The sequence below is a fragment of the Enhydra lutris genome, unplaced genomic scaffold (genome assembly GCF_002288905.1).
Source record: "Enhydra lutris kenyoni isolate GAN:26980312 unplaced genomic scaffold, ASM228890v2 scaffoldscaffold13, whole genome shotgun sequence".
NCBI lineage: Eukaryota > Metazoa > Chordata > Mammalia > Carnivora > Mustelidae > Enhydra > Enhydra lutris.
In genome coordinates this window covers 53629998-53702086 of record NW_019154097.1, presented here as the reverse complement: position 1 = coordinate 53702086, position 72089 = coordinate 53629998, and the positions used below count along the sequence as shown (strand labels likewise).

The 72089-nt window shown below is 40.5% G+C and overlaps 1 protein-coding gene across 1 annotated transcript; it reads right to left on the bottom strand.

Annotated features, from left to right (window-relative positions):
* Nucleotides 1–13649: 13649 nt before the first annotated feature.
* On the bottom strand, nucleotides 13650–69841 carry LOC111145510 (basic proline-rich protein-like). Its single transcript, XM_022500402.1, has 3 exons — nucleotides 69805–69841; nucleotides 13901–14730; nucleotides 13650–13796 (listed from the first exon to the last, which is right to left on the bottom strand). The coding sequence occupies exons 1-3, from the start codon at nucleotides 69839–69841 to the stop codon at nucleotides 13650–13652; spliced, it is 1014 nt and encodes a 337-aa protein (XP_022356110.1).
* Nucleotides 69842–72089: the final 2248 nt, after the last annotated feature.

Below are 72089 nucleotides of genomic sequence, written 5' to 3'. Positions count from 1 at the left end.
ATAAAAACAGTGACCTTAGCAATGAAACCAATGAAGACTTTGCAGATCCCCAGGAATTTGGGATCACCCCCATTGAGAGGTCTGTTTTTTCTCTTCCCCTTAAACAGAGTGACTTCCCTATTATCTGGTTTACATAATGGGACTTTTTAATTTTTTTAAAGATTTTATTTATTTATTTGACAGAGATAGAGAGCAAGCAGGTGGAGTGGCAGGCAGAAAGAGAGAGGGAGAAGCAGGCTTCTCTCTAAGCAGCGATCCCCACATGGGGTTCGATCCCAGGATCCCGGGATCATGACCTGAGCCAAAGGCAGACACTCAATAAATTGAGCCACCCAGCGCCCCCATAATGGACCTTTAAACATAATTCAGATGATGGCACTCTCTGGCTTAGAACATGGCTATGACTGCCCAAGCCTGAAGTTCCTATCATGGCCTTGAAGGCCCTCCTCCCACTCCTGGCTGACCTTACCTCTGCCATACTGGCCTCTTTGCTATTCAGGAACCCTGAGGGGTTTTTCCAGCTGCGGGCAACACTTTTCCCTAGATAATCCCCATGTTCAACCCCTCCTTCCCTTCCCCCCTCCCTCCTTCTCTCAGGTCTTTGCTGAAATGTCACTTTCTCCATGGGGACATACTGCCTTCTCTGTTCTGTCTTTTCTTTTTCCCATCGCACTTATTATCCTTGAATATGTGGTATAATTATTTATTGTGCTTATCGTCTTGTCTCTTCTCTCCTCCCCTCCCCACCCTACTGTATATCAGCTCCACAAGTAAGGAACTTTGGTTTCCCGATGTATTCCAAGGACCCAGAAAAGCACACGGCACAGAGAAGACCTTAAATTATTATTTGTTGAGTGGATAAATCTCCTCTCCAGAATTGTTAAACAAAATTTCCTAAAAAAGAGGTTGGGGACTGCTCAGTAGCTCAGCGGGTTAAACGCCTGCCTTGGGCTCAGGTCATGATCCCGGGATCCTGGGACTGAGTCTCGCAATGGGCTCCCTGCTCAGCGGGGAGCCTGCTTCTCCCTCTGCCTGCTGCTCCCCCTGCTTGTGCTCTCTCTCTCTCTCTGGCAAATAAATGAATAAAATATATTAAAAAAAAAAAAGAGTTTGCGGGGTGCTTGGCTGACTCCAGTCAGGAGAGCATGTAACTCCTGATCTCAGGATCATGAGTTCAAGCCCACATTGAGGGTAGAGCCTACTTTAAAAAAAAAAAAAAAAAGAGGAGTTTGCAAATGGCTTGCCTAAATCTCTGACCATTTTCATGTCAAGGGTGGGCAGGGCCTTTAGGATGTCCACCCTAAAATTGTCAAGGAGGGGTCTTCCAGCAAGATCGTGAGAATGGTCAAGTGAATGTCACTTCTGCTCTGGGTGAAATGGTGAATTACGGTAAGTAGTGTGATCATCCAGCACCAAAGGAAAGGAAAGATTCTGGGAGAAAAGCATCATTATTTTGATACAGAAACAGAGCTTGATGACATCTCTTTTAGGGAGTCAACACATACAAAAGGAAACACATGGAAATAATATTTCAGGTTTTCAAAGAGCCCTGGATGAGACTCTGCACCGAAATCTATTTTTAAACCTTCAGCTGGCACAGTGTGGAGTGGGCAGGGGAGGGTTCCTTAATGGATGAGACTGTGACTTGGGGGCAGAGGGAGAAAGAGCAGAGATGAACAGACAGCTGTGGCCCGAACAGTGTCAACCATAGGGATCCTGGCAAGGAGCCCCAGAAATGGTCCCTTGTGGTGGTTTTGCAAACGATGTGACAGAAAATGTGCCCGGTGAAGCCAGGGACTCAGCACGTGACCTTGGACCTTCCTGGGTGTTGAGACGCCAGGCCAATGGAGACAAACGGAAAGAGGTCTTCAGGGCTGAGTGCGAGAGTAGACCAGTGGCAAGCAAGCCTCGCTGGGGCTGACTCTGGTCATGTACCCAGGGAAAAAGAACTTGGAGCTGTCAGCCGCCACCCAAGGAGAGGGCGGAAGAGGCACCATGCACTATTTCTGGAACACGTCAGCCAAGATGAGGACGGAGTACTGGATCCTATGGGTCATGAAAGATAGTTTATCATCCTGCCACATTAGGAAATTCCTCATCCTCCAGTGTTCTCTCCCCACGCCCTCCACCCTGGCCAGGGCTGGTCCTCCCTCTTAACCTTCCCTGCTCTCCCTTTGTGATTCCTTGCCTCTGAAAAGGGTGTTGCCTTCTGCAGAGAGGGCCCAGGATCCTGTAAGTTCCTAATACCTTTTCAATCCCAACTCAAACTCCTCCCTCTCGATGAGACCTCCAGGGACAGAAGGGGCTCTGCAATCGCTGCTCAGAGTTAAAAGCTCCTTCTCTGAAACATGTTAAGGTCATCTGCTTAAAGCTGGCCTCCTGCACCATGAGCTCCTCAAAAATGAGAAGTAGGCCATATACAGTAGGTGTTCAGTAACTATTTATGCGATGTACGAATGGAGAGATACTGTGTGTATCTCAAGGCAGATGCATGGAGAGGAGGAATGTCCCAAGCCAGCCACGCTGGCCCCGGGGGAGGGAAGAGCATGGTGAGGAGGCAGGTGTCTTCAGCGTGGAAAAGGGACAGCCCCCGAGGATGCAAGTACCACCTAGAAACCCTTTAAAGTTGTCAAGGCAGTGAACAGGGTCACAGAATACTGGACCATGAGGACACCGGGGAGAGGAGGCAACCCTCCATGCTTCAGAAACACTTCGAAACATTTATTTCTCACAACAAAAGGGAAGCAGCCTTGTATCTTTCTGTTAACAAAGCATCGCATTTAAAAATATATATATAAAATCAACTTTGTTTTGGGGGACATTTACATACAATTAAACACTGTGACTGCATAGTTCCAGGAGCTTTGACAAATGTACACGCCCCCTAACTATCCTCACTGTCATGATGTGGAATGTGTCTGTCGCCCCAGAAAAGCTCCCAGGTGCCCCTTTGGAGTCAATCACTCCCATCCCCCACCCCAGGCAACAAATCTGCTTCCTTTTGCTGTAGATTGGTTTGCCTGCTCTAGAGCCTCTCAGGGACATGGCCGTGTCTGGCTTCTTTCTCTCATCGTGTTTTTGAGATCCATCCCCGCTGTTGCAGATGTCAGTAGCGGGGTCATTTTTTTTTTTCGTCAATTCATAGTATTTCACTGTGGGACCGTGGTACTGTTTATCTATTTACCTACTGAGAATATTCAAGTTGCTTCCAGTTTGGGTCTGTTGTGGATAAAATCGCCATAAACATTTAAGTAGAAGTCTTTTTGCGGCTAAGGCACAGTGCAGACAGAGTGGTTACCAAATAAAATAGAAGGGACAGAATCTCAGATTTGGAAGGGGAGTCGATAGGAGTCGTAATTGTTAGTGAGTCCAGCCCTCTGCCTGCTGCTTTCTCTCCTGCATCACATCCCTGAAACCTGGCTGCTTGGTCTTTACTTACCCCCATGGACAGGGAACTCACTACCTATCAAAGAAGCTTATTTAGTGGGGTTAAGCTCCAAATTCTAGAAAGTTCTCCCTTCACTGAATTTCACCTGACCACTGAATAGCCCCCCCCCCTCCAGTGCCAAAATGCAGTCTACTAACATGTGTGCAGAGTCAGGTGTGTAAAAATAGCCACCACTTCACCTGAAGTGTTTCCCATTTTAGTCTACAGATCCTTGGTGGTGCCAACCATTTCACTAGATTTATGGCTCTAGCTTGTGGCTGTCACTCTTAACCTGGGCCACTCGTTACTGAACATAGCACTCCCACTGTGTTCAAGTCGGCCCAACACTGGCCAGCTCATCCTGCTCTCTGCACAACCATGTTGACCCTGCCTTAGCCTGGGACCCCAAGCACACATGGCTGACTCCCACAGAGTGACAGGCAGCCAGAGAGCAGCCTGGAGCCTTTTCTCACATGTGTTCCTATTAAACCATGCCCCCCCTCCCCCGATCCTGTGCTTCCCACAGTGGGTAGCAGATTTATGGAAATAGTACAGACTTCAAAATACAAATAGTTTCAAAAATGATTCAGGCAACTTCATGGTTGAGAGACCCATAATGGCTTATTATGGCAAACTGGGATGTTCTGTTGCTCAACTCTTGCTTTTCAGGCCGACATCAGGACACATAACGGAACTGGACTGGATGGTTTCTGAGGCCTCTTCTAGCTCTCAAATTTTGTGATTCTTTGTCCTCCCACCAAACGGCCTTTGGTGCCACTGGTGGTCCCAGAATGAAATCAATGGGGCCAAGAGGATGGCTCCATTGTATGTTTTCTGAGAAAAGAAGGTAAACAAAAGAGAAAGAAAGGCGAGAACGTAGGGAGAAGCAGAAATTCTAAAAATTCCCAACGTCGCTGAGTGTGAGTTTGTGGAAAGGCTGCTCCTTCCTCGTGTGGGAGGGAGAGAGCTGCTTGTCCCGCCTCCGTGTTAAAGCACAACTTATTTTATTTTGTTTTATTTTTGAAGATTTTATTTATTTATTTGACAGAGAGACACAGCAAGGGAAGGAACACAAGCAGGCAGGGGCAGAGCGAGAGGGAGAAGCAGGCTTCCTGCCGAGCAGGGAGCCCGATGCGGGGCTCAATCCCAGGACCCCGGGATCATGACCCAAGCCGAAGGCAGATGCTTAATGACTGAACCACCCAGGTGCCTCAAAGCACAACTTATTTTAATTTACCTCTTGTTTCTTCTAAAATGATATGTATTCATCTTAGACTTCTTAGAAGCTAAGGAAAAATTTAATGAAAAAAACACCAATGACCATCTAAATAATGAACAAATACCCTTAATATTTTGGTGCATTTTCTTCCAGTGCTTTTTTTAATGTTTGTTTATCTATCTTTCTGTCCATCCCTCCGGTATATACCCATGTATTCCAAATTTTGTAAAATAAAAATGGCACAGATAATTTTCCCTATTTAACGTGGTCTCGACCATTTTCTTATGTCATTGTTCTTTGAAAAATATAAGTTTCATGATTTCATAGAATTCCACAAAGTAGATAAGCCATGATGCACAATAATTCTTACTTTAGACATTTGAATTCTGTCTGATTTTTTTCCTATTACAAACAATGCAGAGATAAGCATTCTGGCACACAAAGCTTCCCATTTTCTGTCATTTTAAAGATATTTCTACTGGGGTATAATCTGGGAGCAAAGCATATGAACTTTCTTAAGGTTCTTCATATATGAGAATCACCAAGTTACTTCCCACAATCCCTACATGATTCTGAAGTCATGCTCATCACTCAGCCAAGAACTTTTCAGAATGACAGAGCAGATAAAATCAGTTTCACTTCCAAATTGAATATACTCAGAAGAGCCAAAGATAAAAGCTATACAGAAAACCCCAAATTTCCCACTAAGGATCCTAAGCCTCGTAAGAGAGGAATTCTTTCCTCTCTCTCATCTCTCTCTCTCTCTTTTTTTTTTTTTTTGCACAGAACTCCTGGGGTGAGGAACACAGCCACCGCTGGGCCCCAGGAGCCCAGGGACAGAGGGGAAGAGGGACAGTGGGCTCCCTGGGAGGAGGGGCAGGGGCTGGCAGTCCCCAAAGTTTCCTCCTTTAAACACCTGGGTATGGAAACACCTTCTGGGCACAGAGCACAGAGCACAGTTGGCCGGCCCAACCCCTTTTCAGATAATGACATACATCCTAGTGGGAAGGGGAAGAGCTTGATCTCCACACCACATGGTTACTCAAAGGCCCTGTGGAAGATTTCTATTTGGCATCTGTGTAGCAGCATCCTGGGTTAACAAGAGCAAGGACCGGGAGGTGGGTGGTGGTGCTCTGGAGGCAGGGGCACTGGGCTGGGGAGGCCAGGCTGGGGGTGCTTAACCAGCAGGGATTCCAGGACTAGAAGCTGGAAGTCCAAATTATGGTGTTGGCAGGCAGGTTTCTTCTGCAGCCCCTCTCCCTGGCTAGCAGGTGGCCAACCTCTTGCTGTCTCTTCGCATGGTGGTCCTTCTTCGTGTGCACCCCTGGTGTCTCTTCATGCTTCCAAATTCCCATTTCTTACCATGACACTGGTCAGATTGGGTTAAGGCTTACCCTAATGACCTCATTTTAACGGAATTACCTTTTTAAGTACAGTCCCATTCTGAGGTACTGTTAGGACTTTGGCAAATGAATTTGATGGAGGAATGTAATTCTGTCCATAATGTGCCACTAGTTGAAGGAATGGTTCATGTGGAGGGCTCTGTATTTGTAATCTGATCCCAGAGGCTTCTAAGGCAGGTCTAGGAGAAAAGTACCTGCAAAATCCCCTTCCTCCAAGAATCTCATGGAGCCCCCAGGAATGATCTCTGGCAGACTGTGTTTTTCAAAATGTCTACAACAATACCTGTTTTGCATGCTTTTTTACAATGGGAATTTGCTTCCTCTGCATCAAGAGGTAGAGTCTGCTTACGCCTCTCAAATCTTGGCTGGCCTTAGGGACTTGCTTTCCACCAACAGACTGCACTGCAAGTGATGACTTCCAAGGCTACCACAGAAGGGGCCATACAGCTTCACAAAAACTGTCTTTCAGATGCTCCTTTGGGGGAATCTGGCGGCCATGTTGTTAGGAAGCCCAAACCACATGTGTGCAGTCTGGCTAATAGTCCCAGTCTGGCCAGCCTGAAAGCAATCCCAGCTCAGAGGCCAGACCTTGAGTGGAAAGTTCTAGGGGATCCCAGTCCTTAGCCATTTCCCTGCCGTGCCCTCACTGAATTCCTGACCCTCCAGTGAGCAAAGTGATTGTTTCACATCCCATTTTGGTGTGAAACTGAGCCAAAAGAGAGACTGTGGCTTATTCAAACATATTCAGCTGATGGATGGTAGAACTAGATTAAAATCCAGCCCTTGCTGTGTTCCATCCAGAGCTCCTTCAACCATGTACCCTGCTCATACGTGTTAATTGTCTGTTGTGCACCACAACTCTGTTGGGCCCTGAGGAGACACCAGGGACAACTGCATACAGCTCCAGAGTGCAGAATGAGGGCGGGTGGAGGACATTGCAGAAAGGCTGGCTATAATTTTGTGCAAGCGAAACAGTGGGAACTACAGTTTGCCTCACATGGAATGATCCCGAAGATGGACACCAAGGGACTGAGCATCTCAGGCAGATAATGGGAATGAAGGGGTGTTCATATCAGCCCCAAATCATCCGTTCAACTTCCTGTCTTGTTCCCAAAGGGATGTAGGATCTTTCTTTCACTTGACTTAGAACTTCTTCTTTTAAACAAAATGCTCTCTTTAAGATCCTGTTCTCGTGGTGCTGACTCTACAGTATTTGTCTTGCTTACTCCAAGGGCAGGAGACAGTGTCAGGAGACATGGGTTCAAATCCCAGCTCTACCTGTTTGTTACGGGTTGGATAGCCCCAGGGAAGTGATTTAAGCTTCCTGAGTCTTAGTGAAGTGCACAAACATAGCTCCTGTCTCACAGGGGTTGTTGTGAGGACTAAATAAAGTACTTATGTGAAAACCAGGTGTAGAGATGTTGAATTGTTGAATCTGTTGCTGAAGTCTGTCCCTTTCTCCAAAGTAATATATGTAACCATCCACCCTCTACTCTCAAAGGCTGCCAACTCTCTTCCTCTTTCTATCCCTAAAATAGCCAGGTCCTCTTTGAGGAGAACGATAGGAGAGAGAGAAAGAAGAAAATATGAGCTACGTCTTTCCCAGCTTTGCCTGACCACTCACCGATGAAGCTGTACCCCTCGCCCATCCCCGTGACCTCCCTTGGCAGAGGACTGGAGAACCCTGCCCTCTCCAAGGCCAAGGCTTCCTTTGCAAGATGTCCCCAGGGGTCTCTTCCACCAATTCTCTTCCTCCATCAGTGTTCACTTGCTTAAGAAACCAAATGGTCATTTTTCTAGCTGCCTGAACAGGAAAACAGCTGTCATTATCCTCCACGCCCTCCTCCCTTTTCTATGGGCTCCACTTCCTAAATAGCTCCTTATTCTGCCTCTTCTCTCCCATCCAACTGTCCCTGTCATTCCCTATCTAAATGGTCACAAAGGTCTCCTCTCAGGGCTCCTGGCTTCTGATGGCCCAGGCTTAATCCAGTCCATCGCCTGAATAATGTTGCTAAATCACATCTGATTATGAAACTCCACTGTTTAAAAACCTTCAGCGGGACTCCGTCATTCTCATGTTCAAGTTCCCACTCTGAGCTTCCTCACATGGCGTTCCCTCTGCTTGGAGGCCTGCCTTCTTCTCTAGGCTGTTGATTCAACTCCTGTTTATCCTTTGGAATTTTTGTTTAGATTTTACTTCCCTAGAAAACTTTCCCCAATTCCCCATGGCTGTGAGAGCCTTCTCAGATGTTCCCTCACGTGCTTTTCTTACATTCTGATTACTGGAGTTGTTTATTTCCCTCTTGCCTAGCTAGCCCTGGGGCTGGCACAAATCAGGACATTAATAAATAGTTGTTGAAGCTTAAGAAGGAAAAGAATTACTTTCCACCCATTGTTCTCAAATGTTCTCAGCAAGCATGAGAGTCACCTGGTGGGCTTCTTAAACTGGCGTGCTGGTCTCCGCTCCCAAGAGATTCTGTTGGGAATTTCTGCTTCTGTCTTTTGGGGTGATGTCCCAGAATTTGGACTTTTAACCAGGTGCTGCTGCTGCTGCTGGTCTGGGACACACAGGATGAACTTGGGCTTTATACACTTGAAAGCAGTCTGCAAGGTGAGGGATGGTTATTTTTAGAGAGGGCTGGCACAAGGTTTTGGAGGCTGGGTACATTTCTGGTACTTCTCTTCTTCATGGCTTCCTTAATATGAACATTTCACGAGAGTTTTGCTTCTTAAAAAGTTCTCAGAAAGCTGAGTGGGCTCTAAGGTAACCAAAGCCCACGCCCCATTAGGGATCAAAAGCTGCACCTGGTGGCTCCTTAGTCGGTTGCCAAGCGATGGAACAAAGGTGAGAGTGGGATGGGATTAGCAGCTGGCAGAGAGTTTAGAATGAACTACCAAGGCATGAAGAGAGAGGGTAGACCTCCCATCAGGAGAAGACTGTGGAAACCAGATGCAAGGAATCCCCACGACCCTTGCCTTGATTTGCACGTGGAAGGGCACACCATCCCCTTGGGGACAAGTTCATGCTGCAACTTGTCCTCTAATAGGACTGGGGAATATTTTTCTCAGAAGAACCACTGAGAACCGGTAAGGGACATTTCTTAATGAGTTATGGGTAAAGAAATGACTTAGGCTTTTCACCATTTGATTTTTAAAAAGAAGCTCTATTTGTTTTTTATCATAAAATACAAGGCACATTTGAAAATTTAAGAAGTACAGACAAGCATGCAATTCCACATCCCCTGAAGGGCATTAAAGTTTGGCAGGCATCCTTGCAGAAAAAAATAAAATTAACATAAAGGGGAATTATTCTATGTATACTTCTCTATAATTTTATAAGAAAAAACGTAACTGAATACAGTAGACATTTCTGGATCCATACTTCTAACTCTACTTCATTAACAATCATAGGAGGTTTTACTGTGTGGATGTACCATATTGTACTTAACCTTCCTGGATGGGCATTTTTTTTTTTTAATCTTTTTTTTTTTAAAGATTTTATTTATTTGTTTGACAGACAGAGATCACAAGTAGGCAGAGAGACAAGCAGAGAGGGAGAGGGAAGCAGGCTCCCCGCCAAGCAGAGAGCCCGATGTGGGGCTCGATCCCAGGACCCTGGGATCATGACCTGAGCCGAAGGCAGAGGCTTTTAACCCACTGAGCCACCCAGGCGCCCCTGGATGGGCATTTAGATTGCTTTCTGTTTCCTGCTCTTATTGGCAATCCTGCAATGGACAACCTCGGACCTACAGCTCTGTGCGTTTGTGAGACAGAATGGCTAGATCAAAGAAAATGTGTATTTAAAGTTTAGCTATGAATTGCAGGTTTCTCTTCAGAAAGGTTGTGAATGTATATTTCCATCAGTAGTATGACTGTCCATTTCCAGATGCCCTCACCAACACTTGCACTCATTAGTGCTTTAACATTTTTTATAAGTTCTGTTACTTTAATTTTTCATTTGTTGGATCAATTTCCTTGGGCACTCGTCAAACACATTTTTTTCCCTTTGTATTTCTTCCTGACTTGCCTGTTTAGTTCTTTGCCCCTCTCTCTGTAGGGATTATTCATCTATTTTTCTTATTGATTTACAAAAGCTATTTATATGTAGATAGATTAATACTTTCTCCAGTTTGTTGCTTGTTTCTCTTAACATTTTTTTTATAGTGCTATATGGATGTTCTTGGTTTTTAATTTATATACAGTTGAGTCTGTCGGTCTTCTATGAAGTTGCATATTTTCTTCTTAAAATAAAAAATAAAATCAAAATTCTTTTTTTCTCTAAGGAAAAAAGAGACAGAATGAAACAAAAGAAAAGACAGAGAGGAAGAGAACAGGAAAGAGAGATGTTTTTAGGAGATATGGAGTAATTCTCAAATTGTAATTTACTTGGAGACCTCATTAAAATGTAGATTCTGATTCAGCAAGTCCTGCAAGGGCCTGAGATGTTGTGTTTTGAATCAGCTACCAGGTAAGGCTGATGGCAAGTGGACCACACCTAGAGTAGCAAGGCCTTAGGTCATGGCAATGGGGAAGACACTGGTGGCCTCAGTTACAGTTCCAACTCCACTAAAATGATCATGTGTTCGAATACTCCTTTCTTTCTCTCTCTTTAATTAAACAGGGGAAATCCTAACTTTTTGCTCTGGAAAGCAGGAGATACCTGCAACTCATTTTTAAAAAGAAAAGTAAGTCAGCTCTTAAGGAGTAAAATCCCTCCATCTCATGGTCTTTTAGAATATGTGGCTAAAGATTTTAATTTTATTAATTTTTTTATATTTGTGTCTATAGATTTTTAAAGGTAAGTATACAAGCATGAAGTGTTCTCTTCTTGAGACCTTTTTGGGCTGGATAAAATTAAATGGGGAGATTAATTGGCTGTTTTAGGCATAAATATTCTAGCTCTGTGCTGACTAGTCCTCTTCTGAGCATTATGAAGAGGTTTCTGTGTAGTACTTTTTTTCAGAAAGAATAGCCACAGTCTAAACACATCCCTGAAGACAGTAATCTAATGAGTCATGTAAAAGGCAACATAGTCTGGTGGGGAAAAAAAAATCTTAGAATAGCACTCAGGAGAGCTAGATTCCTACTCTAGCTTTAACATGGTTACTTTGTGTATGTTAAACTTCTGTAGCTTCCAAGCCTTCAGCTGTAAAATGAGGCAACGTTAGAGCCTCACTGACCCAGGATGATACTGAAATAAAAAATCGGAGGACCTTTTGGAGTAGCAGAGAAATCAATGTTCTTCTTACTACCTATGGTATACTGGCTTAGGCTTTCCAATTTCCAAACCAGTTTCCACAAAACTGTCTCTGAACTGCAAAGTAAATTGTAGCAAAAGAGGCTCTGGATATTTTTTGAGTGTCCTGAACTCAAGAAGTTGCCTGTGCCATATTCATGCCTATGCTGTAAGGGCCTATGGGCACAGCTTGCTACTTGCAAGGAAAATAATGGGCATATGTTTCTATTTGAAAGGAAAAGGTTAAATATGGACCAGACTCCACTGGTGGGCAGAGCAAGGGTAGTTTGGGACAGCACTGCCAAGTTGGTAGGAGGAACAGGAAACTAGCATTTTATTGAGTGTGAATTATCTCATTCCCTTGCGACAACCCCATGAGATGGGAATTATTTCTAACTTTTTATGGGAACTTAGAGTTCGCAATTTGCCCAGATTTCACAACTAGAAAGACTAGGACCTCAAAGCCCTCAGCTCCACTCATAACCCTCACCACCCCCCCATTTCTGAGCAAAGCAGCTTCACCTCTTAAGCCTTAGTGTCCCCAACTGCACTAGGGACAGCACCTCTCACACAGGGGGGTGGTGGGAATTAGTGTCATGATGTTCCTGCCCAGGGATGGCCCACAGTACGGGCTCAGCGCACAGTAGGTATTATTTCTCTGGTAGGCTCTCATAAAAGTCCTGAGGTTAGAAAGGACCCAGGGCTGTTGCAATGGAAAATAAAAGTGGACACGCCCCTCTCCCAGTCTCATCCACCTGTCCTCAGGGACGACATGCCTCAAGGCGCATCTGTGCTGTATCTGGCAGTGCCCACTAGTGCTTCCTTATGTTCTCAGAGAACAGCCACCTTTTGGGCTGCTTCTCACTTTTCTGGCCCTCCTTGCATGGCTTGGGAAGGCGCAAAGCCCTGGGAACAGATCTTGGTCAGAATCCACCTCCACCATTTGGCTATGGTTCTCAGGCCTCAGTTTCCCCATCTTTCCTTCACATGGTCATTGCTGAGACTTAATAAGGGTTGGGTAGTGCTCAATAGGTGCTCTGGCAGCGGGAGCTAGTTCCCTCGCATGAACCTGGAAGACCGAGACCCGGCTCTTCTCTCCCTCGCCTGGAGCAACCAACGGACAATCACAGGGAACCTGCACCCAGTGCTTCTTGGAGATCCAGCACCAAGCCAGGCGCACGCCCTGTCCCGCTGCCATCACCACTTACATGATCTCAATCATCACATGCCCCCAGGCTCCTCCAGGCCAACTGCCAACAGCATCAGACTGTGTGTCACCTTCCAGGCCTCCTCCCACAAAAACACTGGCCTCCCAGGCTCCGCAGCTCTTAGTTCACCCCATAAACCCTGCTAATGCTTACCACATGCGGCTGAGCTTCAGAGCCCCGCCCCACGCCCCTGCTCGGGGCTCCCCTGGCCTGACGCTAGGAGACCCTTGCTTCCAAGGCGCCCTTCCCCGCTAGAAGAACTTCACCCGAGGGCACCCTTCCCGCTAGCAGACCCTGCCCCTAAGGGACCCTTCCCCTAAGACACCTTCTCCCTAAGAGATCCTTCCTCCAAGGGCCCCTTGCCCTAGGAGACGCTTCCCAGAGACCGGCTCCCCGCCTTGGCGGGAAGCGCCTGGCGCTGTGGTTCCCGCAGGCCATACATGACCTTGGACGCCTCTCCAAAGCCAGCGTCCACTGCTGGCAACAGGCGGCGGGTCTAGACCCAGTGGTGCCTTTTGTTGCTAAGAATTGGAAACCCGATCGCGCTTGTTTCTCTTTTGCAATCCCAGTAACTTGGCGCTTAACCGCTCGAACACCCACCCTGGGGCCGGAGCGGGCGGATCCCGGGGCAGGGGCGGGGAGGAGAGGGCCGGCTAGAGGAGGGCGGGCTGGAGGCTCCAGGAGGGGCGCGCCCACCTGCACCCGCCAGAGGCTCCGCCGCCTGGCCCACCTGCTCCTCTGCCGCACGTGCGCCAGCCCACCTGCGAGACCGCACGCCCCAAGTCGGGCGAGGCCCGCGCCGCCCCCGCCCCCACCCCCGCCCCCACCCCCACCCCCACCCCCACCCCCACCAATGCGGCCAGCTCAGCCCCCGCCGGAGCAGTCCGCCCAGCGCGTGCCGAGACGGCGCCGGCCTGCAGTACGCTCCGCGCGTCCCTAGGGGGCGCAGCCGGCGCGGAAAGCCGCCGAGGCGAGCCCGAGGCCGGGCGCGAAATTCCAGGCGGGCGGGCGCGGCGAGTTTGAAAACCGGCGAGGGCGTGGGGGCGGGGCGCGAGGCCCGCGAGCCGCCTCCCTGCGGCCAATCAGCGGCGGCGGCGGGCGCTGGCGGGCGGCGCGTGCGGCCGGGCTGTGAATGGGGCGCGGCGGCGGCGGAGAGCTAGCGCCGGCGCGCGGGCGGGCGCACTTTCTCCTCAGCGCCGGGCGGGGGCGGCGGCGGCGGCGGCGGCGACGTCTCCTCCTCCTCAGAGCCCGCCGGACCCTCCGGGAGACGCGGCGCGGCCAGGGCGCTCCGGCTGCGGGGGCGCTGGGGGCGGCGTGACAAGAATTTCGCCCGCTGACAACTTCTCCTCCGCCGCGTCCCTCCGCCGCCCCCCGGCCCCCGCACCTGGCCGCTCAGCCGGCGGCCACCGCCCGCCCGTCCCGCTCGCGGGGCCCGAGGCCGGGCGCGGGCGGCGGCGGCGGCGGCTCCTCCTCAGCATGGCCCGGGGCGGCGGCGGCGCGGCGGGCCGGGGCGGCCGCGGGGGTCCTCGCCCGACCCCGAGCGGCGGCAGCGGCCCCGGGGAGCCCGCGCGGCGCCCGAGAGCCCCGGCCGGGACTCGGGGGAGCGCGGCGGGCGGCCGGCGACAAAGTTGAGCGCGGGCGGGAGGCGCGGATGGTGGGCGCTCCTGGCGCTGCAGCTGCACTTGCTCCGGGCGCTGGCTCAAGGTAGGCGCGGGGCCGGGGCGAGCCTGAGCCGTCGGGGCCGCGAAGCGGGCGGCGGGGCTTGACGCAGCGGGCCGGGCGGCCGCGGGAGCGCTCGCGGGTCAGACGCGCCCTGCGGGGCTCTGTCGCCGGCGGGAGCGGAGCCGTGCGGCCCCAGCCGCCCAAGTTGGGAGCCGGCCGCTGGTCGGAGCCCGGCGCCCCCCGCGGGACCTGGGGGGCGCGTGATAGGAGCCTCGGTGCGGTCCTGCCCGGGTCGCGATCCCGCACGACCGGCTGCTCGAGCCCGGGACGGGGGAAGGGGGTGCAGACAGCCGCGAGCAAAACTTTGGGTGCGGGTGGCTTTGCCCCCTTCCTGGGCTGCCGGCGAGAGCGCAGCGGGGCGGGGCGGGGGTCTCTAACCGGGAGCCTAGCTCGCGGCGGCGGCGCCGAGGACCGCTGCACGGGGAGCTTCCTCCCCTCGGTCCGGGTCCTGTTAAAAACGCGTTGGCGCGTAGCATCCTTCTCCGCTGAAGTTGGCTGGTCTGGAAAGGGTGAAGCTGGAAGCAGATAACAAAAATGCAGGCAGGAGTAGGTGCCTCCTCCGGGGAAGGTCTTTAACTCGGGTTAGCGTACCCCTGCTGTTGCTGGCAGCTGGAGCAAAGCTGGCTTGGGTGTTCCTTAGCGGCGTGGGGTGGTGCTGGGGGATACTACTGCCCCTGGAAGGAGCCGGCGCTCTAAACTTCAATTAGCCGTGCGCGGTGTCCAGTGGCGGTGAGGGATGTGAAGGGACGTGTAACAGTTGGGATGTGTTCACGTCTGCAAGGTAGGAACTCACAACTGGCCCCGGGTAGTGCAAGCACTCACTCACGGGTCTCTTGTTCTTGCTGACCTAACGTTATCTCAACCGGGCTCCTCCCCGCCCCCTCCCCGAGGCTCTCCTAACACCTGCTTTCGGGTTTTGCAGCGTGAAAACAAATCGCCGTATTTCTGGTTAACTCCTCCATTACTAGGAAAATTTTCATTTCTCTCTATCTCTCTGTGTGTGTGTATGTGCGCGCACGCTTTTTTTTTTTTTTTTTTTTTTTTTTTTTTGCCTAATGACTGACTTCGGTAGAAAAGCGTTTATTAAGTCATTTTGTAAAATGGGATCTGTAGATTGCTAAAGAAGCCAGGTTCAGATGAAGAAATCTAAATCACTTAGGGCTGACTTAAAATGCAGATGGTGTTTATTATTTTCCTTTTTTTAATGCAGTGACTTGCACTTTGCAGTAAGCCCTGCACATTCGTACATTTGGTGATTTGTGCCCAAGTTCACATGGGGGTCGTGGTGGTGGTGGGGCAACTCCGGTGGCCTTGTTTTAAAGTATATTACAAGGATTTTAAGTTATCGGTTGCACTCTGAAGGCTGTATAATGTGTCGCATTTTTACAGCTGTAATGCTGATGAAAATATGTAATTAAAATGCACTAAGGCAACAGTTAAACTTTGTTAGGAAGGAATATTTTATTCCTTGTTGCATGTGAAAACATTGGTACCTGTTTTACATTTATATGGTTTATGAAAGTGTACAGGTCTTTTAGTGTAAAATTTCAAATGGGTTGTCACAAATTTTAAATTCATTGACAGGCTTCTGTTCTCTGTGCTCTGTGAAATGTGTAATATATCCATCATTTTTTATATCATATTGAAAATTCATATTACTGGAGAGATGTCACCATTTGACAAAAGCTCATGTATCTTGAAAATGAAAATTCTGGTGCTGCTATAGAGATTTCTGATGGGATGATGAGTTGGTCATATGCAAGGGAATATATTCTCTTGAATCTTATCAGATAAAATGTAACATTCTAAATGAAATACTTAACACCAAGCTGGAACTAGTCATAAGTACCGTTAACACCAAGCTGGAACTAGTCATAAGTACCGTATCATTGTGTCGCTAGGTGAAGCATTTCCTAATTTTTCTTTGTTTTTCTTCTAATGGTATTTCATGTGGTTAGGCTTAGTCATGATATTTTGGGAGAAAAGTGCACCATCGAGTAGTAGAAGTTACATATACTTACCTCTCCTAAGTTACCCATTTGGCCATTATGAGAAATAACAAGGTTCAGATCTTCCAAATATAACTTAAATATGCCTTGGGGTTTCTTTCTACATGGTAATGAGAATTTCTGAGTTATACTCTGCTTATTGGTGTGTGTGTATGTGTGTATGTGTGTGTCTGTCTGTCTGTGTTTGTGTCCGTAACGCTTCTAGATTCTTAAAGACTTAAGTCTTTAATTCTGAAAGGCAGGTGGCAATGCATGCTTTCTTATATTGTCCACCAAGAAGCCAGATCTGAGTTTATTTAAGTAGGCTCCACCCCCAACATGGGGCTTGAACTCGTGACCCTGACGTCAAGAGTTGCATGAACCATAGACTGAGCCAGCCAGGTGTCCCCAGACCTGAATGTTTTGAGAGATGCCTTTTGAAGTGAAGGATGGCTGGGTCATAAGTATCATATATGTTTAGTCTCTGGTGCCCTAGTTGTTGTTGTTGTTGTTTAGATTTTATTTATTTATTTCGGAGAGAGAGAGAAGATGAGAGAGCATGAGGGGGAGGTAGGGTCAGAGGAAGAAAAACGGACTCCTTGCAGAGCAGGGAGCCCAATGAGGGACTCTATCCTGGGACTCCAGGATCGTCACCTGAGCCGAAGGCAGTGGCCCAACCAACTGAGCCACCCAGGTGCACGTGTGGTGCCCTAGTTTTACTGCTAGATCTTTGACTGGCTTATTGATTCTGGTAATGTTTAGTATGGCCTCCTGTGTTCATTATAGCCTCATCAGGCTGAGAGGGGTAGAAATGTTCTTCTTAGTTATTGCTTTGGGGTTGCTCATTGTTCTCAGTTTCTCTTTTGGAGTTATTGCCAGTCACTTAGATCGATGGTTCTCGAACTTTTGTGTGTTTCAGAGTTTCCTGGGGAATTTGGTGATCCTGTAGAACACAGCTTGCTTTCCAGTTGATTTTGATACATACTAGGGTTTGAGAGCACTGAGTTAGATTGCTTTATGTCTTTCCTCATTCCAGTAGCCTGCTGCTTTCCTGGAGCCTCTCTAGCTCATGTTTCTCTACCTTGGGTACACATTGGAGTCATAGGGTTGCTTTAAACCATACTGAAGCCTGGATCTCATTTCCAGAATTTGAGGTGTGACCTGGGTGTCAGATTTTAAGAACTCCTTAGGGGATCCCAACATTCAGGCAGGTTTGAGAACCATTGTTCTAACCCTTTAAATGAGAAATTGCACATGATGCAATTTCCCCTTTAACCTTGTTGCTGGCCTTGTCATTTTGTAGCACTCCACTGCCCCCCAAATTCCAGTGACCTTTATGCACCTTGAACTTTTCACTTAAACTTGTTTCATGTCTGTGATCTCAAACTTTGAAGTTTCTCCCTGACTTACTCAGCTTTTAATCACTTATTCTGTTTATTCCCACTGTTGGGCTCCTACTTTGTGCTAGTGTGAGGGATGCATCAGAATCACCAGTGAACTTGAAAAATAGTATCATCTGGGCTCCACCTCTGATCTAGAGGGTCTCTGGAACATGAATTTGTGCATTTACAAAAGCTCCCCAGGTGATGCTTCTATGTTTGTGCTCTGGTTTTATCCTTGTTGGTCAATCCTCTAATCTCCCTCAGTTCTCTGTCATTATTAGTCTGACTTCACGTGGTCTGGATGCTTACCCGGACTCCTACCTGGATCACTTTCCTCAGGTCAGTTCCCAGCCTTGGGTAAGCTCTGCTAATTGGGCTTCTCTGCCACTGGTTTGGTGAAGAAGTCACAAAACTGTGCTAATTGGGTTTACTGCAAATCTAGCTTCCTCTTGGGGCCTTATGCTTTTATTACCCCAGAAGCATTTGGTTTTACCTTTTACTCTTGGATCCCCTTTCTTACCGCTTTGTGGTTTGAGTTTCATCTGGAACTTGAGTTCCAGACTACCTGCTCTACTGGAGAGTCTTCACAGAGAGTGCTACACTAAGTGCTCAGATACTCACTGATTACATTTTATTAGGCCACTGTATGTTTAACAGATGGCAACTGGCCACTCGGTTGGTAACTGTCTTGTAAATCCAGTAATAAGCAATTATCACCCTCTATGAAGCATTATGTATAGCCACCTGTAGCTAACCTTTATTAGGCCTTCTTATGTGCCAGACACTAAGTGCTTTATAAGTAGGCTCATTTACTCTTCACAACAACCCCTGAGAGGTAGGTAGCATTTTGTACTCATTTTACCTGTGGGGAAACTGAGGCACTGAGATGGTAACTAATTGGCTTGAGGTCCTGAGACTAGTAGTGATGGAGCCAAAATGGAAAGCAGGTGGCTTAATCCACAGTCTCTTTGTAACCAGTAGGCTGGATTGCCTTCCGTGTAGCCTAGAGCTTTCTATGCGGAGGGAGAGCAATCAGATCAGTACCCAGGGAATTGGTGGTTGGTGTTTTCTAAATACTGTATTGTTGTTACTGGACCCCAAATTTCAGGTTCTCGTATTTACTGTTGTCATTATTAAATTCCGTTGGATAATTTGGAAGAGAGAAGAGGAAATATGCATAGCCTCCTCCATATACCCATTCCTCTCCCATAATAAAATGACTATTGCCATTTTGGAGTTTTTCTTCACAAAGAATTTTTTTTCATACTATAATTTTCAAATTCCAACTGAGAATAGGTTATGGCAGTCTGTTAGCAGATATGAATGCCACAAAATTGACCACTGAGAGTGTACCAACCATTTCTTTGAGGAACAGTTGGAAAATTCTTTTATCTGCATTCAAGTACATGCATTTAAGTCCTTTAAATGCAAATAAAGAGGTGGGGTTTGTAAGGTACAGAATTTTTGTTAGTTTGCTTCAGCACGCCTTTTATCTAATATGGTTAAGTTTAGCTACATACTGGGATTATACCTAACTAGGAAGTTTCCCTTAAATGTTCCCTACCTCTTAAATATTGGGCAAAACAAAGGGGAACTCAGATAAGTTAGATGGGTAATTAAGTGGAATCTAGTAAGATGTCTTTAAATTCTACCTACCAGTTGCCTTTATATTCTACTCTAGTGCCCTTCCATGTTTTCTGTTTCAAAACATGAACTTGGGGCCATCCTCTAGGTGTCCCCTAGATCAGAGGCCAGTAATGTTAGTTGACTAAATCTACAGAATGGAACAGACCCAGAGTGAGTAGGAAAACAGAGAAACTGGTTTTGACTAGGTCACAACTTAAATTTCTGCAAGAAATAATAAAAGGTGTATTTTTTAAAGAAAATTTTTATTTTAAAGTAATTTCTGTATCCCGTGTTGGACTTGAACTTACAACCTCGAGATAAAGAGTTGCATGCTCTTCCAAATGAGCCAGCCAGGTGTCCCTAAAAGCTGTAGTTTTAAGAGTAGACCCTTGAAGTCCAAATCCATGGAAGATGAGTAAAGCTGAGGGTAAGGAATAAAAATGAGATTGAAAGGTATAATATAAGGAGGAGTTATAGTAGAATTATTTTTTAAAAAGTGAAGATGTTTCACTTTTTATTTGGTTAAATATTTTTGCTGAGTGATGATACATATCTACCTAAGGTAACTGAGCATTTTAATTTGTATATTTGTATATTTGTTATTTGTATATTTTTTACTATAATTAGGCTCCAACATACCTATGTTATTTTCTTAAATTTCCCCCATATTTGTAAATCTCTTAATAAAAAAGGCATAAACATTTGTACCCATGATCCTGACTAATATATTTTGTCAACTGGGACAGAGAATATGTTACCTCCTACCATCTTTCTGTATTAGCATATAGAAATTAGTCCTAAGTTTTTCAGTGAATCTCTGAAATGCCAAAATCTATCAGAGTTGGACAGGTACTTACCTGACACTAATTGATCCCATATCTGAGTCTGGTTCTGGAGATATATATTTTTAGTCTTAGAGATTCATTGTATTAACACTATTCTTGCTATATCCAAATATAAAAGTGAATAAACGATATTATGGGAGCACTGCTTTAGGAAGCCCTAGTTATTTATATATTTGTTATTCTAGTATTTAGGTGGTCTGGCCTCTTGACAGGCGGCTCTAAAGCCTTAGCCTGCCCCCTCCCCCCACAGTCTTTTGTGGGAATGAGAATTCTTTTGCAAAGCTTTCCTAGAAACATGGATGTGGTGAATGGAAAAGGTGATGGGCTTAGTGTCAGTAGACTTGGTTTTTATTTCACTCTAACTAACTTGCAATATGAACAAGTCTTTTAGCCTCTCTGGGTCTGTTTTCTCACCTGTGAAAGGAGGGGTTAGACTAGATCATTAAAATTGTTCTGCTCTGATTCTCTGATTTTCTGTATGTTGTCATATCCTTTCTGCCCTTTACTTGACTCTAGTGTGTGTCCTGTCTGGGGCTTCTGTAACTCCATATGTCTTAGCTCTTGGAACCTAATTCTCCTCATTTTACTTTTTCCAGGGTATTTACAATATCAAAGACAACTAAGATGCAGTACAGAATTTCTCTGCTGTCTAGCACATGATGTATTTACTCTAGCCTGAAAATGGTTCATGTTCAAAACTTTAGGTTCTGTGAAATGAATTAGTACCATAATTTATCAGTGTAAGCCCACAGTTTGGAGAAATAAATTTCCTTAAAAATATGAAATGCTTATTTATTTAAATGGCTGGAAGAAGAAAGGGCAAGAGTAATTGAAATCTACTGGAGGTAATTAATGCAGAGAGAAGTTTAAAAAGATATGAAATAGTGATGGGTGTGAGAATGTTTATATTTATAGGACTTGACCATCAGCAATTTAAAGAGATTGGTAGATGGTGTTTGTTGATGTTTCTGTGCTCAACCTAATGTTATGTTGGTTAATTGTATTCCTTAGGGACTTAGAGTAAATCAAAAGCCCCTCAAAATTAACACAAGAACTATTTTCACACTAATAGGCTTAGTGGCACTCTGTTGATATACAATGTCTAGTGAAGATAAGAGCTATCAGTTAAATAATCCAATTTCTTGACAACACAGCGTCAGTCAAGTAAATCTATTAATTTACTGATCTTTGGAGATTAGCTTGTTGAACATGGGCAAGACTATAGTTTCTGCATTGTTTCTGGCTTTGCTAGGTATCCATTTAACTGACAAGGCCAGCCTTTAGAGATATGGCTGTAGAAAATGGGCTAGACTTGTGGGCCCGTATTATTACATAGATAAAATTAACATTTGGTGCAATGTTCTGTTGCCTCTTCTCTCTTTCAGAACTCTCCTCTGTATTCTAGGCATGATTCCTTATCATGAGAGGTTTGGAAGCTGTCAGATACATAAGCCTGATTTTTACAAAGATGAATGATCTTTCCAAGAAAGAAACAATATAGGGAGGCAACCAAAGAATGGCTGTGTCTACTTAAATAGGAGCGCCAGTAGTTGCCTTTATGTATTTATGTATGTATTTGTTTATATAATGCACGGGTGGTGGGGAAGTAGAGAGAGGGGGGAGAGAGAATCTTAAACAGAGGTTCTTCATCTAGTGCAGAGCCCAGCGTGGGCTCCAACTCACAACCCTGATGTCATGACCTGAGCTGAATCAGGAGTTGGATGCTCAACCAACTGAATCACCCTGGTGCCCCAGTAGTTGCCTTTATTAAGAGTAATCAGTGGTGGGAATTTTAACAACCCAAGTAGACGACTAGTTAGGAAAAAGAATTCTGGTAAGGAGGGAGTTTTACAGCTTTTATCGCATAGGTATAACCTATCCTACTTAGGTAAGGGTGATCATCTCCAGAAGTTGTAGTTTCTGTGGGTTCTTTGGTGCGACCCTTAATTTATTTTGTGTATTTGTGGTTTATTCATGAAAAAGGGACTATTTCCAAAGTGAAGGTCGGTTCTGTTTGCCTTCTCCCTATGCGTTACATGGGGTGGAAAAAAGAATAGGAGATTTTCATTCTGTGGACCAAGCCCTTATATACAATGAGTGTCAGTGTTGATTTAATACATGAACCACCAGATGGCAACAGAAAAAGTGTTTATAGAGGATATAATCTGTAGTTTTCACAGCTAATTTTTTTTCCTTGTATGGTTACAGTACTTGTAAGTATACTTATGTAATACATAAAATATTTGGCTATGAGCAAGATGAGTTTATAGTACCTGACAATGCAAATCACAACCAGCAGATAGAATATTGGTAAAGTATTACTAGAAAAAGACAATTTCCTTATACAAACACATGTATAAACCGTTGCCAGAGAGAGTGGGTTTCCAAATATGCAACTTCATGATTTATATTATTGTACAGTTATGCTTTTACTTCTAATTTTTTTGTTCAGTAGTTAGATTTATGGCAAGCTGTGATGATTTGCAGAGCATAAAAGGAAACATGGCTCTTACCCTATAGCATTTTATGTAACACCTTTTAAAGGAGATACACGAGTTTACAAATATTGAACATATTTATGTATTATCTGGCCAAAGGTATTTTTACTTTATGTCAAATTTGTTTTATTTTTGCCTTGTAGGCATGTCCCCCATTTCTAAGTGTGTCTTCTTGGCTCTTCTAAGGTTTTTTTCTTTCTTTTTTCTTAGCTAAGACTCTTGGCTGCAAGCTAGAAACTCAGTCTGAACTACTTAAGAAAAAAAAGGATTTCATTGGAGGCATCCTGGGGTATCACAGTGTAACAAGAAGAATACCTTGAAACTTGGCAAATTTAGGATTCAGCTCTACCTTAGGAAAAACTAGAGCCAAGTGTTCAAAACCTCTCAGGTATTGTCCTCTCTGTCATCCTCTCTCAGGTTGCTTCTGTTCCTGTGTTTGGTGTCATTCTTGACTGTCACTGAACATTGGCTTTGTCTCTGTGACTCAAACGCAGCTATCATCAATCTTTACATTTCTAATGCTTCAGAACCTGAAGTAAAAGATTGACCTAAAGTTTTTGTCCGGAGTCCAAAATCTGTGAAAGGGTCAGATGTCTGTTTTAAAAGCATAATCTCAACAAGAGGAGAAAGCATTTTGGTTGCAAAACTGAGAGTAGATTGGGAAAAACCAGAATGCATGACTCTAGGTAAGTTAGGCTCTATCAGCAGTCGAGGTGAGAGAAGGTAGTAGTTTGGACTGGGCTAGGTTGGTAGTGTTGGAGATGGATAGATGTAGATGTTGTAGAGACAGATTTAGGACGCCCCTCCCTCCCCCAAAAAAGACAGGATTTGGTAAGGTAATAGTTTGGATATGGAAGGAGGATGAGAATATGTCACGCGTGATGTTCAGGTTTCTGACTTGCATGACGAGTTGGTTAGTGCAGTCATTTGCTGAGGTTGGACCGCTTCAGTTTGGGCAGTATGGTCGTGATTTTTGCGGTTTTTGATATGTTAATGTTAGGTGCTTTTGGAGCATCTAAACAGCTGTTAGGAAGTATCAGATACACATTTTTTTTTAAAGATTTTATTTGTTTATTTGACAGAGATCACAAGTAGGCAGAGAGGCAGGCAGATAGAGAGAGAGAGAGAGAAGCAGGCTCCCCGATGAGCAGAGAGCCGGATGCGGCACTCGATCCCAGGACCCTGAGATCATGACCCGAGCCGAAGGCAGAGGCTTAAACCACTGAGCCACCCAGGCGCCCCAGATACACATTTTTGAGTCAAAGGTGAGGTCTGGGCTTTTGCTGTAAATATTTGTGGAGAAGGTGTAGTCTGTCGTTTAAGAGGATGGGATTGGCCTAAAATGGACTGAGTCATTTGCTAGCTGTGCTCCCTAAGGTTGGCTTAGTGATCTTTTAGTATTTCTCATCCCTGAAGTAGGTATAGTATTTGCACCTATGTCATAGAGCCACTGTGAGGATCAGTTGGTATGGTTGCAGGTAAGGTGTTTAGCACCTTAGCAAGTACATAGCATACATCCCATCTGTGTTAGGTGGTGGTCTTATTCTTTATGCTTTTGTGGACAGGAGTGTGCCTCATTCACCTATTCTTTTCCCATAGTACCATATAGTAATGAGCCACTGTAGGGCAGAGTGGGGAGTGTGAACAGTTGACATGACTGGAGCATAGTGCTTTTAATCTGGCTGTGCCTTGATAAACTGAAGGAGGAAGAGATTGGAGTGATGGGAGTGAGGTAGATAATGATGGTGGTAATACTGGAATAAGTATTTTAACTGGGGTGATAGTAGGGTGGCAAAATTGCAATAGTCAGTATTGCTGTGGGGAGATGAGTAGGATGAGAACAAAGAAGGGACCATTGGATTTGTTGATTAGGTGGGAAAGGTTTATCTTTTTGAGTATAATTCCAAAAGAGTTCTAGGACTATAAAGCAGATTGAAGTTGGTTACGGAATGAATGAGTAGTGAGAAAATGGAGTCAACAGGTGGGGTTTTTGTTGAAATTATCAAGGAAAAAGAACTATGAAGGCATTTGAAATGTTAGTGACAAAATGATCTTAAAATGCCTTGGGAATATTTATACCAATTTGGAAACTATTCTCAAGGTTGAAAAAAAAGGTTGGCTTTTGTCATCTGGCAAAATGGTAAGTAATCATCACAGTTCCCTGAAGTGATCATTTTAGTTTCATATTTTGTGACTGCCTCAGGTTTCTAGCAACATTGCCACCAGAGCTGATATAGAGGACTTCTACCTGCTACAAACCCTTGGAAACTGTGGATGAAATATACTAAGGACAAACAAAAGCATTCCTGAGGCTGATAGACCAGGAAATCCCAGGGGCCAGAAGTGAAAGGAGAGCTCAAAGCCAGGGTATGATTGGGAGCTCAAGGTCTGTCCTGCTCTCAGATCTGGATGTAGGCTTCAAGGGCTTGATCCTGAAGGTGTCAGCAAGGAACAGGAGACATGGTCTTAGATCTCTATGAAGAAGGAAAGTGGGGTTGAGGTCTTCCTACACAAAGCTTTGAAGGGTGTCCATCTGTGAAAGGAAGACTAGAAAAACCTAGTTCAAGGAAGTGCAAAGAAACATGTGTCCTTTTTCTGAGGTTGTATATAATTAGAAATAAAAAGAATACAAGAACCATCTGAATCCCAAAGCTGTCCATCACGTTGAGGGTGGGTTAAAATTTAACATTTCTTACAGTGCAACTAACCCTCAAGCTGAGAAATTAATGTGAAACTGTATGGAATTAGTACAGAACTATGTACAGAAACTGTACAGAAATTAGTACAGAACTGTGGAAACAAATGAAGCCTTTAGAAATAAGTGTGAATCTGTCCTCGAGAGCAAATGAAAAATGTGGGACTCTCAAGGAGGAAACAGTTCATGCTGAAGATGAACTGGCAATAAGTAAGTAAGTAAGTAAATAAATACATTGCCAGCCACACAAGGAAATGAATCAGTATGAAGAAGAGTGGGCAGGAGTTTTTAGTAGGAGAATTGGTATTCCAGGAGGTACTCCTGGGACATAAGACAGAGATTCCTTGGTTAAAGTTATTAGAGATACAAAAGATAAAACTATAATGAAAGAATACCACAGATTAGAACATTTGGAAAAGGACCAAAGAGAACTTACAGAAATGAAAATTATGGTTTTTAAAAGTAAACTCAGTAGCTCTTTGAAAAAGAGCACCAGTGCATGGGGTGGAGGGAGGGGGCTCTCAGGTAGAAGGAGAGGGAGAAGCAGACTCCCTGCTGAGCTGGGAGCCAGATGTGGGGCTTGATCCCAGGACCCTGAGATTATGACCTGGTGAAAGGCAGACACTTAACCAACTGAGCCACCCAGGTGCCGCCAAATTACTGATTCTTAAGGTCTGAAGAAATTGCTTGGAATGAAGTTCTGAAGGGTGAAGAGACAGAAAATGAGTCCTTGAGACTCATTCATGACCTGTAGTATGAAAGTCTAGTACCACCTTCTGTGAGCTTCTAGGAAGAGGAAATAGTGGGGGTGGTGAAGGGCACTGTCTGAAGATATAATGGCTGAAAATTTTCCATAATAAATGCAGGGCCTAAGTTCTGAGTTCCAAGAAGTGCAGTAGACCCCAAGCAGGCTAAATAAAAATAAATTAGACACACTGTAGTTGAAATACTAGAAACAAGACAAAAGCAACCTGAGGGAAGCTGTTGTCCAAACTGGCAGGGATTTTGTTTGAGTCCAGATAAGGTAATGTTCAGGAGTAAGTGAAATAAAGCCTTTGTAGATAAAGACAAAGATCCCTCATAGACTTGCTGGGGGAACTATTAAAAGGTGTTCTTCAAGAAGAGAGAATCTGAAACCAGAGGAAGGAGTGAGATGCAAATAGCAAAGTGTGAAGTGTTTGGAAGCAGTTTCTCAAATTTACTCCACGAGAAGCCTTGTGGTTTGGGAAAAGTGAGCATTAGTTTCCACTGATGTGGGGTGGACAGATCAGCTTAAGAGAGGGACACGGAGTTCGTTCATTTAGTGCTTACTGAGGGCTTTCAGGGAGCAAGGCACTGTGTAAAGCAATAAAGGTACTGCTTTACCTTTGGTAAAACATGATCAAATGATAATAGTATCTTTTGATAAAATGATATCAATACGTCATTTGATAAAATCAAATGATAAAATATGTATCATTTATAAATGATAAAACATAGTTCCTTCTCATGGAGCTGACTGCTTATTAAGGTGGAGACGCACTGACAAAATAAAATATAGTTGATTGTGAAGAGCCCTTTCAGCTGGACAGATGATTCGGAACCTGAGAGATGAGCTTCAGCAGGATCTTAGCAGGGGTACAAGTAGCCAGGCCATGTTAGAGTCTAGGGATTCAGAAACCCGAGCGAGGAATTTAGTGTCCAGATAATGACAGAATTTTGCCAGACAGAAGGACCAACATCACGACTTTTGTGCTTAGCCAACATATTCTAAAATGGTGTTCCTTACATTCCAAATGGGGATCTTAGCTGTGAAAAAAATTGGACTTGGATCTTAGCTGGGAGCTAGATTAAATGAACAAGGATAAACTCCTTTTTTTTTTTTTTTTTTTTTTTTTTAAAGATTTTGAGAGGAGGAGAGAGAGAGCCCATGAGTGCGTGTGCACACGAGCAGGGAGAGTGAGAGAGGGAGAAGTAGGCTCCCTGCTGCTGTGGGGCTCTATCCTAGATTCCTGGTATCATGACCTGAGCTGAAGGCAGCCCTTTAACCAACCAAGCCACCCGGGTGCCCCAAGGATAAAGTACTTTTAATAACATTTGAAGAAGAGCAGACATATGGAGGAACATTGTTAAGATATAAAGAAGTTCAGTGGATCAGAATTAATTGCAGGTGAGAATGTAGACCATTTGTGATTTGTGGCAAGATGTTATTATCGGCTGGTTGTTTTAAATAAACTCCTGGACTTTGAAAATGACTTAAATCTAGTATCACAGAATATTATAGTTGGAAAGGCAGAGGTCATCTGTTTCTCTCACTACTGTTCTCTGTAGAATTAAACATGAAACCTAAGTTGTGGTGGGCTTCTGTGTTGATGGAGATGTAGTGAGTGAAAATTTATAATTTAGCATTTCATTAGCTTCAAATGCAGCTTAAGGTTTTTTTCCTTTTTTTAAACTGCAATTTCTTTGTTTCAAAAGTTGTTCTTTCTTGGGTAAATACACTGAATTTCATCATAGATGATACTGACAATAAATATGTTTGTAAAAAAAAAATAATACAAAACCAAGCCAAAACAAACAAAACCCCAGCCAAACCTCATATTCCCTGTGACTTCTCCCTAATCAGCTAGTAAGGAAACATCAGAGAACTGCTCTCTCGCTCCCCAATTTCAGGGAACAGGTTGGCTTGGTTGAAGTCCTCTGTCTATATGTGTTAGCAGCGGGTGACCCTGACCAAAATGATGAGGATCTGATTTTTCTGTCCTCTTTTCTAGTGACTGATGCAGTGTAGGAGGAAAAACTGTACTGTGTTGGTTTTAAGTATATTGTAGAAGTGGATCTAATTGACACGGGAAGATGTTCAGAATACATTAGGCAAAAATGAAAATATAGCATGCTTTGTACAGTGTAATAGCTTGTCTTTACCGAGCACTTCTCATGTGCTGGGCTCTGTGATAGTGCCTTTTTCTGCAGGACCTTCTAACCTTGTTATAGCCCTATTCTGTAGATGAAGAAACTGGTGTGCAGACAGGTTAAGGTCACTACTTAGTAAGTGGTAGAACTGAGTTTTGAATGCAGCTTTGGCTGACCGCAGAGCCCCTGCTCTTAGTCCTTGCACTGTGCTGCCCCTCTGCATGTGACCTGAACACATGTGGGAAGTTTCCCTGATACGGGGCTGTTTGTATATACATGACCAGGAAAGGGGCTGGCAGCGCACTGAGATGTGAATATTAATAGCAGCTGTCTCTTGGTTTTCTTTGTCTCTTTGTTTTCGTTTACTTTTCTCTATCTTCTGACTGTCGATAAGGGGGCTTAGATTGCTTTTGAAATAATGTAAAATCTTACAGAAAAGTATAATAGGTTTAAAAAGTAATGGGGATGTAATATTAAGGCAGAAACAGGCAATTGTTTTATAATCTGTGCAGCCAGTATGAATGGATAGACCAACCTTTCTAGAAAGTGTTTATCTCTGTGTTATGGGAAAATTTTCTGAATGTTCTGATTTTCAAAACTAAGCATTTATAACTTTTTTAAAAATTATAAAAACAATTATTTACCATAATGTGGTATTAGTGGATTTTAGGAGGACTATGGTATTAAAGTAGTTTAGTGGTTCATGCTGAGTTTCAATTAATGGGGATCTGAGATTTTGGCATGTTGAACTTAAATTACAGTTTTGGGCCCTATTTTGTTCATTTATTTGAAAACATATGCAGTATCTTAAATTACAGACTCCCTGGAAGAACAGAAACTTCTTTGAAAGATGGATGGATAAACACATTTGTACCATCGATTTCTGGTTAGTGCTGCTCAATCTTTGTTTTATGACTCTGGTGTCAAATTCTCCCAATAACAACTGCAATATCAAATCAATAAATTGAAGTTTTTATGGTATTATGCACAAAAAACTTGAAGCATCTAATTATAAATGAAAATTAGAAGCAATTTTAAATTGAAATATTTTACATAAATTAAGAACTTAATAAGTTCATATTAGATACACAGTAAATGGTAAATGAGAGTGTTAGGTGTGAGTGTGGTAGTGTGGCAGGCAACATTTAGGGTGACACCTGGCTTACAAAAATGTACCATTTTCTGGGAATGGTCCTGGTCCGCAGCGGGGGCCTCTGTTGGCCATTTCTCTGTTGTGTCATCTCTCGAATTGTTTTCATGATGCTCTGTGAATGCCTGCAGCCTCAGAGCTGCTCTGGTTCTTGTCTGTCCTGAAGTGTGGACATTCTGCTTTTCCTCATGTTTCTCAGTATATCCTCCTTTTTTGCTTAAGCTACTCAGAGTTGCTTTTCTTTGAGCAAATGGTATTCAAACCTTTTAAAGGATGGGGCAGGGGTGCTTAATAATAAGCATTGCCAATAAGTTTGAATCACATAAGTATAAGATTATAGCAGTCCTAAAAGTAAATACTTGAAGGCAAGCAAAGGAATGTACATTGATTCTGAATTAGGCATATTTCTAACTGAATTTCAACCAATTCCAGTCTTTATGTGTTTTTGTTTTTTTTTTTTAAGATTTTATTTATTTATTTGACAGACAGAGATCACAAGTAGGCAGAGAGGCAGGCAGAGAGAGAGGAAGGGAAGCAGGCTCCCTGCTGAGCAGAGAGCCCGATGCGGGCCTCGATCCCAGGACCCTGGGATCATGACCTGAGCTGAAGGCAGCGGCTTAACCCACTGAGCCACCCAGGCGCCCCTGTCTTCATGTGTTTTGACTTTGTTTTCATCTTTCTTATTTTCAGACTAATTAGGAAGTGGAAATTCTTTTTCCTAACTTTGCCTTAGATGCTTCTGTGCTTCATTTTCTTCCACATTTCTGCAGCTCTGCTTGATTCTGTAGCTGTGTTCCCTGGACCTGCCAGGAGTGGGCTTGCCTCAGCTCATTCCTGTCTGTCTACTGAGGATTTTCGAGCAGCCTGTTTCTTCCGTGTCTCACCATGGTTTCCTACCCGCAGTCTCTCCTCCCATGTTCACAGGAGTTCTTCTTTCTGTGTGTGCCAGCACATTCGGTCCATGTTTAGGATGTGAGCAGTGGTAATAGGTACTCTTCATAGGTGAAAGCATGCATGACTAAAATAGGAGTGCCTTTGTTGTCTGTAAGTCTTTTAATTTTATTCAGCCTTGGAAGGCAGGGAGAGGTGTAAGGTATCTTCCATTATAGGATTTTAGCTTTTACAGTTATTTATTATGTAGTGCTTATTTCTTGTGAAAAATTACATGAGTGGGTTAAAAAGTTACACCATGCCAAAGTATATGTACTGAGAAGGCTCTTTTCTGATCCTCAGCCTCCTGCTCCCCTCTGCTTGAGGCCATCAATGTTCCCAGTTTGAATATTCTTTCAATGATATTTTTTGTATGTGCGACCATGTGTATCTTTTCTCCCAGCCCTTGACTTGATGCAAAAGGGAGCATAACTATATTACTTTGGAGACCAGCCTCAGCTCACTTGTCTTTTTTCACTTAACATTGTATCTTAGGGATACAATTTCATATTAGCACATGTAGCTATCTCATTTTTAAATACATAGAGAACGTGCTTTTAAGCTGTTGGCTATGGTGTATTGGCATTTTAACATGATAGTGTCATGAGTTTAAGAGCTGGGTTAAAATCCTGGCTCTGCCATTTATGAGCTGTGTGACCTTGCACAAGTTACATAACCTGTCTGTGTTTCATTTGCTCCTTTATAAAGTGAAAAGTTAGTATCTCTTCACAAGGTTTTTGTAAGGATTAGAAGAGATAACGTGTGTAAAGCATTTAGCACAGTGTCTTGCTTAACAAATCATAGCTATTATTGTGCTCATTAAATTATCAGCTGAGATGAACCCCTAATGTGTTTTTCCTTCCTCAACTAAAATAAAATATACAGAAGGCATTACAAATTTCTTGACATTTTAACTTACCTTGTTGTCCGTCCTTTTCTTCCAATCCATTGTATTCTTTCCCTCTTCCCTCTCCAACCTTTCCTCAACAAATAATGTTGTGTATTTCTTTTACTTTTTGCGGTATCTTAGTTTGTTGATGACTTTACTGACCTATCATATCATCTCTGTCATTGCATTAGGTACCATCAGTTGTGGTTTATTATAAAACCTCACAGAGAAGGAATATTTCTGTTGGTGATACTCCAGAGTGAATTTAATGTCAGTAATCGAAATGTTTCAAGTCACTAGGCAGAACGATTCTTTTTGTGACTGGGATTTCAGCTGGGATAGAACTGAGATTTGGATACAGATGGCAACCGGCAGAGAGTAATAAATGGAGGGCTGAGAGGCCACAGAAGCGCTTCAATGGTGTGGGCCTGTCTGGGGTTGGACCTAGGAGGCCAGTCCTGAGTGGGGGGAGAGTGTGCATGGGGAGGGTGGGAATACAGCAACCCCATTGTTCACTAAAAACTGTCAGGATAATGATAAGTCAGAGGCAGTGGGGCCTCATGGGGAATGCTATGCAGGGTGTAGTGTGTACAAAATAGAAAAATACGGTTTCTTTAAACTAGATGAGCTGCCTTACTGAGCTATTTTAAAGTTCCGCTCCAGGGTACAAGAAGTCAAACTCAGAATCCCCCCACCCTTTTCACAGGGGATGCATGCATCTCACTTGACAGGGGTCTGTCAAGCGGTCATGCTTGGAGGAGTCAGGATTGCTCACCTAGAAATATGCGTAGGGCCCTTCTAAGGGAGTTGAGTGTCTGTAAGAGCATCTTGGGGTTTAGATCTAGTGAGCTGAAGGTATTCACATCAGTGTGATTCCATCTATACCCACCAGCTGGTGTGATCTAAGCAGGCCAGCTTATATTTTAGAACTTTCTTTTGTGCCCTCTTCAAGAGTGGTTTTTGGCTTCTTGGCCCTGATACATTTTCACTATGTGGATGATGCGTATCTGTACTGTTTGATATTCTTAATGTTCTTGTTCCTTTTGAGTGTCTGCCATTGTATGCCACAGTGATGAGCAAGGATTGGTTATATTCCCAGGTAATGGCCGGCATGTCCCTAGTCTGCCTGTTGCCAACTCAGATCTCCTTTTTGCTGTAGAACTGTAATCATTGAAGGAAATACATAGAAATGCAGCACTAAAATACATTTGAAATATTCTGTTCAAGAATTTCACTTTTTTGGGTACTGTTTCTTTATATTAAAAGTCTGATTTTCTCTTCCATTCACCTAAATCTAACATATTCTTAATGATCATTTCTTCCCCCACTTACTTTTGTGAAAATTTGAACATTTAAAAAGATGATGGTTTGACTGGGTACCAAAGGCTTTCTGAGAAAGGGAGAAAATGAATTTCTCTTTGCTTCGTAGAATTGCCCAGAAGTGGTGGGAGGATTATGGTGTGGCAGAATCATAATTCTTCAGCCCTTTTGAAACAGTTCTTCCAGACTCCTTTCTCCTTTCCCCATTCTGTTCTGATGAGTGGGGTTTAAGACTCCAGGTGATTCTGCTTTGCACACAAGTTCCCCCCTCTTCCTCCCTAGCCCCCTTACATGTGTGTACACACCCAAAGAGCGAGACATTCTAGACACCTGATTCTAATTTCCAGATGTTTGCCCTCCTTTGCGGTTTTAACCTTCTTCTGTTTCCCACCCCCCCATCCCTTGTTACTATTTTACACATAATACCTTGAAGTCTAGAGAAAGCTACACGTAAACTAAAAATGTTTTTATATTATATAGAATAAGAACTCCTGTTCCTGTAAATCACTGCATAGAGTTCAGAATTGTATATTTCAGAGTCACAGTTCTTCCTTTAAAAAAGTAGTTTTGCTTAACATTGGTTGACTTTTCCCTTGGTTGGTATATGAAAACCCTGAAGATAGAGGACACATTTTGACCCATTTTTGTTCTTTACAAGTAAGTCGTCAGAAATCAGATCTGTGGTGCCAGTTCAGTCTTTGTAGATTTTAGTCAAATATCTTGTATATCTTGAGCATTGCTCTATTTAAATAGTAATTGTTACAGCCATCTCAGAATAAGTCCAATTTGAGGTACGGAATTTGTTCAGTTTCTCATCTGTGTTAAGGAAGGAAGTAGGACCTTTTGTATATCTTTTGCTGCTTATAAAATAAGACCAAACTGTGTATATAATATTAAACTTGACAAAAATTGTTTGAAGTGATTTTGCTAGATCTCAGGAATCCGAGAAATGAGTATGTTTGTACTATCAGGACGGTGTGGCTTAAAAATATCAGCTAAGGCTAAGCAGTCTTTAAACCTGTACTTGATTAAAAATTGAATGTAGCCTGTAGACTCTGACAGAGGATCATGAAATTCTTGAAGTACTGTATTTTTCTTCTGAAATTTAACCTTTGCTAATGTGATACAGAATTGAGTGATATCTTGCCATTTAAAAACTTTATATTTTAGGGCATGTCAACTGAAGGCTCTTGAAATGAAAACCTAGTGTATTTAAGTCTGTTTATAGTATGTGAAAAGAAAATCTTTTTTGAAACTTATTCTTTAAAAAAATCCAGAATGATGTTACTATGGATTAGTTTGAGGTTTTTTTTTTTCTTCTTTTTTTTTTTTTTTTAAGAAGCCTCAAAATCAAAGTAAAGAGGAATTACAAAGTCATTGATTTTCCTGGATCACTTAATGGGAGTTTATTTCAGAGTACGCAAGGTTTCTTGGAGTGCAGTAATGATGAGGGACTCCTGGTTGGCCAGGCCTTTGGGCAGTGAGCTTTAGCCTGTCCTGCCACCTCTGGGTCTGGGGGTTCAGCCAAGGAGTGTGATTGAGGTGTGTCTATCAGAACCTGCAAGAAGAACTCAAGGCATTTACATGATTGATACTGAATAGTATAATGGTCAATTCACATGAAAAACAAGCCATGGCTTTTCTTTTTTTTTCAGCGTTATTGAGAAGTAATTGACATCACTGTGTAAATTAAGGATGTGTAGCATGATGGTTTGATTGACATATATGTGCAATGACTGTTCCAGTAGGTTCAGCCAACATCCATCATCTCATAGAGATATGATACAAAGAAAGAAGAAACAAAATTTTTTCTTCTTGAAAAATATAAGCTCTTAGGATTTGCTCTTAATGATTGTCCTGTATCACAGAGCAGTGTTAACTACAGTCATCACATTATATGTTACATCTCAGGTACCTGTTCATCTTTTTCTTTCTTTTTGAAGATTTTATTTATTTATTTGACAGAGAGATCACAAGTAGGCAGGGAGGCAGGCAGAGACGGGGGTGGGAAGCAGGCTCTCCCCAGAGCAGAGAGCCCAATGCGGGGCTCAATCCCAGGACCCTGAGATCATGACCTGAGCCGAAGGCAGAGGCTTTAACCCACTGAGCCACCCAGGCACCCCTATCTTTTTTAATGATATATAATTAGAAACTGCACATTACAGAGAATCATCACAAGAGTCCATTTTCCGTCCATCACTATACAGTTGACCTCCTTCACCATTTCACCCAACCTCCTTCCCCTCTAGTAACCACTTGTCTGTTCTTTGTATATATGATTTTATTTTGTTTGTGCGTTTTTTTAAGATTCCACATATGACTAAAATCATATGGTATTTGTCTTTCTCTGACTTATTTTGCTTAGCATCATCCCTTCAAGTTCATCTGTGTTGTTGTAGATGGCAATATTTCATTCTTCTATGGCTGTAGTCAGTGGACACTTAAGTTGTTTCCATATTCTGGGTGTTGTAAATAATGATGCAATAAACATAGGGGTCCCTGTGTGTTTTTGAAGTAGCATTTTTGTATTGGAAGTAAATGCTCAGAATTGGAATAGCTGGGTCATGATCCATTCTTGAGGACTTTCTATAATGTTTTCCATAGTGGCTGTGCCAATTCTCAATCCCACCAACAATGTGTTAGGGTCTCCTTTTCTCTACATCCTCTCCAACACTTGTTATTTCTTGTCTTTTTGATGATAGCCAGTCTCACAGATCAAGTTGATATCTCACTGTGAATTTTATTTGCATTTCCCCAGTAATTAGTGATGTTGAACATCTTTTCATGTGCCTGTTGGCCATCTTGGTGTTCTTTGGAAAAATGTTGATTCAGGTCCTTGGCCCATCTTTTAATTGTAGCTTTTGTTGTTGTTGAATTGTAGGAGTTCTTTATATTTTTTGAATATTATCCTCTTATCAGTGATATGGTATGCAAATATCTCCTCTCAGTAGATTACATTTTTGTTATGATGATAGTTTTCTTTGCTGCACAGAAGCTTTTTAGGTTAATGTAGTTCTACTTATTTTTGTGTTTCCCTTTGTAGTCATATCCACAAAGATGTCAGTTAGAATGATGTTAAGAAGATTACTGCCTGTGTTTTCTTCTGGGTGTTTTGCAGTTTCAGGTCTTACATCCATTTTGAGTTAATATGTACATGGTACAAGATAGTGGTCCTGTTTCATTTTTTACATGTGGCTGTCCAATTTTCCCAGCACTATTTATTGAAGGAATCTGTCTTTTCTCTATTGTATGTTCTTGGTTCCTTTGTGGTAAATTAATTGTCCATATATGTATGGATTTATTTCTGGACTCTCAATTCTGTTACATTGATCTGTGTGTGTGCTTCCTCCCCCCACCTCCCTGCAATACCATACTTTTGAAATTACTATAGCTTTGTAATATGGTTTGAAATCAGGGAGCACAGTACTTCTTCAGCTTTGTTTTTCTTTCTCAAGATTGCTTTGGCTGTTCAGGATCTTTTGTGGTTTTGTACAAATTTTAGAGTTACTTGTCCTGGTTGTAGGAGGTGTGCCATTGGAATTTTGATAGGGATTGTATTGAATCTGTAGATTGCTTTGGTAGTACGGACATTTTAACAATATTCTTTCAAACCATGATCATGGTATATCTTTCCATTTATTTTTGTCTTGTTCAATTTCTGTCAGTGTCTTAAAGTTTTTAGTGTACAGGTCTTTCACCCTCTTGGTTATATTTGTTTGTTGGTGTTTTGTTCTTTTTGATGCAGTTGTAAATGGGATTGTTTTCTCGATTTGTTTTTCTGATGCTTTTGTTACTAGTGTATAGAAACACTGCAGATTTCTGTATATTGGTTTTGTTTCCTGCAAATTTACTGAATTCATTTGTTCTAACAGGTTTTGTGTGTGTGTGTGTGTGTGTGTGTGTGTGTGTGTGTGTGGTTTCTTTAAGGTTTTCTATATGTAGTATTATGTCAGTTGCAAATAATGACAGTATTACTTCTTCCTTTTCAATTTGAATACCTTTTATTTCTTTTTCTAGCCTAATTGTTGAGGCTAGGTCTTCCAGTACTGTGTTGAATAAAACTGCCAACAGTCCTGTTCTTGTTCTTACAGGAAAAGCTGTTAGCTTTTAACTACTGAGGCTGATGTGAGCTGTAGGATTGTCCTGTATGGCCTTTATTATGTTGAAGTACATGCCCTCTGTACCCAGTTTGTTAGAGTTTTTATCCTAAGTGGATGTTGCATTTTGTGTGGTGCTTTTTTTCTTCTTCTGCGTCTATTGAGATGATCATGTGATTTACCTTTCATTTTGTTATTGTATCCTGTTGATTGACTTGTGGTTGTTGAACCATCCTTGCATCCCTTAAATCTCACTGGATTGTGGTGTATGATCCTGTTAATGTATTAATGTTTGGTTTGTATATGTTCATGGGAGACTCTTACAATTGTATTTCTATGGTATCATTTGTAATGTCTTCTTTTTCACTTATAGTTTTGTTCATTTGGGTCCTCTCTTTTCTTGGTTAGTTTAGCTAAGGGTTTGTCAATTTTGTTATCTTTTTCAAGGAACCAGTAATTTGGTTAATTTTTTTCCTCCTTTATTTCTGCTATAATCTTTATTTCCTTTCTTCCAACTTTGGGCTTAATTTGTTCTTTTGTTTTTCAGGCATACAGTTAGGTTGTTTTTTTGAGGTATTTCTTTTTAATGTAGTCACTTAATTGCTCTGAATTTCCCCCTTAGAACAGCTTTTGTTACATCCTGTATGCTCTGGTATGTTTCCTTTTTGATTTGTTTCAAACTTTATTTCCCTTTTTAATTTTTCCTTTGATCCACTGGTTGTTTGGAGAGTATTGTTTAATTTCTATGTGTTCTTAAATTTACAGTTTTTCTCTTGTTAATGATTTTTAGTTTCATGCCATTGTGGTCAGAGTAGATACTTGGTGTGTTTTAAGTGTTCTTGAATTTGCTGGGAGCTGCATTGTGGCCTAACATATAGTCTATCCTAGAAAATGTGTTTCATGTGTGCTTGAGAAGAATGTGTATTCTGCTTCTGTTGGATAGAATATTCTGTAAATGTCTGTTACGTCTATTTGGTCTGTGGTGTTCAAATCGTCTGTCCCCTCATTGATTCCCTAGATGATATATCCATTGTTGAGACTGGGGTATTAAAACCCTCAACTATTATTGTGTTACTATTTATTCTTTTAGCTCTGTTAGGTTTTGCTTTATATATTTAGGTGCTCTGATGTTGGGCACATAAATACTTAAAATTAATATGTCTTGATAGATCCTTTTATCATTATGCATTCACCTTCTTTTTTTTTTTTTTTTTTTTACCGGTTTTAAAGTGTATTTTGTCTGATATAAATATGTCTACTTTCTTGCTTTTATTGGATTACTATTTGCTTGAATCGAGTTCTTCCATTCCTTCACTCTGTGTGTGTCTTTAAGGCTTGAGTGAGTCTCTTGTAGCCAGCACATCATTGGCTCTTAATTCATTTAGCCATTCTGTGTCATTTGCTTGGAGAATTTAATTGTTGTTTAGAGTAATTATTGATAGGTAATGACTTACTATTGCTATTTTATTCATTGTTTTCTGGTAGTTTTGTAGATCCATTGTTCCTTGTTTCTTCAACTGCTTTTTTATGTTTTGATTTCTTCTGATATCATTATGCTTTGACTTATTATATTCTGTTGTATAATTGCTATAGATTTTTCTCTTGTGGTTACCGTGAGGTTTACATAAAATATCCTCTAATTATAACCTCTTTCAAGCTGATGACAACTTCAGTAATATTTCAAAACTATACTTTTACTTCTCCCTTTCATATTTTAGGTTATTACTGTTAGATCTTACATATTTTTATCCTGTGTAACTATTAACACATCGCTGTAATTATGGTAAGTTTTGCTACATTCATTTTAATTTTTAAATTAGAGTAAGTGAATTATGCACAATCATTGCCAAATTGCACATTCTAACTTTGACTATATATTTATCATTACCAGTGAGTTTTACACTTCTTTTTTTTTTTTTTATGTTCTTATGATGTTGATTAGCATCCTTTTTCTTCCACTCAACTCCTTTTAGCATTTCTTATAAGAGAGATCTAGTGGCAGTGAACTCCCTTAGTTTGTATTTGTTTGGGAAAGTCTTTATCCCTCCTTTTTTGAAGGACAGTTTTCCCAGGTATAATACACTTGGTTCACAGTTACTTTCTTTCATATTTTGAATATGTCATCCTATTTTCTCTTGGCCTAATATTTCTTTCTTTCTTTCTTTCTTTCTTTTTTTGTTTGCAAGAACATTATTATTATTTTTTTTAATTTCTTTTCAGCATAACAGAATATTTCTGTTGAGAAATCTGCCAAATGATTTATGGGGGTAGGGGACCTTTTGTATCTAACTTCTTTATTTATGCTACTTTTAAAATTCTTTAATTTGACTTTTAAAAATTATATGTCTATGTAGCTTTTTTTGGGCTCAACCTATTTGGGTTCATTTGGACCTCATGGATCTGGGTGTCTTTTTCTCACTAGGTTCAGGAAGTTTTCAGCCACTATCACTTTAAAAATACTGTCTATGCCTTTCTTTTTTTCTTTTGGAATTTCCATAATGTGAATATTGTTTCTTTTCATTGTGTCTCATTCTTTTCATTCTTTTTCATTTTAAGTCTCAGGGTTTCTTCACTCTTTTTCATTCTTTTTGCCTTTTTTTCTTCTCTACGTAGGTAATTTCTAATGTTCTAGCTTCCAGGTCACTGATTTTTTTCTTCAGTATGTTTAATCTGCTTTTGAAACCCTCTGTTGAATTACTCATTTGTACTATATTTTTTCACCTCTAGGTTTACTCTTCCATGTTTTTATTTTTTGATGGTGCCTATTGCTTTATTCTTATTTTGTTCGTTTTCCTGATTTCCTCTAGTTGTTTCTGTGTTCCTTTAGTTCATTAAACTTTTTTTAAAAAGGATTTTATTTATTCTTTTGTCAGAGAGCAAGAGAGCACAAGCATGTGGAGTGGTAGGCACAGGGAGAAGCAGGCTCCCCACTGAGCAAGGAACCCGATGTGGGACTCAACCCCAGGACCCTGGGATCATGATGTGAGCTGAAGGCAGATGCTTAACCAACTGAGCCTTCTAGGTGTCTCTTCATTAAACTTTTTCTGATAGTTCATAGGTTTCCATTTTTTTAAATGTTACTAGAGCTTATGTTATTGGAGCTTGTTGTGTTATATTTACTTAGTACTTCATGATCCTTGATTCCTTATGTTGGTATCTGCTCATTTGAGTAATCAGTTTGCTTTTCCAGTCTTTACAGGTTTGCTTAGGCAGAGACTGAACTTCATCAGTCAGCTCAGTTTGGGTTTCTGCACCTCTTGGTAATGTCCTTTTGCAGGTGAGGTCTGCTATTGTCTATTTTTGAGTGAGGCGACTTGAGGTCGGAGATAGGTTTTGTACCCTTTTCTGAGAACAGCTTGATAGGACTGCTGGCTTGAACACTACTAAAGTGATACTTGAAGATGGGTCCTGTGGCTGCCTGGATTCTCTGGTCAGGCATACTGAGAAGGTTAAGGATGATACTATATTCACTCATAGATTGGGCTATGGGAAGCAGGACAGGACCCAGGGCATATATGACTTGTTGCTTGGAGGCCTGAATCAGGCCAGAGTGTGCACTAAATTCCCTGGACATGTGAGGCCATCAGAGGGGGGAAAGCCACAGGCAGTGCTCTTTGTTCAAGTGCCACTATAAGCAGGGCTGTTGGATGGGCTGTGTAGTTTTCCATGCACCCTGGTTATGTTTGCTGGTGGGCAGGCTGGAGCCTATATTCAAAAATGACTGAGGTTATGAATTAGTTTCCCTGTCTGGGCACAGTAGGAGAAGCAGCTCTGAAACCAGCAAATCTCTTTGCTGTCTCAACTCAAGCTGACCCACACCCTAAGTTTCCTGGCTTAACGGGCCCACTGGTTTTGCTCTGCAGACTATCAGCTCTACCTGCTCTTCTCTTGACTTGAGTGCCACTGGTCTGCATGACTTTCAGGTGTTCCCACCAGTCCATCTTGTCAGATATGGCCAGGAGACACTCTCAGCTGTGGATGGGACTATGACTCAGCTCCTTATTTGGCTGGTGGCAGACTGGGGCAGACTGGATCTAGGGCTGGCAAAACTCCTTGTTTGAGGATCTGAATCTAGCCAATGTGTATACCCTGCAGAGTTCCCTGGACAGTTCCACTGACATAATTCTACAGATGAACAAAGCCTGCTGGTTGGGATTACTTTTCTTTAAAAAAATTTTTTTAAAGATTTTATTTATTTATTTGAGAGAGAATGAGTGAGAGAGAGCATGAGAAAGGAAAAGGTCAGAGGGAGAAGCAGACTCCCCAGGGATCTGGGAGCCCGATGTGGGACTCGATCCTGGAAGTCCAGGATCATGACCTGAGCCGAAGGCAGTTGCTCAACCAACTGAGCCACCCAGGTGCCCAGGATTACTTATCTTAGGCACTGTGGGTATGGACTTGGTCCGCTAAGATCCTTGTGTTGATTGTTGCTTTTCCTTTCCCACCCCTCTTTTTACTGTCTCTTTTCCAGTGGCTGGGCCCTGCAGATTCCCTTGCAGTCCCCATTGAGGTCAGACTAGTGGCTTCAACATAGCTACTCACACTGCTGGGGCAGGGCGTGGCAGGTTCTGTGCCCTCCTCCCCATTATCTTTTCCCATTGGAGGATCTAGAGGCTCAGGGGAGACCTCTTTGGAGGCATGGTGCTTTGCTGGCTTGGGGATGGGCAATGTGGTCAGTTTATAGCTGTTTCTCTTACTCTTCTGGTGCAGTCTGCTGTCTACTCTGTGCTGCAGGGGTGTGCTTCACATTAACCCTGGTGTTCTAGGATTTTCTCATTGCTGTTCTCATTCTTGAATAGTTGTTCTTCTTGTGAGAGGGAGTGAAGTCAGGAACAACCCATGTTGCCATGTGGGTCTCATCAACTTCCCTCCCTACCTCCCTCTCTCTCTTTCTTAAAATGTAAACATGTTGTAACGATCTTATGGTATTTGAAGTTGCTTTCCAAAAAAATACTGGGGTGCACGGGTGGCTCAGTCAGTTAAGCGTCTGCTTTCAGCTCAGGTCATGATCCTGGAGTCCCGGGATGGAGCCCATGTCAGGTTCCCTGCTCAGCAAGAGGACTGCTTCTTTCCCTCTCCCTCTGCTCCTCCCCCTGCTTTCTTGCTTACTTGCTCACTCACTCTCTCAAATAAATAAAATCCTAAAAAATAAAAAAAAGATTTTATATATATATAAATGCTTCTTATTTTTTTTTAGTCATGTTGTGACTAAAGTTATTGTTTAGGCTAAGACTAATAAAATAAATGTGGAGTTGTTTTTGCTTACTTTGTAAACATATCTACAGGTCAAGCTATATAAGAATACATAGGGAGAGGTCTTGCTGACACCCTTATTCCTCCAGCCTTTTTGTCCTGTCCCCTGTCTCAGGTAACCATTTTTATTAGCTTCTCTCTTTTTAAAAATTTAACTGAGGCAAATTTCACATACTGTAAAAATAGCCATTTTATTTATTTATTTTCAAAGATTTTATTTATTTGTCAGAGAGTGAGACAGTGTGTGCAGAACAGCAGGCAGAGGGAGAGGAGAAGCAGAAGGAGGCTTCCTGCTGAGCAGAGAGCTGGATGTGTAGCTCAGTCCCAAGGACCCTGGGATCATGACCTGAGCAGAAGGCAGTTGCTTAACCAACTGAGCCACCCCAGTGCCCTGAAGATAGCCATTTTAAAGTGAACCGTTCAGTGGCATTCAGTACATTTTTTTCAGTGTTACACAATGATTGCTTCTATGCAGTTCCAAAACATTTTTATTACCTCCAAAGGAAACCCTGTACCCATTAAGTGCTCATGCTTTCTTCTCCCCTTCCACTTCTAGTTCCTGGCAACCACCAGTCAGCATTCTGTTTGTATGGATTTGCCTGTTGTGGATAGTTCATTGAAATAGAATCATAGGGGCACCTAGGTGGCTCAGTAGTTAAGTGTCTGAATTTGGCTCAGGTCATGATCCCAGGGTCCTGGGATCCAGGCCTTTGTTGGGCTTCCTGCTCAGTGGGGAGTCTGCTTCTCCCTCTCCCCCTGCATGCCACTCCCCTGCTTGTGCTCTCTGTTGAATAAATAAATAACATCTTAAAAAAAGAAATAGAATCATACAATAGGAGAATAGGAGACCTTTTGTGTTTGGCTTATTCCACTTAATGATGTTTTTAGGTCCATCCATGTCCTGTGTATCAGCACTTCATTTTTTTTTTTAATGGCTAAATATTCCATTATATGAAAATGCCACAGTTCTTTTTATCGACTCTTCCATTGATGGGTGTTTGCATTGTTTCTACCTCTTGGTTATTGCAAACACTGCAGATATGAAAATGTGTGTATGTATTTGTATGAGTTCTTGTGTTCTTTTATTTGGGAGTATGTGCCTAGGAGTGGAATTACGGGATCACATAATTTTATGTTAAATTTTTGAGTAATTGCCAAACTGTTTTCTACAGTGGGTGATCCATTTTACTTTCCCACCAGCAATGTATAAGAACTTTAATTTTTTTGAGGAATTTAATTTTTTTATATCCTTGTTATTTTCCTTTTTTAAAAAATTAGTTTTAGGGCTCCTGGGTGGCTCAGTTGGTTGGGCAGCTCCTTCAGCTCAGGTCATGATCCCGGAGTCCTGGGATCAAATCCCACATTGGGCTCCCAGCTCTGTGGGGAATCTACTTCTACCTCTGACCTTCTCCCCTCTCATGCTCTCTCTCACTGTCTGTCTGTCTCTCTCTCAAAATCTTAAAAAAAATTAATTTTAGTCATACTAAGATACGAAGTAATAAAAATAAAAAATTAATTTTCGTCATACTAGGATACGAAGTAGTATTTTTTTTTTAAAGGTTTTATTTATTTATTTGACAGAGTTCACAAGTAGGCAGAGAGGCAGGCAGAGAGAGAGAGAGAGAGGGAGAAGCGGCTGCCTGCTGAGCAGGGAGCCTGATGTGGGGCTTGATCCCAGGACCCTGAGATTATGACCTGAGTCTAAGGCAGAGGCTTAACCCACTGAGACACCCAGGTGCCCCTACGAGGTAGTATTTTATTGTGGTTTTGATTTGCATTTTCCTAATGGATAATGATGTTACACACCTTTTCATATGATCATTGGGCATTTGTGTATCTTTGGAGAAATGTGTCTTCTTTCTTCATCCATCCCTAAATTGCACTGTCTTTTTGTTGAGTTGTAAGAATTCTTTATGTATTTTGGATACTAAGGCCTTTTCAGATACATGGTTTGAATATTTTTTTTTCCATTCTGTTGTTTGTTTCTTACTTACTTTTCCTTTATTGTTTTTGCAAAAAAGCGAGTATACAAATATATTCTCATTTTCTCTGTCACGTACAAAAGGCAGCATATTATACAGTTTTCTGTAATTTGATTTTTTCCAACCCAATAATATAATTTGGAAGTCTCTCCATATTAGTTCATAGGGATTCCCTTCCTCCCACCCTCCCTCCCCTCTGTTTGCACAGTACCTCTTTGTAAAGCTATATCAAGTTCATTCAACCAACCTCCAGGTTACTTGGGTTATTTTTAGTCTTTTACTGTTCCAGATAGTCCATATTGAATAATCTTACATTGTGGGTATTTTCACACTTGTGTTGGTTTATCTGTGTGATAGATTTTTCGAAGTGAGATTACTGCAGCAAACGCCTGTAATCTTAAATATGATCTCTTTCAGAGTAGAAACTCACTTATTCTTACCTGGACTACTTCTTTTGTGCTACCATTACATTTTAACTTCCTTTATTCCTGTAAGAGCTGCTGTATAGTGTCAGAGTTATGGTTTCCCAAGAGCAGAGGATGCCCCAGAGATGGGTCCTCATGAGTGTTTTGCAGGAGATGATTGTTATACTTAATATAAGTGGATCTATTATTTTCAAGTGAAAGTCTAAACATTTAAGTGAATATCCACGGGGCGCCTGGGTGGTTCAGTGGTTTAAGCCTCTGCCTTCAGCTCAGGTCATGATCTCAGGGATCCTGGGATCGAGCCCCATGTCTGGCTCTCTGCTCAGTGGGGAGCCTGCTTCCCCCTCTGTCTGCCTGCTTCCTCCTCTCTGCCTGCTTCTCTGCTACTTGTGATCTCTCTCTCTCTCTATCTCTCTCTCTCTCTGTGAAATAAATAAATAAATAAATCTTAAAAAAAAAATAAGTGAATATCCACTTTGGGTTTTGATCCTTGGTCATAGAACACATTAAGAAGCACTTGTACCAAACTGAGGAAGGTGTCTCTCTTCCTTGCCACAACCAACTCTCTCAACTACACTCAACTTTTTCTTATGCTTTCCTTTTACAAATGAGAGTAGTTGCAAAGATTGACTCCAAATGCATGTGAAAGTCCACAATTGTTATTGTTTATAATTTCCCTTATTCTGTTACCTTATTGTCTGTGTTTACATTCCTTTCCCTCTTTGAACAGTCAGCTCTGATGCATTTTTCTTCATGAAATCTTCCCTAATTCACCCAAACTATAATAGGGCCCCCATCTCTCACACCATTTGCTTGCAACTTCACTACAGTACTCAGAGCTTTCACATAGTGTTATCATTATGTGTACATAGATAGAACCTTCTAGTGTACTTTACAGACCCTTGAAACCAGGGAGTGTTTTTCGCAGAGGCTTGAACTTGTTTCATGCTCAGTTAGTTATAGCTGAATGTCTTGTGTCAGTTAAGGTGTAAGGTTTTGTGCTGTTTCTTGCTCTTTCTTGTCACCCTGTAAGTGTAGATGTTCTTCAGGGTTTTCTCTCTGGCCTTTCTTCCTTGTGATTTCATCTACTCTCTGTCAGCAGTCATTCCTAAACAGATGACTTCATCTCTATCTCTTCACTCCAGTCCCTGCTCTGAGCTTGGGGTGTGATTCATCCTACCAGCACCCCAAATACAGTGTCCCTCAAGTCAGAATTGTCGTTGCATCATTCAGTGCTCTATCTGGCCTGTAGTAAGTAAGCATTTGTATTCATGGAATAAATGTATACATGAAAACATTTTTCTTTACCTGACTACTGAAAAATGTTACTCAGACCCTGCTTTGCCTACCTGTCTCATTACTTGCTTGGCCCCATTGTTTCTGTATGGAAATATTGCATATATATCCCCTGTTTTTCTTCTGTATCCACCTGAATGTGTCCTCCCCCCATTACTGTGTGAGCTACCGCATGAACTACATAGCTCCTATGTGAGCTACAATGACGAACAGGCTTTTCAATGGATATCTGAGGTCTGCCCTTAGAAATCTTACTTAGCTCCTAAAGCCGAACAAGTTGAGCCTAACATTAAAAGCTCTCCAGCCTCTGACGTCTCTGAACACCTTTCCAGCCTGTTTCCAAGTCTTCTGTAACCTAGTCTGGTTTCAGCCAGTATTTTCCATCTCTTGGTGTCCCCATCATCTACTGAGTCACTTGAGCTGGAAATCTGAGACTGTTCCTTCCTTGACTCCTTTCCCTTCTCCTGCCACAGCCAGTTAGTCAGATTGCAATCCTCTGGATTTTACTCCTTTAAATATTTTTCAAATCTGTTCTCATTCTAACTGAACTTTGTGCCCATATTTTTGGTCACATCCATTCCCTGTACAGCTTACAAAACCTAAATCTCACCATGAATCTCTGCTAATAATGGCTCTTCCTGTAGCATTCAGGGATCTTCTCAGAATCTGAGCCTTGTTTCCCTCTACAGTGCAGTCTCTTCTTGGGTTTCACTTGGCACTCCTGAAATACTACTGACTTGCTGGTAGTTCCATTTTGTTGCTCCCTTCTCCAGAACACACTATACTGTTTTTGCCTCCTTGCCTTTGTTTTGCAGGTTCCTTTCACTCTGAATACTGCTGTCTAGCCTCTTTCCTGTCCCACCTTTGGCCAGGCAAACTTCAGGTCATTTGTTGACTCTCACCTCAGACATTGCTGCCTTTTTGTAGCCTTTTCCGATTTCTCTGTCCTCCACACTGTTTCCATAGTACCCTGTGCATCTCCCTATCTTTGTAACTTCCTCATTATAGCTGATTATAATAGTGTCTTAAGCTAGTCTGAGAACTTCAAAGATTATTTTATACATTGATAAAATCCTTGCACCTGGCACAGTGCCCAGTACATAACAGGAACACAATAAATGCTTGTGAATTGAATGAGTACATTGTATAATTCTTCTTTATCATTTATGCCTGTGCTTATTGAATTTCCAGAGCTTGCTGTAAAAGATAGGAAGAAAATATATGGTAAATATGGGCTAGCATTTGGGTGGATCATAATATATCCAGAGACTTTAGAGAAAAATCCAGTTCCAAGCTCATTTAGACTGTTGATCAAGTTCACTTTCTTGTGTTTGCAGAACTGATGTCCCATTTCCTTGTTGGCTGCAGCTGGGGCTACTCTGCTTCGAGAGGCCAGTTGCCTGCCTTCTTATGTAGCCTCTCTACAAACCAACGGCACATCAGGTTCTTTTCATACTTAGAAAATCTCTGACTGCTTGCGCTTTCAGTCAGAGAAACTATGTGCTTATAAGGGCTGGTGTGTCTAGATCAGGCCCATCAGGATAATAACCCTATCTGAAGGTCACATGTGCTATAAGATGCAACACGACCACAGGAGTGATGTCATTATATCCACAGGTTCTAGAGCTTGGGGTGGGACGCTTAAAATTCTGCCTACTGCTGTGTACACAGTTAAGTGATGTTTTGACAGGTTTGGTAAGGTTTCTGCTTTAGCCAGAGGGTATCTCTTTCCTTACCTTTAAGGTCAGGGTTTATGCGATCTGTTTCCATTTCTTCAAGTCCCTTGGTCTTTTATTCCTGTACATGTGACAAGGATTTTAATCATGTATCTCATAATGTAGAAATAAGCTTGAGAGAAATGAGTTTGTGGGCTGTTAGTCCTCATAATGAAATCTGGTATGTATTGTTCTAGGAAAACATGATTCACTTGAAATCACTGAGCAGATTGTTTTGATTGTAAGCAGAACTTTTTTAAAGTAAACTTTTTATCAAAACAGACATACAGAAAGTACATAAATAATATGTATTTGATACATTTTCACAAATGGAACATCATGCATGCAATTAATATAAAAACCTATTAGAATGATTACCAGTACCCCAGAAGCCTACTTATCCTGTGGCTCCTTTGAAATCAGAGTTTTGTTTGCCCATTACTTTCATAAACTTTTATCCTATTTAATCCTTTTTTAAAAAATTGCTTTTATTTTAATTTAAGATGTGGTTGTTCCTTAAAAATTTTGGAGCATGTGATAAGAGTAGTTAAGAGGTAGCTCTTAGGGTTTGCTGCAGAGGATGAGATATAGTGATCAAAGGTGTTGCAGGGCTAGATTCTTTATCTTCTCAGTAATAGGAAATAAACTCCCAATTTTCTAACCTTTAGTTAGAAAAATGGTTTTTGCTCTCAAAGCAGTAATAAGCTCTTTTGTTGTTAAACAGAAACTAGAAAACTCTTCTTTAGGAAAGTCATCCTAATGGGGTCAGTTTGAGGTGGTTGTTGGTTTTTATATTTTAAGAACAGATTTTCCAGTTGTGCTCTTGTATAATTTTATTAAACCTGTGTCAGAAAAAAGGAAAGGACAATATTTCAGAGTTGATATGTTTGAAAGTTCTTATGGCTGAACATTAGAAAGGAAATTTTTTGCAGGCTTAATTTTTCTGTTTTAAACAGAGGGCAAGGTTTCCATGTTGAACTTTCCTTTTTTTTTTTTTTAAGATTTTATTTACTCATTTACTTATTTTTTTAGTTATTTATTTGATTTTAGTTGGGGAGAGAGAGAGCACCTGAGTATGCAGGTGTGAGCAGGGGGAAGGGTGGCGGGGGGAGAGAGAGAATCTCAAGCAGATTCTGCACTGAATCCAGTGAGGGTCTGATCTCATGATCCTAATTTAATGATTTGAGCTGGAACCAAGAGTTGGACACTGAGCCACGTAGGCACTCTCAAACTTTCCTTTTTTAACAGAGAACAAGCTTTAGGACACTGTTCCAGTCACATATAATGTGGTAGACTCTGCTGGAATACCTGTTTGTTATGTGTCTCTGGAACTGTGTTTATCACCATTGTTACAAAAAAAAAAAAAAAAAAGCCTAGACTGAGAAGGATGGTTTCTTAAATTTCTCTACCCAGTTACTTTTTAGAGTAATGTGATACCTGAGTTTCACAGGCCCATTTTAAAACACAGATTCTGGGGGTGCCTGTGTGCCTTAGTGGGTTAAGGGTCTGCTTTCAGTTCAGGTCATGATCCCAGGGTCCTGGGGTCAAGCCCTGCATCAGACTCCCTGCTCGGTGGCGGGGAGTCTGCCTTTCCCTCTCTCTTTGCCTCTCCCCCCCACCAGCTCATGCTCTATCCTTGATTCACTCGCTCTCAAAAAAATCTTAAAAATAATCCCACAGATTCTGACATAGTGCTCTAATGGATGAGTTGTAGACCTTCAAGCAATAGACCATATCCTAAACATTGATATGCAAAGATTCATGATCTGAACATCTGTAGCCCATTTTTTCTAATTACATGTATTATAGTAATCCCATCTTTTTATATAATGTCCTAATTTTTATATGTAGCCTCTTAACCTATTATTCTGTATTTCTCTAACCTCGTGGATTATTGCATACATTCGTACATGACATAAGTAATTTTACTTTTTATTTTCATTGATATTCAAGAAATAACTTTAAAAGAAGAATATAGGTACATTGTAAAATGAGAATTTAGGCATTGTGCTCAGAAATTTTATTTTATTTTATTTTTTTGTAGTAGGCATGTGAAGAAGCTTTTTAGATGTAGTCTTGGTTCCCATGAACCAAAGTGAATTTAATTATAGACAATAGAATATAAAAGGGTTAGAAACTGTCCTAAGGGATTTGAGTGTATATCTACACAATAAACCAGCTTCTTCTGAAAAATTAACGTTGCTAAATCAGGTAGTTTTATATCTGCAAAAAAGGACTAGAACAATTGGTAAATAATGTCTTATAAATAATCCTTAGACCCCTTTATTTTCTCTATGAACTTTTGCTCAACTAATTTTTCATGAACAGGAAAATCTTAAGGTTGTTATAATCAAAGCACCAGGCTTTATGAAAACCATGACATAGGTGCATGGAGCAAATCTCCATTTACAAGACCTAGGAAAGAGCATGTCATTTAGCTTTGCCCATATACACTCTCATGGGGGAACGAGCCAATCAGAGAAAAAGGTAGAATTCTACTAGGGGAGAGTGGGGGTGGGGTGTGTGTGTGTGTGTCTGTGTGTGTGTGTGTGTGTGTGTGTGTGTGTGTGTGTGTGTGTGTGTGGTGTAGATTATCTCTTTAATAAGGTGGTTTGTGTTTTTTCCATCCTAATGGCTTTGGTTTTATAAAAATGGTACTTTTTCATTAAAAATTGTATAGAAAAGCATAAAGTATAAATCAACAGAGATCTTTCTCCCCAGATATAACCATTGTTAGCCTTTTGATGGACTAGTTTACAGAAATCTCTCTGTGCCTGTGTTATGTATGTGGGAGGGTACATACTAATTAAGGTGGGATCAAATTGTATGCTGTTTTGTAATCGTTCACTCAACCATCTGTCAATTTTCAAATCTGTAAATATAGACTTGTACTATTTTCAATGGATATTTACTCTTCTACTGTTAGTCATATTTTCCTTAACTCTTCTAGATGTGGGAGTCATTTTAGTTCTTCATTTCAGATGATGATATGATGAATATGGTTAAGGATACATGTTTTCCTGTTTGTCTGATAGTCCCCTCAGTTAGCATAAATACCTTGGAGCAGGATTGCTGGTCACAGAGTACATCTGTTTTGTTTCACATCACAGGTGATATTAACTGTACCTTTGCTAGGTCCTCAGTCTGTATCTTCTCCCCAGCACTGCTGTCAGTTTTTTTTTATTATTATTGCATATCAGAAATATGCAAACTGATAGCCTTCCCCCCTACTTTATCTTTCCTTCATTCATTTTTTATTGGTTTAATTTATTGTGATAAATGAAAACATAAGTAACGGTAGATGGTCTGTCACTCAGGTTCAGTAATTTCAACTCATGGTTAATCTTGTTTGATCTACATTGTACCTATTTCCCTTCCTCCCATTTATTATGAAGCAAATTCCAGACATATTCTCATTTAATCTGTGTTAAATTATTTAATATCTTATTTTATTTATATCTCTTCACTTATTACTGAGAACGAGTATCCTTCTATATACATATTGGGTATGAAGTGGTTATACATCTTAATTCAGTAGTGAATTAGTTGGTTTTCTTTCTCTGGTTTTATACCAATTACATTGTGTGGTTTAGCACTTAGGTTTGATAATTTTTTTTTTTTTTTAAGATTTTATTTATTTATTTATTTGACAGAGAGAGAGATCACAAGTAGACGGAGAGGCAGGCAGAGAGAGAGAGAGAGAGGGAAGCAGGTTCCCCGCCGAGCAGAGAACCCGATGCGGGACTCGATCCCAGGACCCCGAGATCATGACCCGAGCCGAAGGCAGCGGCCCAACCCACTGAGCCACCCAGGCGCCCCTAGGTTTGATAATCTTAAGATAGAGATGTAAAGATAAGGTTCAGTTGCAAGAAAGTAACTAGAGTTTGTGCTGGTCATACAACGTCTGCAGCATTTGGTTCTGGGTGTGACGTTGACAAATGAGGATATCCTGAAGAGTGACCAGTGTGGTGAAATTAGGGAATAGTGTCATACAGGGAATGGTTGAAGGAGCTGGGTGGGGATCTTTAGTTTGGAGAAAACAAAACAGGGAAGAGAGTGGTGAAGGGTGACAAATATATATATGAAGATGTGTCATGTGTGGGAGATTCAGGGATAAAAAAGAAGCTGCTAATTAGGTAGCAATAAATTATATCTCCTCTCTGGTTCCTCATACTTTTCCTGATTTTGTTTATATACTGCTGATGAAAGCAAGTGATTTGTTATGTGGTGCAAATGATGCTTTTGGGTTTCTGGGAAACCCTGAGATGATCTGTGTCGGGGTTTTGCTCCACACATCCATTTCTTCAAACTAGGACTTAATTAACTTTGATATTTAAATTGATTTTGCTGTATAAGAAAATACTCTTCAGTTAAAAAAATATGTTTTTCTAGCTAGAAAGCTGCTCAGTATAGGCCCACAATCCCATTCCCATAGTTTCAAAATAAAAAAAAAGTTCGGAAATATTTTCATAACTCATTTGGAGGCAAAACTTGACCTGAACAGATGTCTTTATTTATTCCACTTGGTGTGAATATTCATACAATTCTTTGCAGAAATAGTAATGTGTTTGATTACAGTGTGCTTTCCCGTACCCCAGGGGATATTATGTAATGTTGTATTATACCCATCTAAAATCCAAAGAAGTTTGAATTTTGTAAAGCTTCTAGCCCAAAGGATTTTTGTACCTATAATTGTTTTTTTCTATGTTGAATGATACACTGTGTATTTTGATACCTGATGACTATGCGTATGTAAAAAGAGGACAGTAGTTTACACTTGTTTGTTCTTTTGGAGGCTGTGAAATTAGGTTAATATGTAGAACATATTCAAATTAGGGCTGTCCCCAAATAGCATGTTATTAGCATGGTATTATTCCATACAGGTTTAACATTCTTCTGAAAATGGGAAGAAGAATGTGGCAATACAGAGTTGAAATACTATGACTGTTGAATAGAGATGCCTTCTAGAGGCAAATGGCAAGATATATTTAAATGTTTTCACTTCATCCAATCTTAGTGCATTGTGGTGTTACATTGAGTAATTTGAAATGAAGTAATATATCATGAAACAGAATTAAGCCTGTTTTAAGTCTACATTTATGACCTTTTTGAATTTGCTTTTAGGCATAGATATTGAAGTTGCTTGTAAACAGTGGTGATGATTTCATTTTAGATCATACTGACATCTTCGTTCAAGTGATCTAAATTGCTGGTGTTGTAAGCCCTGCCCCAAACTTTACATAGAAGGGCAGTATGGTTTAATAACATATTTATAGAAAGAAAAAAACTTGGTTTAAGAACAGCAGGAAAATGTATTATGTGAAAGTCTCCTTCCCTCAATCATTCTACCCAAAGATAACTATTAAATTTTTTGTGTATTTTTCTAATAATTTTATTCATATCAGTAATACACACATTTAAAAAAATTTTTACTAATAGGAACATATCCTCTCTCGTCTATTGCTTTTTCTTGTATGTGTCTTAGAGGTCTTTCTGTAAGTGTTACACAGAGTTCTGCTTTCTTTTTGGTCACTATGTAGTATTCCATATATACCATAACTTTCATATCCAATCCTTGATGGACTTATAGGCTGTTTTTCTTTTTGGTTATTAAAAATGATCATGCAGGGCGCCTGGGTGACTCAGTTGGATAAGCCACTGCCTTCTGCTCAGGTCATGGTTCCAGGGTCCTGTGATCGAGTCCTACATTGGGCTCCCTGCTCATTGGAGAGCCTGCTTCTCCCTCTCTCTCTGCCTGCCTCTTTGCCTACTTGTACTCTCTCTCTCTTTCTCTGTCAAATAAATAAATAAAATCTTAAAAAAAAACCCTCAAAAATGATCATGCAGTAGACATCTTTGTATGTGTAGCTCGACATATTCTTTTTTTTTTTTTTTTAAGATTTTATTTATTTATTTGACAGACAAGGAAGGGGAGTGTGAGAGGGAGAAGCTGGCTTCCCGCTGAGCAGGGGGCCCGATGCAGGGCTTGATTTCAGGACCCTGAGATCATGACCTGAGCTGAAGGCAGACATTAACAGCTGAGCCACCCAGGTGCCCCAGCTTGACATATTCTTGCATGAAAATCCTACAGGTGGATTTCTAGCCTGGTAATGCTGGATTTGCACAGCTAACCACTGTTGATGGTATTGAATTACCCACACAAAAGGTCTTACCAGTGTTATCTTGTTACTGACTGTGTTTATGAATGCTGTTTATTCACTCTCTTGCAGCCGCTTGGCATTAAAGTAGGTATGTTTTTAAATACAATGAACATTAAGTTTTTTTTTTTAATTTAAAGTCTTGTTTTGTTAATAACAAATTTAAATTTGAAAAATAATTTGTCTATGAGCCATATTTCATTTTGTAGGCAGGGGTTGGTATTCCTATAGGCTCAGGTTCTCTGCTCCCACACTTTTGGCATCCCCTTCATGAGGTATTCTTCTTGTGACTTTGAGGAGGAATGGATTATTTCCCTTTTCATTTTGATCTCTGTGGGAGGAAAAGAAACCCTTATTTATATAATTTCTCATTGAACAGGTATATTGAGATATAATTCATTTATTCAAAATGTAAAATTCAAATACTTTTGGTATATTCAGAGTTATGCAACCATTAACATAATGAATTTTAGAACATTTTCATTACCCCTAAGAGAAATCTCACACTCCTTATCTATAGTTCCTCCATCAGTTTAACCCCTAATCTAATCTAATTAGTGGTTTATTAGATTAGCCATTAATCTACTTTCTGTCTCTATAGATTTGCTTATTCTGGGCATTTCATATAAATGGATTTCTACCCTTTGTGGTCCTTTTGCATATGACTTCTTTCACTTAGCATCATGTGTCTAAGTTTATCCACCTTGTAGCGTGAATCAGTCCTTCATTCTTTTTTATGGTTGTATAGTATTCCTTTGTAAGGATATATCACATTTGTGTTTGTTTATTCTTTTTGGTGGTTACAAATAATGTGGTTGTATACAACTTTTTATGTGAATGTAGGTTATTATTTCTCTTTGGTATATACATAGAGGTGGAATTGTTGGGTCATATGAGAACTCTGACTGTTTTCAAAGTGGCTGCATCATTTTATATTCCCACCAACAGTTTATAGTGAGAGTACAAATTTCTCTATGTCTTTGCCAACACTTGTTTTCTTTTAAAAAATTAAAAATTATAGCCATCCTAATAGCTGTGAAGTAGTATCTCATTATAGTTTTGACTTGAATTTCCTTGATTGCTAATAACGTTGAGCATCTTTCTATGTGTGCATTGGCATTTTGCATATCTTTGGGAAAATATTTATTCAGATCCTTTCCCGTTTTTATTCTTAAAATGTAAAAGTTTTTTATATATGCTGGATATAACTATCTTATCAGGTATGTAATTTCTGGATATTTTCTCTTGTTCTGTGGGTTGGTTTTACACTTTCTTGTTGCTATTCTTTGAAGTACAAACATTTTTAATTTTGATGAACCCTAGTTTATCTTTTTTTCTTGCTTGAACTTTTGGTGTCCTGTCTGAACATACTTTTAGGTGACAGATTTGCCTGATCCATTAGGTTGGCTATAGGCAACAAGTTTACCATCTCAACCACTTATTCCTTGAAGGTGATCTCAGGTGCAGCTTATTTAAGGCAGTACCAACAAACTTTTAGATGTTTTACTTGGAAATATGTTTAAAGGTATTGTCATAAAATCTAGCCTTTATAATAAAATACGACCTTGCAACATGATTTTGCATATTTATTGTAAAACACTTGTTACTACTCACATTATAGGTACTAAAAATATACTTTCAGAATTTCAGAATATAGCTTTCTTGTGCCTTATTTTGAAGTAACATTACACTGATTTTTTACACTAAGAAGATGATTAATTTATTGCAGACTAAAAAATGCTTTATCCAAACTATTACTATATTAAAAGTTAACATCTCAAAAATTTTTGCTACTAACTGATAACTGAGATTTTTTTGAGATTTTAACTGATTTATTTTTGGTCATACACAGTTAAATATTTCTTTATTATTGTAGTTTTAAATCTCCTCAATTTTTCCCCAGATAATTAATGTACAGGGCATGGCTTACTAATAAGTATGACTAGAGCTGTACAAATTAATCCTAGCAGGGCTCCATCCTTTAATGTCAGTGCTGTAAATTGTTCTCACATTATTCCTGTTATTCTCGTGTTATATCTTATGTAGATATAAATTCTTATTTTGTGGGTGTAAAGGGATATGGTTCAGTAGGATTCAAGAACTTAAAAATTGCCCTCCTTCACATTTCTAATAAGTGAAGTCAGAGTAATTATAAAGGAATGATAATGGAATCTGTTATCTATTTAGAAAAACAAATTTTATTGCCATTTATAATACATGTAAACAGCTGCTGTTTATTTTAGAAAGAATTATTATATTTCTAGGCCCTAGAAAGACTCTGCATTTTGTAATTAAATTAATGTTAGTAGAGATTGGAACAGTTTCTAGGAATGCCATAATGTGCTGTAGGGGACAGTAATACTTTTAAAGGTTCTGACATGCAGCCAGTAAGGTGTTTCTATTTCTAAATAACTCGCTCCCCCACCCCCAAGAGTAGATACAAGAAGTATTTTTGGTAAATCTGCCAAGTTTTTTTATATGATTCTCATTATATCACTGAAGGTACCTCAGTAATATCAGCATTCTAAGTTAGTTACTCAGCTTACTACTTTGACATTACCACTGATGAGAATTGAAAGCTAAGTCGAGCCTGGGGAATGGGTTTCATTGTCTAGAAAAGGCTCTTAGATTTCTCCTTTTTAGTACACTACAATCTTTTGTTAGGGTATTGCCAAGAAAGGAGGAGACTGCTTACTTCAGGCTGTGTCTTTGACTTTGGAATTCTCACAGGTACATTGTGAATGAGTTCAGATCTCTTATTTTTTATTTTTCAAAAAGATTTTATTTATTTATTAGAGGGAGAGAGATAGTGTGGGATAGCAAGAAAGCGCACAAGCAGGGAGGAGAGGGAGAAGCAGACTCCTTACTGGGTAGGGAGTCCAATGTGGGGCTTGATTCTAGGACCCTGGGATCATGATGTGAACTGAAGGCAGAAGCTTAACCGACTGAGCCACCAGGCACCCTAGATCTCTTAATAAATTGGAAACTAGTATGTTTCCTGTGGTTCTGTTGCTCTGGAGGTTCCTGATTCCTATTGAAGGCCAAAATACACAGAGCTGATGGGACCAGTTATTGGCAAAATTATGATGTTCAAAAACCTACTTGTTCGGATATCTGGAATTTCTTACTTTAGGGAGTCAACTGACTTCTGGAGAGTTGTATGAAAGGACCGTTTCACTTTCTGAGAAGATATTTGTTACAGTTCATAATTTTACGTTATCCTTTAATGAGGTCAAAGAAACATCTTCACTGCAACTATGGGATGCTTAGTTTTGTTCCACCTGCCTCTGGTTGGGCTCCTACATGTTTTCATGTGTTTCATTATCTCTGATTTCTGGTTAGGTGGTGACTATTTTCTTCCATACTCTGCCTGGATTCCAGGGTCATCTCTAGCTCTTAAACCTGAACTTTGTCATGTTAATGAACACCTTTGTTTCTGTTATTTAATCTGTCCTGCCTATCCCTAATGCCTTATCTGCTCTTGTGGCCACATTGCTCAGTACTTTTGTGTGAATTAGAACAACTTTGAAGACTGTTATTTGTATCGGTCAGGGTTCAGTTCTGTAGAAAACAGGATCTAACTCTTCCTACTTTAAACAGAAAGGGATTTAGCACACGGAAATAAATGTCTTGCTGAATTGTTGAGTGAGGGGTTTAAAGGCATTCTGTAGCCTGACGGAAATAAATGTCTTGCTGAATTGTTGAGTGAGGGGTTTAAAGGCATTCTGTAGCCTGACGCCAAAAGCAATTCCCACATCCACCCAGTAGAACTGGCCTGCCAAGGGAGCTGATGTTCCAGCCTGATCAGGAAGCTCCCTGCTGAAGTGGATACTGCTCATCAGCTCCTGACCCCACAGTCCTGCTGTCCTGCCTGTCATCCACATGCGTGTCATGGATATGTCACACTGTTTCTCTCCCCGCTTAATCCAGATTCAGTCGTAACTCAGTTGGATCATACAAATTTATCTTTTGTATGATTCACATTTATCGTGATCTGATTGATACAACTTGAGTCCAGTCCAGAACATCAGTAGCAAGAGCGCTGGGAAATGTGGTTTTTCGCTTACCCATCTCTGTGGTTTGCTAGAAGAAGGCTGGAGTAATTTGAGTCAGGCTGTGGTGTTCTCCACAAATGTATGGTTTCCCTCTAATTTGGTTCTTTGAAATTTCCCTCAAAAACCAGCTTTGAGGGAAATCAAGTGTACTTTGAGTTGTCCTTGTGAGAGTGATTCTTCTGTTCACGAACGTGGCAACTCCTATTCCACTTCACTCTGCTCCCTTTGAGCAGATGACTGGAGCCCGAGCTTGAGAGGCGAGAGAGGCTGTTAATTGGGTGTGAACTCTGCTTAATCATTCTTCTGGCCTTATCTCCTGTTACTTTCAAATCGTGGGAAGTAGCTACAACACCACAGCGTGGAATGTAGGAGTGAGGAGGTGAGCGTCAGCAAAGTGTCTGGGGACACAGAGACTCTAGGACCTGGGGTCTAAGACCTGCAAAGGACAGTAGGAGGAGAGAAATAAAAATGTTCTGGCAATTTAGAGACAACCTCTTGTGAGCATTTGACACCCTGTAGTTACTCTTTCCTTCTTGAAAACCTTTCTTCAATGAGTTCAGGAAATGTTATTCTCTTGTCTCACTGATAGAAGCCTTTCTCTGTTTGCTTTGTTGATTCCTCTCCTTGCCTCAGGTCTCAGTCCCTCTTTTTTTCTCTTTGTGGGCAGTCTCGTCCTTAGTTATTTCTAGCCTCAGCCTTTCCCAGAAATCTAGACTTGCGCTTCCAGTGGCCTACATTGATGTCCTTGTAGGTGTGTAATACATCTCAAACCAAACTCTTTTATTTTATTTTATTTATTTATTTTATTTATTTTTTTTAATAAAGCCAAACTCTTGTTTTCTTCCCATCTATCCCTCACCCAGTGTACCCCATCTTACTAAAATGCATTATGATTTACCTGTAACTCAGGCCCAGAACCTGAGCTGTCTTCAATCTTCTCTTTCACTTCTCACATTCACTTCATTAACAGATTCTGCTGGTTCTGCCTTCCAACTAAGTTCTGAAACTGTCACTTGTAATCATCCTTACTGTTGCCATTCTAGGCCACCATCATCACTTTAAATGGTTACCCTCAGTTTACTCTTCTGTACCTAATAGCCAGAGTGAGTCCATCCTGCCCACTTAGCATGTAAATCCCATTGCACCCAGAATATAAATTTCAGGTTCTTATGATAGCCTGTGAGGTTTTCTGTGTATAGTCCCGGCCGTCATTCTGACCTTACCTCCTGTCTCTGTCTGGCTTACTAACCTTCTTCCACATTGGTCTCCCCAACAAACTTACTGGGATAATACATAATAGTACATTTCTATTTTTCTGATTCCCACTAGAGTGTGTTTCATTCTCAGGAACTGTGAGTTTCACTCCCTGCTTTAGGCTTCCTTTGGCATGTGGGTGCTCACATGTTTGCTCATTGGAAGGTGGGGCAGTGAAGTTTTTTCAAGTTCTTAGTGGAAGATTGAAGATTAAAGTGTCTTTTGGTGAGGGGCAGTTTGCACGAAATAGTAAAATATGTGATTGATTATAGTAAGAGAAAGTAAGCATTAAAGAATGATACAAATAGGGAACTTTCAAATTAGTAGAAACAATGGAATCAATAGCAACTTGAACAAAACAGTAAGAGTTAGGAAAGGGAAGGTGGAAACAGTCTAAAAGAGCAAAGTAAGATAAAAGAAATAAAAGTGAGTGAGCCAGAGACTTACCTTTCTGCCAAGGTGAAGCAGTACATCCCTCCCAGATCTACCCTCTTCTGGTCAAAATTCCAGGAGGTAACCCAACAAACAAGTATAGGAAGACCCTGAAAGGTGGAAAGAAGGTGGTGGACAGTCTAGGAACCTGGGGACTTTAGAAATGACAAGAGGGTGGGTTCTTTAGTTTTCCATATTGTCTCCCATGCATCCTGGCCAGCATACTGCAGAAGCCTCCAAACCTGAACAGCCAACAGAAGAAAAGCTCTTCTTGGAGGGATGGATGGTCTAAGAAAATTTTTGGAGGGAGGGAAAGAATGGTCTAAGAAAATTTTGTGTCAGTACTCACCCTACTCAAGCCAAAGATCAAGAGAACCTCTTTTCCTGCACACAGTTTTAGTAGGGTTGAGCTGGGAGTTGACTCTACCACCTCCAGTGACACACATGCCTTTTGGTTGGTCACTGTCCAGCAGAAGTGGAGAGTATAGGACATTTGCACTAACAAATGTCCCTAAATAATTATATGAAAAGAGGAAAGGTTTAAAATCAGTAACCCACTCTTTTAACCTCAAGAAATAGAAAAAGCCAAAGCAAGGCAAAGGAAGGAAATTGAAACTAAGAAAACAATGAAAAAAAAAAATCAATGAAATAAATTGTTCTTTGAAAAGTAAAATTGATAACTTCTAGCAAGACTGGCAGAGATAAAAAGGGAGAAAACACATAACCGTAAAAAAAACTACAGATCCTTCTGGTATTAAAAGAATAATAAGGGAATGATACAGCTTTACCCTCATAAATTTGACTACTTAGGGGAACAGAATCAATTCTTAAAAACTAACACCCACCAAAACTGCATTAAGATGAAATAACCTGAATTAGTGGTGTAGCCATTAAATAAATTGAATTCTTCATTAAAGGATCCTGTGAAATCTTCAGGCCCATATGGTTTCACTGGAAGAATCAAGAGAAGACTTAGTACTATCTTATGTAATCTCTTCCAGAAAATAGAAGAGGAGGGAAAACACACAAATTCATTTTATGAGGCTAGTATTACCTTAATAGCAAAATCAGGTAAAAGATTCTGCAGGTCAGTATCTTTCATGAACTTAGAGGCCATAATCTTCAACAAAATGTTAGCAAATTGAATCCATTTGTAATGAAAATTCAGATATATGTATTAACTACATATGTACATATATATTATATATGTATATGTATACACAAATTTTAACATGGGCAAGCAGGATTTATTTCAGGCATCCAGATCTGGTTCAACACTTAAAAATCAGTTTATAGTCTATCATATCTTCAGGTTGAAGAAGAAGAATCATGTGACTTATCATTTGACCCAGAAAAAGCATTTGACAAAAACCAACATTCATAATGATTTAAAAACTCCAAAAACTAGGAAAAGAGAACTTCCTCAACTAGATAGCGTCTTCTAGATGCTCTAGCTAAGACCATACTTAATAGTGAAAGGTGGAATGCTTTCCTTTTAAGGTTGGGAAGAAGGCCAGGATGTATACTCTTAACGATTGCTATTCAAATAGTACTGGAAGTTCTAGCCACTGCAATAAAGCGAGAAAAAGAATTAAACAAGATATCTTTTACTAGGAGATTACATTATTATTTAAATAGAAAATCCTGAGGAATTTTAGGAAAAAACTTGAACAATGAGCTCAACATAGTTGCATACAAGATAAATACACAAAAATCAACCATATTTTTAGTTACTAACAAAGAACATGTGAAAACTGAAATTAAAACCAATACTATTGATAAGTATTCCAAAAATATGAATTTTTTAGGTATAAAATAGTATAGGATTTTTGTATTGAAAATTATAAAATGCTGATGAAATCAGTGAGCCGGATAAATGTTGACACATACTGTGTTCATATATTAGATTAAATGTAGTAAATATGTTCTTCCTAAATTGACAGAGATTTTATACAGTTTCTGTAAAAATCTTTTTTTTTTCTTTTTGTAGACATGGCAAGGTTTTCAAAATTTTGTAGGCATAGGCCTCAGAATAATAGTTTTGAAAAAAGAACAAAGTGGTTGGAAACATTCTGATATTAGTTTTCCCTATATTTACAGTAATCAACATAGTGTGGTGTTGGCAGAGGGATAGTCACATAGATCAATGGGATGAGAGAACCTACGAACTCACAGAAATATGTTCAGCTAGTTTCTGATAAAGGTGCAAAGGCAGTTCAATGAAGGAAGGATAGCCTTGTCAGCAGATGATAGAGCAATTTGACATCCATAGACAAAATGGTGAAACTTGATCTGAAATTTATACCTTACATAAAATTAACTAAAAATAATACTTAAGTGCAAAATTATGAAAGTGAAAGGAAAAAAAAGTCATCTGGACACAGGATGAGACCATGAGTTCTTAGTGTTGAGACCAAAAGCACAGTCCACAAAAGGAAAGATTGATCACTTAGAACCCACTTAAAAACTTGTGCTCTTGGTAAGACCATGTAAAAATCATGAAAAGAGAAGCTACAGACTGGTAGAGAACATTTGCAACCAACACATCTGCCAAAAGACTGTATACATCTGTATCTGTATGTGTATCTATATCTATATATCTATATCTATCTATATCTGCCAAGACTGTATATATCTGTATCTAGATCTCTATCTATCTATCTATCTATCTATCTACCAATATTTAGTAGTAACAAAAATCAGTTAGAAAATGGGCAAAAGACATCAACAGACATTTCACTAGAGAGGACATATAAATGGCAAATAATCACAGAAAAAAACATTCAACATTATTAGCCATTAGGGAAATTAAAACTACCAGAAGAAACCACTGCTGAAGGTAAAATTTTAAAAATTGACACCACCAAACACTGAGAAGCATGCAGAGAAACAGCATTACATCTATACTGCTGGTAGGAACCATCAGTGTAGAAAATGGTTTGGCAGTTTCCTATAAAACTAAGTGAGCAATTGCCGTAGGATCCAGGAGTTGGCACTTCTATATATTTATCACAGACAAATGAAAATTGTCGCATAAAAACTTGTACAGGAATGTTTATAGAGGCTTTATCTGTTTACCCTCACACTTGACAGGCGGGGATACTCACCACTATACTAATGAGGATGGTGACCCCCACACTGGAGACAAACCATTCCTTCATTGGGTGAATGATGAAACCATAGTGCACCTATATCCTTGTGGCTACTCAGAAAGGAGCAAAATATTGATACCCATGATGTAGCTAAATCTCTACATTGAATTTAAAAAATTATACATGGAGCACTACATCAAAAACTAATGTACTCTATGGTGACTAACATAACATAATAAAATAAAAAAATAAAATTATACTGAAAGGTTACATACTGTGTGAGTCTATTTATATATTCATAAATGATGAACTTGTAGAAATGGAGAACTTGTTACTGGTTTAAGAGTGGGATGAAGGTGTGAAGGATGTGGCTATAAAAGGCAACATGAAAGGATTCTTGTGATGGAAATGTTCTGTATCTCGACTGTGTAATATCCTGGCCATGGTATTGTACCTGATTACTCAAGATGTTGCCATTGTAGGAAAGTTGATCATGAGTGATTGGGTACCTCTTTGTATTTCTTACAATTGCATGTGAATCTACAATTACAATAAATTTTAAAAATGTGAATGGACTAGATTCTATCGGAAGACAGGATTAGAAATTGATTTAATACAATAGATTATAAGCAACGCTTCAAATCCAGTTGTTAAAGATGAAACTAGATATGAGCAAGAAGATTCTGCACAAGGATTAAAAGTGGAATGACAGTATTGATACCAGAGTAGTTGAAACTTAGGCTGAAAGCACTCAACATTATTACAGAGAACCTTATGAATTGGTAAAAGCTTGCATTTTGAAGAGGATATGGCAGTGAGGATGGGTAGACACCAGATCACTCTCTAAACACATAAAAGAACTAGAAATGCATGTAAATTGTAATAAATTTAGGTCAAAACAATCAAAAGATCATCACCTACCAAAGCTTATATAGAGCACAATGAAAACCATATGTGAGGGAAAAATCTATAGAACTAAATGTCTTCAATATTAAAGTAACAAAAAATTTCTCTAAACCTGCATATCCAATTGAAAAGTTTGTTTTAGCAATTGAAACTTTCTTGTTTTAGAAATTGTTAAAATACACATACCATAAATTTTACCATCTTGACCATTGTTTAGTGTACTGTTTAGTAGTGTTAATTCACTTTGCACAATCAGTTTCTGGAACTCCTTTTATCTTCCTTTTCCCCTGGCAACGACCGTTTACTTTTCTCTCTATGAACTTGAATACTCCATGTACCTCATTTAAGTGTGATCACCTTATTATATCTGCCTTATTTCATTTAGTATAATGTTCTCAGATTTCATCAGTGTATCATATTTCAGAATTTTTTTTTAAAGGTTTTAGTTTTTCATTTCACAGAGATCACAAGAGGGCGGAGAGGCAGGCAGAGAGAGAGGGGGAAGCAGGCTTCCCGCTGAGCAGAGAGCCTGATGCGGGGCTCGATCCCAGGACCCTGGGACCATGACATGAGCCGAAGGCAGAGGCTTTAACCCACTGAACCACACAGGCGCCCCTCAGAATTTATTTTTAAGATTTTATTTATTTATTTGACAGAGAGAGAGATCACAAGTAGGTAGAGAGGCAGGCAGAGAGGGGGAAGCAAGCTTCCTGCTGAGCAGAGAGCCTGATGCGGGGCTTGATCCCAGGACCCTGAGATCATGACCCGAGCCAAAGGCAGAGGCTTAACCCACTCAGCCACCCAGGCACCCCTTACTTGTGATTCTTAATCAAATTTCACCTTCCAAGTAAATTACCATTACTTGAGGTCGGACGTCTTCTGGTGAATTGGGGGATCTTTAAATATTACCCTTCCTGAGAATCCGCCAGGCTCTGAAAGCCCCATATTTCAGAATTTTTAAAAAAGATTTTATCTGAGGATCAAAGAAGAACTTAAACAATTCATGGAAACCAATGAGAATGAAGACACTTCGATCCAAAACCTATGGGATACAGCAAAGGCGGTCCTAAGGGGGAAATACATAGCCATCCAAGCCTCCCTCAAAAAAATTGAAAAATCCAGAGCACAGCAGCTGTCTCTACACCTTAAAGAACTGGAGAATCAACAACAAATCAAACGAACTCCACATATAAGAAGGGAAATAATCAAGATTAGAGCTGAGATCAATGAGGTAGAAACCAGAGATACAGTAGAACGTATCAATGAAACTAGAAGCTGGTTTTTTGAAAGAATCAATACGATCGATAAACCATTGGCCACAAAAAGAAAAGAGAGAAAGCCCAAATTAATAAAATTATGAATGAAAAGGAAGAGATCACAACTAACACCAAGGAAGTAGAAACAATCATCAGAAGTTATCAACAGTTATATGCCAATAAGCTAAGCAACCTAGATGAAATGGATGCATTCCTGGAAAACTATAAACTCCCAAAATTGAACCAGGAAGAAATCGACAACCTAAATAGACCGATCTCTAGTAATGAGATTGAAGCAGTGATCAAAAACCTCCCAAAAAACAAGAGCCCAGGACCTGACAGATTCCCTGGGGAATTCTACCAAACTTTCAAAGAAGAAATAACACCTATTCTCCTGAAGCTGTTTCAAAAAATTGAAGCAGAAGGAAAACTTCCAGACTCTTTCTATGAAGCCAGCATTACCCTGATCCCCAAACCAGGCAAAGACCCTACCCAAAATGAGAATTTCAGACCAATATCACTGATGAATATGGATGCTAAGATTCTCAACAAGATCCTAGCAAACAGGATCCAACAGCACATTAAAAAGATTATCCACCATCACCAGGTGGGATTCATTCCTGAGGAGAGTGAGAAAGCATGAACGGAGGTGGGGAGGGAAGGGAGAGAGGGACTAGGAGATGCAGATTCCCCACTGAACAGGGAGCCTGATACCCACAGCCAGGACCCTGGGATCATGACCTGAACTGAAGGCAGACGCTTAATGAATGAGCCACCCAGGCATCCCATGGCCTGTACTGCTATAAACTTCCCTCTTAGAACACTTCGGCTGCATCCCAAAGATTTTGGACTATTGTGTTTTCATTTTCATTTGTTTCCATGTACTTTTTTCTTCTATTTCTTGATAGCTGATTTCATTGTTTATTAACATATTACTTAGCCTTCATGTATTTGTGATCTTTCCAGATTTTGTGTCATGGTTGACTTGTGGTTTCATAGCATTGTGGTCAGAAAAGATGCATGGTATGACTTCGATCTTCTTGAATTTGTTCAGGTTTGTTTTGTGGCCTAATATGTGATCTGTCTTTGAAATGTTTCACATGCACTTGAAATGAATGTGTATTCTACTGTTTAAAGATGGAATATTCTGAATGTATCTGTTAAATCCATTTCTTCCACTGTGTTATTTAAAACCATTGTTTTCTTGTTGATTTTCTGTTGAGATGACCTGTCCATTGATGTAAGTGGGGTATTAAAATCCCCTACTATTGTATTATTATCAATTAGTTCCTTAATATTTGTTATTAACTGTTCTGTGTGTTTGAGTGCAGATTGTTAGATCTTCTTGTTGGATTTATTAAATTTATATTTTTATATATATCTTTTGTCTTTCATTACAGCTTTTGCTTTAACGTCTATTTTGTCCACTGTGAGTTTTGCTACTCTGGCTTTATTTTGACATCCATTTGTATGATAAATATTTCTCCATCCTCTCACCTTTCTTTTTTAAAGATTTATTTATTTATTTATTTGACAGAGAGAGAGAGAGAGAGAGATCGATCGATCACAATTAGGCGGAGAGGCAGGCAGAGAGGGGGAAGCAGGCTCCCTACTGAGCAGAGAGTCCGATGTGGGGCTAGATCCCAGGACCCTGAGATCATGACCTGAGCTGAAGGCAGAGGCTTTAACCCACTGAGCCACCCAGGCGCCCTCCATCCTCTCACTTTTAATCTGTAGTTGTCTTTAAGTCTAAAATGAGTCTTTTGTAGGCAGCCTATAGATGGGTCTCTTTTTTTAAATCTATTCTGTCATTGTATGTCTTTTGATTAGAACATTTACTCCATTTACATTCAAAGTAATTATTGGTAAGTATTGTCATTTTATTTTGTGATTATTTCTGCAGACCTTTTATGATCATTTCTTTTCTTCCTTTCATGGTTTGCTGATTTTCTTTAGTGTTGTATTTGAGTTTCTTTCTCTTTATTCTTAGCATATTTATTAGTGATTTTTGATGGTTACCATTAGGTTGTTAATAGGATCTGCTGCATATAGTGGTCCATATTAAGTTGCTTGTTTAAATTTGATACCATTCTTTATTTCTCTCCTCCTGTTTGAGGTATATGCTGTTATGTTTTATATCTTTTTTATTTTGTGAGTTCTTTGATTTTTTTTACATAAATATTCATTTTTACTGCTTTTGTGTTTCCTACTTACCTACTGTTATTTCTGGTCTCTCCTTGCCACTCAGAGAGTCCCCTTTAATAGTTCTTTTTTTTTTTTTTTTTAAAGATTTTATTTGACAGAGAGAGAGATCACAAGTAGGCAGAGAGGCAGGCAGAGAGAGAGAGAGGGGAGGAAGCAGGCTCCCTGTGGAGCAGAGAGCCCGATGCAGGACTCAATCCCAGGACCCTGGGATCAAGACCTGAGCGGAAGGCAGAGGCTTTAACCCACTGAGCTACCCAGGCGCCCCCCCCCTTTAATAGTTCTTGGAGGGCTGGTTTAGTGGTCATGAATTCTGTTAGTTTTTCTGGGGGAGACTTTTTATTTCTCCTTCTGTTCTAAATGATTGCCTTGCTGCACAGAATATTGTTGGCTGCAGTTTCCCATTTAGCACTCTGAATATACTGTGCCATTCTCTCTGGCTTAGAAAGTTTCCACTGAAGAATTCCCTGATAGCCTTATGAGGTTTCCCTTGTATGTTACTGTCTTCTTTTGTCTTGCTACTTTAACATTTTTTTTCTGTATTGCTATATTTTGCCAGTTTAATTACAATATGTCTTAGTGTGGATCTGCTTTTGTTGATTTTGCTGGGGATCTCTGTGCCTCCTGGATTTGTATTTCTGTTTCCTCCCCAGATTAGGGAAGTTTTCAGCTATTATTTCTTCAAATAAATTTTTTGCCCTCTTTTCTCTTCCCCTGGAATTCCTATAATATAAATGTTATGAGGTTGGTGCAGTCACAGAGTTCCTTAAGTCTTCATTTTGCATATATATTTCTTTGTTCTTGTTCAGTTTGATTACCTTCAATTACTCTGTCTTCTAGGTCATTAATTCATTGCTCTGCTTTTTCTAACCTGCTGTTCATTGCATCAAGTGTGTTTCTAATCTTCATCTCTGATTTTTTTAAATCTCTGATGGGTTCTTTTTTTTTTTTTTATTTCCATGTTAAGAGTCTCACTGATGTCTTTGACTCTTTTCTCAAGTCCAGTGAATATCCTTATGATCATTGCTTTAAATACTCCATTAGGTATGTTACTTATATGTGTTTTGCTTAGATCTCTGGCCACGGCCTTTCTCTTCCTTCATTTGGAATAAATTTCTCTGTCTTCTCATTTTGTTTGAGTCATGGTGCCTGTTTCTCTGTGTTAGATAAGTCACCTATGGCTCCTGGTCCTTGAGGGTAGTGGCTTTATGAAAAAGAGGTTCTGTAGTGCCTTGCCATGTAGTGTTTCCTGTTCCCCAGGGCCTGGGGTTCCTAAGAGTGTCTCTGATATGTGCTATGTGTCCTCAGCTATTTTGTCCTGTCTGCTTTATCCTTTAGGCCAGTTGGCTATATAGGCTTCCTTTACCTGCTGTGGTTAGTGTTTTGTCCCTGGCCTGAATGTGGCAAGTTTTAACTAGGTATGCCCTGGTCGGCTTGTGTAAAAAGATCTGTTGTCACTGCCAGTGAAACTAAGGTTCTGCAAAACTCCCAGGTCAGGAGATGTGTTGTGAGCAGAGGTTTGGGCTGTTCTTCTGGGAGAAGGGGCCTGCCATGCTGGGACTGAGGCAAGCATGTCTAGGAAGGGTGGTTTTATAGGTGCATGGAGGCAGGGCTTGTGTAAGGAAGTTAGATAGCAAGTGTAGGAGTTGTGCTGGTTCCTGTAGGTGACCCCTTGTGCTTATGCTGAGGGTTGGGGAGGGAAGAGATGCCTGCTAGTTCCTTTGTTCCTGGAAGTCTCTCTGAATGCTATCTCTCTGGGATATGCTCCAAAATGAGCAAATAACCTCCCAACTGTGTGCCCCAGGTACTCTTCAGATTGCTGTTTTCAGTCTGTATGTCAGTGGACTATTTGCCTGTCTTCTGTCCAAGAGCAGTTCAGCTGTCATGGCTCTATCCAAGCCAAGTCCACTGACCTTTAGAACTCCATGTGCTGAGCCCAGCTTGTTATCAGAAGTCACAAAATTTGGCCACTCCACTCTCCAAGCCAATTGCTCTAGGGATTCTTTTTCTCCCTGTGCACCAGGGAGATCTTTTTAAACCAAGATTGGAAACTCAAAAGTTATGAAATAAATGACAGCACATTTGGTGATATGAAATCTTAACATTTTCACTATCACATATAAAAATAAATATATTTGCATAGTTTTTTTGCAATTCAGGTAATAAAGGAATAATACATATTTACAAATTGACATTAAGAAAACTGATTAAAGAAAAGTTGGTAAATCTGATCAATCAAATAATAAAGAAGCAAATATATATGGTCACCAACATGCAGAATTGCCAAAATTTACTAGTAGTCACTAGTCAGAAGAAAAATACAAAATAAAGTGATAATGAGGCCAAGCAAATTAAAAAGCTACTCTGTTGGTTGTGGTGGAGATAGGGAGAAAAGGTAGCAACATAATTTGACACTGCTCTTTGGGAAAGCAATCCAACATCAATTACAAAAATTTTCCGTACAGTGTGCATACATACTAATATGTATCACATGCACACATAATGCCCTTTGACTTCAATTTTACTCTTGTGACTCTATCTTGGAATAAACTGCCAACATGTGAAGCAATGGCCAGAGAATATTTTATTGTGCCATTGCTTGCAGAGTCAATAGAAAACAAAGGTAATGACCATTAATTAAGGTATGCTTGAAAAAGTTATGATAAGTGCAGACCATCTGCAGCTATGAAATAGAAGCAATAGAGCCATGTCAGATGTCTGGGGGGAAATTTCAAGAGGTGTTGAGTATTAAGATCAAATTGCAGAAAGGTGTATATATTCTGATTCTCTTGTTAAGCAAACAATAATAAAACTTCTATATTTGTATTTATATGATTATATGATGGAGAAAACTATAGAGGGGTATGTGTTAAGGGAAGGGACAGAAGGAAGGAAAAGGAGAGACAACTAAAACCTCACCCAGTGGTCTGTGTAACATCACCACACTTACTCATTTTTAGACAATGTATAGAGTTCCTATATATTATATGTAAGTTGTTTACAAAGTATGCATGTATAATAACTTCCAAAAAGTGAACTTGAAAACAGACTCACATAGTGCTTTTCTTGTGTACACCCTCTTTTAGATCATAGTTGTTCCCTGAAGGTAACCACACTCTTGAATGGCTAGGCTTAGCCACTTTGTTCATGCAGCTCTCTTCTGTGACCAAATGCAAAGTCTGTCAGGACACTGTCAGATGCTCCCCAGTTCATGTTCTAAACTTCTCTTTGTGATGCTTTCTTCAGCTCACCTGTGAGGTTATTCAGGCCCCTGTGCTTTTCCGGCATTGTTTTTGTGACTCTGACAGTTTTCCATATTGTGTTTTACATGTTTGTCATTATGCCATTATACCCAAGGGGATCTTAAGAACTCATATTTATAACGTTTACTTACAGTCATGTTCATCAACAGGAACTAGGTGGTTGCAAACAAAAGAAAAGAGTTGATTTATGGGTAATGTATATAATTATATTGGCCTTAGGATCCAGTTTTTTTCTACGTTTTATTTTACTTGTATGATATCTGAGAAACTTGATTTACTTTAGTAATGGTAGTAGTTAATAGCTTTTAAAAATAGCTTCTCTTGCAACTTCAAGATGTGTTTTAGTTATATTGACATAGAAGCTTAAAAAGAATTATAGGAAGTTTATTTCCAAGCTGAATAAAAATGTGACAGCTGCTCATTATTATCCTAAGTAGAAAAAGTCCCCAAATTTGCAAGAAACAGTAAAACTACATGAGGAGCTCAGGATAGATGGATATTATATCTTCATTTTTTTTGTTGTTGTTGCTGGACTGAATATCAACGCTGAAAGCATGTTGCAGTCAGATGTCCCTGAGCCTGCTCTGGTTTATAATTTAATTCAGCACATATGTGTTGCAGAAGCATGCTTGGTACTGTAGTTCTGTGAGCATGAACATAAAGAATGTAACAGTCTCTCAGAAGACAAGGATCACTAACATGATCACTGCAAGTCATACATATCCTTTTATAACAGTATCAAGAGAAACTTTATTTCAGGTTTTATACAAGTAGAAACTAACCTGATTATGAAGGGTAGTAGTTTCAGGGACTTCTATATATAAAACATTGAGGTTTGTACCCCTGTGATTATGACTCATGCTTCATTAACGGATTTTATTTTCTTTTATTACTTTTGAAGATTTTATTTATTGCAGAGAGAAAGTAAGAGTATGAGAAGTGGGAAGGGTCAGAGGGAGAAGCCGACTTCCTGCTGAGCAGGGATCCTGACTCGGGACTTGATCCTGGGACTCTAGAAACATGACCTGAACTGAAGGCAGACACTTACTTAACTGACTGAGCCACTGAGGTGCCCCTATTTTGTTATATCTTAATGATTTTATTTATTTGACAGTGTGCAAGAGTGTACAATCGGGGGTTGGGGGGTGGGGCAGGTACTGTGGTATAACACAGGGAGAGGGAGAAGCAGACTCCCTGCTGGGCAGGGAGCAGGCTATTCCAGGACCCTGAGATCATGACCTGAGACCAAGGCAGATGCTTAAGTAACTGAGCCACCCAGGTGCCCCTCATTACAGATTTTAAAATAAATATATTACAAAAAACTATGGGAGCCTTGAAATTTCGTTGCTGCACTTTGGAGCTTTGTTGAACATGATTTGATAACATTACACTGTGGTATGTGGACAAAATGTCATTAGAAACAGCATTTTGGATTTGGAGGATTTTATTTTCCAGGTTTTATTGGTTGTATAGTAAAAAAGTTTATGCTGATAAAAGCTATTTTCTGGTTTCCCTAGGATCTGGCTTGTTCTAGATTGACCATATTTCCACAGCTTAAATATCTTTTTTTTTTTTTTTAAGATTTTTTTTTTTTAATTTGAGAGAGAGAGAGAGAGAGAGAGACAGCAAGAGAGAGCATGAGAGGGGAGAAGGTCAGAGGGAGAAGCAGACTCCCTGAGGAGGTGGGAGCCCAATGCAGGACTTGATCCAGGGACTCCAGGATCATGACCTGAGCCGAAGGCAGTTACTCAACCTACTGAGCCACCCAGGTGCCCCACAGCTTAAATATCTTAATTTCAAAAGAGAACATTGATTGGAAAAAGTTTTGGGATATAACATATGTTAAAAAACAAGTGTGAATTAAAGACTGAGCTAACTTTTTAAGTCAACATAAATATAATATGAAAAAAAATTAAAGTAGCTGTGTTTTTTTTTGAGATCAGGTTTCCTGAAATATAATTTTGTAAAGTCCTATTTAGTGATATAAGCACATTAAGTATATTTTACTTACTCCTACAACAGGAGGTATGATTTGCATATTTTTTTAAGTTGCAAAGAATTAACACCATTCAATAACATGTGCTGTCATTTTTCCAGAATTTTTTTCTTAATCTGAAGATAGAGGAGTATGGTAACCTCACAGTCACTTAACAGGACCTGTGATATGTTCACAGAAACCCAAATTCCAGAATGGGTTCTTAAAAAAGATCTTTCAGCTTGAACTGTTTACTCTGGTTGTGCCTTTCTTTTTAGTGTTTCCCGGGAGTATCTCC

Bases quoted from the DNA above. Each gene is read 5' to 3' on its own strand.
- LOC111145510 (XM_022500402.1), bottom strand. From the start codon at position 69,841: ATGCCGGAAAAGCACAGGGGCCTGAATAACCTCACAG. The intron at 14,731-69,804 runs GTGAGCTGAAGA...ATCTGCTTCCAG, and splicing joins GGGCCTGAATAACCTCACAG to CTTCACCCTTTCCAGACCAG. The intron at 13,797-13,900 runs GTGGCCGCCGGC...CGCCGCCCCCAG, and splicing joins GCGAGCGGGACGGGCGGGCG to CGCCCCCGCAGCCGGAGCGC.